Source organism: Mesocricetus auratus, unplaced genomic scaffold (assembly GCF_017639785.1).
Source record: "Mesocricetus auratus isolate SY011 unplaced genomic scaffold, BCM_Maur_2.0 Super-Scaffold_4256, whole genome shotgun sequence".
Classification (NCBI taxonomy): Eukaryota; Metazoa; Chordata; class Mammalia; order Rodentia; family Cricetidae; genus Mesocricetus; species Mesocricetus auratus.
The window spans coordinates 90,528,775-90,600,863 of record NW_024429182.1 but is presented as its reverse complement, the minus strand read 5'-3'; the positions used below and the strand labels follow the sequence as shown (position 1 = coordinate 90,600,863).

The 72,089-nt window shown below is 38.2% G+C and overlaps 4 protein-coding genes, 1 non-coding gene and 1 pseudogene across 5 annotated transcripts; all 6 read left to right on the top strand.

Annotated features, from left to right (window-relative positions):
* The first annotated feature begins 2,375 nt into the window (after positions 1 to 2,375).
* LOC101825413 (olfactory receptor 507) lies at positions 2,376 to 3,320 on the top strand. Its single transcript, XM_005075710.1, has one exon. It carries the CDS (start codon positions 2,376 to 2,378, stop codon positions 3,318 to 3,320), a length of 945 nt encoding a protein of 314 aa, XP_005075767.1.
* A 20,343-nt stretch (positions 3,321 to 23,663) lies between these two features.
* LOC101844927 (olfactory receptor 494) lies at positions 23,664 to 24,605 on the top strand. Its single transcript, XM_013117508.2, has one exon. It carries the CDS (start codon positions 23,664 to 23,666, stop codon positions 24,603 to 24,605), a length of 942 nt encoding a protein of 313 aa, XP_012972962.2.
* A 12,101-nt stretch (positions 24,606 to 36,706) lies between these two features.
* On the top strand, positions 36,707 to 36,812 carry LOC121135655. Its single transcript, XR_005872756.1, has one exon. It is a non-coding gene; the product is annotated as a small nucleolar RNA U13 (small nucleolar RNA).
* Positions 36,813 to 37,923: 1,111 nt separating this feature from the next.
* Positions 37,924 to 38,868, top strand: LOC101844670 (olfactory receptor 494-like). The gene has a single exon (XM_013117510.1). The coding sequence runs from the start codon at positions 37,924 to 37,926 to the stop codon at positions 38,866 to 38,868; it is 945 nt and encodes a 314-aa protein (XP_012972964.1).
* Positions 38,869 to 47,819: 8,951 nt separating this feature from the next.
* Positions 47,820 to 48,912, top strand: LOC101825149 (annotated as a pseudogene).
* Positions 48,913 to 56,110: 7,198 nt separating this feature from the next.
* Positions 56,111 to 57,049, top strand: LOC101844398 (olfactory receptor 480). The gene has a single exon (XM_013117496.2). The coding sequence runs from the start codon at positions 56,117 to 56,119 to the stop codon at positions 57,047 to 57,049; it is 933 nt and encodes a 310-aa protein (XP_012972950.1). The 5' UTR covers positions 56,111 to 56,116.
* Positions 57,050 to 72,089: the final 15,040 nt, after the last annotated feature.

Genomic DNA, 72,089 nt, shown 5'->3' with positions numbered 1-72,089 from the left:
ATCAGTCCCATGCTGGCCTCCAAGCTGTAGGTCTTGGGTCCAAGAGCTCTCCTCTGTTGAGATCAGCTGTCTCTGATGGTTTTGCCAGCCATTCTTTGCCAATTTGCTCATCACTCCTCTCTCTCTGTCACTGGGTTCCTTGGGTTCAGTTCAGTGTTTAACTGAGGGTGTTTGCCTATGCTTCTATCAGTCACAGGATGAAGGCTCCAGGATGGTTATAGACATCAAGTTCATTATCAGGAATGGGCATTCGAGGTGGTCTCTCCACTATTGCTTAGCTTGCCAGTTGGTGTCATCCCTTTAGATCACTAGAGGTCTCACTGGTGCCAGATCTCTCTTCTAACCTATGATTCCCTCTTCCCCCTATTTTACCCCCCACTCAACCTTCCTGTTCCCCCGTGACCTACTCTCTCTTCCTCTTGTCCCCCTCTCTTCTTCCAAGCTCCCACTCCCCCTCACCCCTCTCCGTGTACCCCATCTGTTCAGAAGATCTTGCCTCATTCCTCTTCTCTTGGGTACCATGCATATCTCTTAGGTTCTTTCCTGTTTCCCAGACTCTCTGTCAGTGGAGGTGCAGACTGGTACTGTCCTGATCCATGTCTAAAATCCATATATGAGTGAGTACATGCCATGTTTGTCTTTTTGTGACTAGGTTACCTCACTCAGGATGGTTTCTTCTAGTGCCATCCATTTACCTGCAAATTTCACGATTCCATTGTTTTTTTCTGCCGAGTAATACTCCATTGAGTAAATGAACCACATTTTCTCTATCCACTCTTCAGTTGAGGGGCATCTAGGTTGCTTCCAGGTTCTGGTTATTACAAATAATGCTGCTATGAACATAGTGGAGCAGATGCCCTTGTTGTATGAATTTGCCTCTTTTGGATATATGCCTAAGAGTGGAATTGCTGGGTCCCATTTTCCTGAGGAATCTCCATACTGATTTCCAAAGTGGCTGTACGAGTTGGCATTCACACCTGCAGTGGAGGAATGTTCCTGTCTCTCCACATCCTCTCCAGCATAAATTGTCTTCGGTGTTTTTGATTTTAGCCATTCTGACAGGAGTAAGATGGTATCTCAGAGTTGTTTTGATTTGCATTTCCCTCATGGCTAAGGATGTTGAGCACTTTTTAAGGGTCTCTTGGACATTTTAGCCTCCTCTATTGAGAATTCTCTATTTAGTTCTGTACCCCACCTTTTAATTGGATCCTTTGGTGTTTTGGAGACTTGCTTCTTGAGTTTTTTGTAAATTTTGGAGATTAGCCCAATGTGAGATGTGGGGTTAGTGAATATCTTCTCCTATTCTGTGGACTGCCTTTTTGTCTTGTTGACTGTGTTCTTTGCCTTACAGAAGCTTCTTAGTTTCAGGAGGCCCCATTTGTTAATTGTCGATCTCAGTGTCTGTGCCACTTGTGTTATGTTCAGGAAGTGGCCTCTTGTACCAACTCATTGAAGAGTATCTCCCACTTTCTCTTCTAAGAGTTTCAGTGTGTTGGATTTATGTTGAGATCTTTGATCCATTTGGACTTAAGTTTTGTACAAGGTGATAGACATGGATCTATCTGCAGTTTTCTGCATGCCAATACCCAGTTATGCCAGCACCATTTGTTGAAGATGCTTTCTTTTTTCCATTGTATAGTTTTAGCTTCTTTGTCAAAAATCAAGTGTTCATAGGTGTGTGGATTAAAATCAGGGTTTTCAGTTCGGTTCCCTTGGTCTATCTGTCTGTTTTTGTGCCAATACCAAGCTGTTTTCAGGACTATAGCTCTATAATAGAGCTTGAAGTCAGGTATGGTAATGTCTCCTGAAGTTCCTTTATTGTATAGGGTTGTTTTGGCTATCCTGGGCCTTTTGTTTTTCCATATAAAGTTGATTATTGTTCTTTCAAGATCTGTGAAGAATTGTGCTGGAATTTTGATAGGGATTGCATTGAATCTGTAGACTGCTTTTGGCAAGATTGCCATTTTTATTATGTTGATCCTACCAATCCAAAGGTCAGTAATTACTTAAGATTTCATTGCATAATGTTATATTTGCAAAGCTTAATTCTTTCTGATTTGTTATTCTCAAAAATCTCATAGTTTACACATTTAGTTTTAAATACAATTAGTTATCTTTTATCATATACATGGATGTAAATTAAAGATACATTATTACAAAGAGTTTGCTAGTATTTCACTTTTAAATTTATAAAATAATTAATGCACACATATTTGGAAACTCTGGGAGTCCAATGTAATACCCCCAAATATGTGTTTTCAATGACATATATTTTGTGCAATATATGTGCTATTGAAAATGTAGTTAGATATTTATAAATCCTTTCTTGTAATGTCTCCATCACAGCCTTGATCTAGCATCAGCTATATCATCCCATGGCTTTTGTGGAGGATGGAAACCACACTGCAGTAACAGAGTTCATTTTATTGGGATTGACAGATGACCCAGTTCTCAGAGTTGTCCTCTTCACCATCATCCTGTGCATCTACCTGGTGACTGTGTCTGGGAATCTCAGCACCATCCTCCTCATCAGAGTCTCTTCTCAGCTCCATCACCCCATGTACTTTTTTCTCAGTCACTTGGCTTCTGTTGACATAGGCATCTCATCTTCTGTCACACCCAATATGCTTGTCAATTTCCTGGTAGAAAAAAACACCATCTCCTACCTTGGATGTGCCATCCAGCTTGGCTCAGCTGCTTTCTTTGGATCAACTGAGTCCTTCATTCTGGCTGTCATGGCTTATGATCGTTTTGTGGCAATCTGCAACCCACTGCTTTATTCAACCAAAATGTCCTCACGAGTGTGTATCCAGTTGCTTGTAGGATCTTATATTGGTGGTTTTCTTAATGCTTCCTCCTTTATTCTTTCCTTCTTTTCTTTTCTCTTCTGTGGACCAAATAGAGTCAATCACTTTTTCTGTGATTTTACTCCTTTAGTTGAACTTTCCTGCTCTGATGATAGTGTCCTCATAGTTGTGGATTCATTTTCTGCGGGCTCCATCATTGTGATCACAGTGTTTGTCATAGCCATTTCATACGCCTACATCCTCATCACCATCCTTAACATGGGTTCCACTGAGGGTCGCCAGAAAGCCTTCTCCACTTGCACCTCCCACCTCACTGCAGTGATTGTTTTCTATGGGACTGTCACATTCATCTATGTGATGCCCAAGTCCAGCTACTCCACAGACCAGAATAAAGTATTATCTGTGTTCTACATGGTGATGATCCCCATGTTGAACCCACTCATCTACAGCTTTAGGAACAATGAGATTAAGGGTGCTCTGAAGAGACAATTTAGTAAGAAAACATTTTCCTAGCAATGTTATTCATTTCATGCCCAACCAAAAATATTTCCAAAAATCAGATATTGAATATTATTTTCAGTTGTATTCCTATCTCTAAGTAATTCCCTGCTATGTAGAAATTACTGACTGCATAATTTTTAAGTCTGTGTCCATTTTCAATAATAGTTACCCTTAAGTGTATATAATAGCTATAGTTAGAAGAAACACATTTAGAGAGAAAATAGCAAGATGGAACAGACCATAAAATTGTTAGAGATGTTTTAATTATAGTGGAATCTTTTATTTAGATGGGACATTTACACTCATAGGCATTAGATATGTGTTACAATCCTCTGATGTCAAAACTGGCTGTTTGTGAGAGGGGTGTCCAATTTTGGGGTAAGATATTGCTGTCCAATGTGATACCCTAGGAAACATTTTCTTTTTTTAAATTATGTGAGTGAAATTCAGAGCCTGATAGAATCAATGTGATGTAAATGTAAACCATAGCCTCAGCTTACCTGAGGATATTTATTCATCTCTATATGATAATAACAATCATATTAGTTTTTCTTTCCCAACTTATTTCCTTACACTTAGGACACCATTATTGAATTAGTTCATTTCTGTAGGAACTGTATTTTCTCTCTCCCATTCTCTGTTGTTCTACTTTGCCAAAAGTTTGTAGATTTGAGGTGAACATTGATCTACTATTTATTGCCAGTGTCTCTACTTCAGGCTTATAACTTTCACAATAAATGTGCCAATAAGATGGCTAATTTACTGTGTCATCTTGACTATGATGTAATGCCCAGATGTCTGCTCCAATACCATTGCAAGTAAGACTTAAATGGTATAAGGAGTTATTTAGCATCTCCAGTCACTGAATACAGCAGATTCTTTCTCAATGGTTTTATCTCTCAAAGACTTTTCTGATCAGCTCAGTCTTTTAAATATTAGTCTTCTGCCTCCAGCATGGTTTTAAATCGGAAGCTATAGCACCAATTCCTTTTAGTATATTCTAGCTGTTTGCCTACCCTATGAATTGTAGGTGACCAGTCATGCAATTTCGGGAGAAAATTACTCTTTGTATCTCTCTCCTCCTTTTCCATATCCCTGTTTCTCCTTGTATATGTGAATTTTATGAGGCAATCCCATAAAAATCTGTCAGAAGAGATGCTGCATGTGAGTGTGTCTGTGTATATCTATATACACACACATATATGTGTCTATATTCATGTACAGGCTTGTTTCACTGGGGAAGCCTAACTGATACTACTGTTCACTAAATTTTGATTTCTATCCCTCAAACTCAGAATCAGTTTGTGTGTTTATTCAGAAAAAAATCTTGAGAGATGAAAGTGAACTATAGGAATTATTCATTTGCTACCATTTCAAAACCTTAAACTTGTTCATATTATTTGCTAACTCAAGACCCTCCCCTCTCACACACAGTACTACTACCCACAGTGTACTTTTCCTTTCATATTCGTCACACTGTAATTAGTCTGGATCTACCAGCTTGTCATTGTTGAGTATTTCTAGGAAGACTTCTTTAAACTCCACTGTAAACCAAGGATACATTATATGATGATCAGCCCTTCTAATCCTGAGTGCTTGTTGTTGTTGTATACTTGTGTCTTGTTTTTGTACAGTGCAATTTTGCTTTGACAGCTAAAATAATGTCCTCTTTCCCTGCTCTTGAAATTTCACATAATTCTAGGATCCTAGTATGCTTTAACATACATTTAGTTGAAGTAAATGAAAAATTTAATATCTAAATGGCTAAATGAAATTTTACTATGCCTAATGCATAGATTCAGTAGAGTCTGATTATTTAACAGAAGGTGTAAAGAAGCACTGCAATGTAAGGGATACATCAGAGTCAAAGAAATCCTCTTACCTGTTATCCTTAAGTCACAGTTTTTAAAGATGAGTAAAATGAGAAAACAGTTGAGAAATTTTTGCCACTATGTTGCTTAGTTTACTGATATATCCTTCAACTCTCTGCTTCAGGTAAAGTGGTTTCTATTAGACTAAATTTATGAAACAAAATAAAAGAGAAGTAAAATATAGATTTTATGAAATATAAAAATAAATTTCCAGAGCTTTTTTTGAAAGAGATGATCTATTGGAAGAGCATTTGTAAGTCCATAGGAGTTGGATTATTGTACTGTTCTCTGACTCATATTAGCTAATTGTTTGGGGGGTTCCACACTGAGATTCACCTGAGGTCTGTGATACCTAGTAAAAATATGTATTCTGAATGGTCCAGATTGAACATACTGCTTGCTATGCTGATTTATGTATATATGCTAGTAACTAAAACTTTTATTTACTTCACTGCACTCTCTTTTACTCCTAACTCATACCTTTCCTGTAATAAACCACATCATCTACTCAGTGTGTTGATTCAGAAACCTAAGAGAATTACCTCTCTCTTCTGTCTATAGTCCTACAGTAGAAAAAAAAACATTGCACATTCTGGTCAGCATGATTCCACCACTCCTCTGCATCTTCACTAACCAAGTATTCAAGCCAACAATTTTTCACATTCACTTTATATTAAATTGTGCCATTAAGGGGATTTAATGTTATGCTATGGATTGACTAGGATGTGGTGACCACAAGATTGGTTCAACATGAGCCTCTGATAGCATTTTAGATTCAATTAGCATTTAGTATTCATTGACTAAAACATAAAATTCTTCACAATCTCGGTAGTCCTGGTCCAATCGTCTATAGGTCTTTATGACTGAGTTCTTCAGGAGGACTTTTGATCTATTCTGACTTTAAGGTCTAATATACTCTCTCTCTCTCTCTCTCTCTCTCTCTCTCTCTCTCTCTCTCTCTCTCTCTGTGTGTGTGTGTGTGTGTGTGTGTGTGTGTGTGTGTGCTTGCATGCACACATACTCTGTTTATATTGGAAAGTTTTCTTCTTCTGTCCTTACTCTCTTCTAATTTATTCTACATACATCAGCCACAGTTATAAGCCTAAAGAAATTATTTTCCCTCTCAAAGCCTCCAACGATCTACATTACTTACTATGTCTTCTAAATTGCCGAAATGCCATCCTGGTGGTTTATACTAATTATCAACTAGACAGGATCTAGAATCTACTATGAGGCAAACTTCTGAGCATATCTGTGGAGGAGTGTCTAGTTTGGGTACATTGAAATATGAAAACCCAATCTTAGTGTTAGACTCCATTCAATGGCCCACACCAAGTTGACTATAGTAACATAGTGTATCTTACTGCATAGTATACTACTTGTCACATATTCATGGCTTGTTTGCCCACAAAACTAAATATTTCATTTAGGTGGTCAAAATATTTTTTTGCTCTAGACTCTAAATTCTACACACATATAGAAATTCTGTAAATTTAAATAAATAATAAGCCTTAATGAATGAAAATGCTTATTCAGTAGAAAAGACACTTTCTCCGTCTAAAATCAGATATTGTTGGTTGTGGATATATCACTGGGATATGTAAACACTTTCTAGACTAAAGAAAAGGTCATGGTCATAAACATTTGTCTTTCTTTGAGGCCTGCTCCTTGATAAGGGAAATGATCATATTTGTAGAACTCTCCAACACAACGAGACTGTTTTAACACATTTCTCTTAGTAAGCTCCTTCCATCCTAAATATGGAAGCCTCCACCTCTCAATTGCCATGCTGGATTGTGTTAGACTACCATTCTTTAAAAATGAATGAGAGTTGGGACAAATACTTTTGGTGTTCATTATTTTTTAAAAAGTATTAGGACTACTACAAAGGAAAGGAGGTGAACTGCTTGGGTACCTCAGGACTAGAGGGATAGCACAGCAGTGAGTCTCTTGCGTTTCAGATTTTCGTTTACTAAAGATAATGTGGAGCTTCCACCAGAACCCCAGACAAGCACACATAGCTGTAAACTTGATTTTCCTAGTAAAGTGACAGTTAAACATTGACCTTGGTCCAATGGAAGCTCCTTGGGCACAACTTGCCATAATTTATACAAATACAACTGAAGAAGTAAAACCCTCCAACTCTCCCTACTTTCAATGATTCTATGGAGTGGAGTACTGATTCACCCTGTTGCTGTGGAATATTATTTCAAGATGTGTTATATTTTTATGTTGTGGAACATTTGTTTAATGATGCAAATAGGTATTGCATTGTTTTAGTTGCATTTTTAACTCTCTGAAGCTGTGTTACCTTGGCTATCTAACACTGGATTGACCTAATAAAGAGGTGAACAACAAATAACAAGATGAGAAAAAGAATAGGCAGGGCTGGAAGACAAAAAGAATAAATGGGAGTAGAAATCTGGGAAGAGATGAAGAAGTGAGAATAGAAGGGGACATCCACCCAGCAACACAGCCAGATATGGAATAAGAAGGATAGAAAAGGAATACAGAAATAGAAAAAGGTGAAATCCCAGAGGCAAAAAGTAGGTGGGATCATTTATGTTAAGCTAGCTAGAACCGAGCTGAGCTAAGGCCAGGCATTCATAAGTAAGAGTAAGGTGCCATTTGGGAACTGGGTGGTGGAAACCCCAAAAAGCCAAGAGTGAAAAGCAGCCAACTATACCTTATTTTCTTTTCTGCTCTCTCTGTCTGGGCCTGTAATTTTACTGGGGGAATGAGCACCCTACCATCTTGCAGCCTAGTGAATGTTCTGTTGGTTAGATTTTTTTTTGCAACTTGAAACCAGCTAGAGTTGTCTGGGAAAGGGGGACAGTGGTTAAGAAAATGATTCCATCAAAATGACCGGTGGGCATTTCTGTAAGGCATTTATATTGTATAGTTTCTGTAAAACAATAGGTTGTAATATTGTATTCTATGTGAATAGCTATCTAGTTTTCTTTCAAGTCAGTGTTCTTGGCATATATAGGAACTGGGGAAAACATAACAGAGTTCATTATTTTGGTGTAACAGAGGACACTACAGTCTGTACCATTTTATTTGCTGTGTTTCTGATACTCTACTCTGTCACCTTAATGGGCAATGTGAGCATAGTCATGCTAATCAGAGGCAGCCTTTGGCTTCACACCCCTATGTGCCTTTTCCTCAGCCATTTAATTTTGTACACATCGGGTATTCCTCATCAGTCACACCCATCATGCTCAGGGACTTCCTCAGGAAGGAAATAAGCATCCCTGTGACTGACTGTGTGACCCAACTCGGTCCTGTAGTGACATTTGGGTCGGTCAAGTGCTTCCTTCTGGATGACATAGCTATGACTGCTATGTAGACATCTGCTCACCTCTGCTCTAGTTCACACAGTGTTGTTTGTAGTCTGAATTATTCTAATGAGATCTTTCTATATTGATTTATGTGATGCCCATGACCAGCTTCTCCACAGACCAGAACAAGATGGTGTCTGTGCTCTACACAATGAAAATCCCTATATTAAATTCCCTCATCTATAGACTCAGAAACAAGGGAGTTAAAGAGGCCATGAAAAAGGTATGGCTGTCATGCACTGGTAGCCATAAATATCTGGGGTTTAAAACAGTGTAATGAGCACCAATATTCCAAGTGAATGGACAATATAGTATGCGATTATACAGTTATATATTTATGATGTTTTAGACATAAACACTATAGTCTATCAAGAACATCTTCTTGATGAGTACTCAATTGCCATCATAGAGCCTTCATCCAGTAATGGATGGCAGCAGATGTGGAGATCCACAGCTAAGCGCTAGGCTGAGCTCTTGGAGTCCAGTTGTAGAGAAGTTGGAGTGATAATATAAGCAAAGGAGTCAGGACCATGTTGGGGAGACCCACAAAAGCAGCTAACCCAAGCAAGTGGGAACTCACTGACTCCAGACTGACATCTGGGGAGCCTGCATGGAACAAAACTGGGCCCTGTAAATGTGGGTGACAGTTGGAGGTTTGGACAGTTTATGGGGTCACTGGCAGTAGAACCAGTATTTATCCCTAGTGCATGAACTGGCTTTTTGGAGCCCATTCCCAATGGAGGAGCACCTTGATCAACCTGGATGCAGGAGGGAGACTTTGGTCATGCCTCAATTGATGTGAAAGACTTTGATGATTCCTCAGGGAAGGTCTTGCCCTCCCTGAGGAGTGGATGGGAGAAAGGGTGGGAGAGACTGGGGGAAGTATGAGGAAGGGATGGAGGGGAACTAGGATTTGTATATAAAATAAGATTGTTTTAAATAAAAATAAGTGGGGAAAAAGAATGTACTAATTGTGAAAAATAGCTTTATTAGAACAGCAATACTTAGCAATTTTCCCTCTGCTTTATTCTTTCATCGGCCTCCAGCATCTGAATTTCTAAACAAAAATCTCTCTCTCATACTTTTTGTGTTCTTTGAGTGTAGCCTTTAGATATGGAACTGTAGAATGATTTGTAGTCCTTTGAATGAGAACAGGGCTGCTCCATAGTCTGAATCATTCTAATAGTTGTGTGTGTGTGTGTGTGTGTGTGTGTGTGTGTGTTTTACACATGACTGTAGTTCCCCTCCACCCCCACCTCCCATTCCTTCTCCTTACCTCACCCCCACCTCAGTCTACTCTTCATTTTATCCTTCTCTTTTTCTGCTCACAAGGGGGAAAAATAGTTGAACAAGCGTCCTACAGATTGTCTTTGACTGTCGAACCTATTTACTCTAGTGTATCTTCAACATCTGAAATTCTTTTTCCATCTATTGTATTCTATTGGTGATGCCTGCATCTGTTCCTGTTCACTTACCCAGATTTTCTATTTCCATAATTCCCTCAGTTTGTGTTTTCTTTTTTGCTTCTACTTTCATTTTAAGGTATTGAAACATTTCCTTCACCTGTTTGTTTTTATTCACTTCCTTGTCATTCTTTAAGGGATTTATTGATTTTTCTTCAATGTTTTGTTTGTCTTTTCCTCAGTTTATTTTTTTCTTCTATTAACTAACCTGCAATTTATTATTTTATTATTTTTTCTTTTTTATATAACTTTTTACACATTACTCTCAGTTCTCTCTCCCTCCTCTCCTCCCCTGATTCCCCAATCCTCCCACCCCCCATTCCACTTCATCTCCCCTTTGCTCCCCAGGGAGGGTAAGGGCTTCCATGAGGGATTTTCAGAGTCTGTCATATCATCCTGGGCAGGGCCTATGTCCTCCCTCATGTGTCCAGGCTGAGAGAGCATCCCTTCTTGTGGATTGGGCTCCCAGAGTCTATTTGTATACCAGTAATAAATACTGCTCTACTCTCCAAGGTCCCACAGATTGCCAAGGCCTCTTCTCTGACACCCAGGTTGGGGGGGGGGGAGGATGCCTGGATTACTTCCATACTAGTCTCTCGGTCATCAGTCTGACCTTGTTTAGGTGAGCTGCCTCTGTGGGTTTCGCCAGCCTGGTCTTGATTCCTTTGCTCATCACTCCTTTTTACAACTGGGTTCCAGGAATTCAATTTGGTTTTTAGCTGTAGGCGTCTGCCTCTGCTTCCTCAATTTCTTTAAGAGATTTTTTTATTGCCTCTTTAAGTATCTCTATCATCGCCGGGCGGTGGTGGCACACGCCTTTAATCCCAGCACTCAGGAGGCAGAGGCAGGTGGATCTTCGGGAGGCAGAGGCAGGCGGATCTCTGTGAGTTCGAGGCCAGGCTGGACCGACAGCCTCCGAAACAATACAGAGAAACCCTGTCTCGTAAAAACCAAAAAAAAAAAAAAAAAAAAAAAAGTATCTCTATCACTTTCATAGAGTCATTTTAAGGTCTTTTCACATGCTTCAGCTACATTGGCTTGTTTGGATCTTGAGGTCCACAGGATAATTGGGTTCTGGTGGTGCCATATTGCTCTATTATTGATCGTGTTCTTACACTGGCATTTAGGCATTTGGGATGACTATAGGTCTAGGCACTGATTCCTGTGTTTGTGTAATATGAAAAATGAAAGGACCCAGAGATAAATATTGGGGTTCAACCTGAAGATCATGAAAGCAAAGCAGTTAGCCACTATCTCTCACCTCAGGTTCAGGCTAAAAGGAATGATCCTGCCTTCACAAGCTCTCACCAAGCCTCAGACTGTAACCTCTCTTCAGTGTGACTGGAGAATGAATGCCTCCTACTCATACTGAAGACCCTATTGCTAACTTTTATACCCCTCAAGTGCTGGGATTAAAGGCATGTGGTCTGTTACTCTTTTAGACTGATACAATCTTTTATATCCCTGAGTGGCCTGGAACTCAGAGAGATCCATCTATCTTTTAATCCTGAGTCCTAGGATTTTTAAGGTGTGTACCACCACCTCCTAGCTTCTGGCTGCTGGGATTAAACATGTGTGCCTAGCTTCTGTGGCTTGTGGCTGACTTTGCTTCCTGAATCATTAGTCAAGCTTTAATAAATCATAACTAATATATTACCACACGTCTGTCTTTGTTGGATGTGTGTTTTGTTACTTGGTTTCTGTTTCATTTCTGGTCTCCTATCCTAAATGGCCTAGGGTTCTGCTGAATAGCAAGTCTTCAGGTCAAGTAGGGTGTCTCTTCTGGAGTTTGAGGGGACTTTCCTGTGCATTTGCAAGTACTTGTATGGCCTCTGTGTACTTGTAGTACCTTCTTGCCTTCTGGAATTCCTACTACAGCATGGCCTCCAGTGTAAAAATGAACTGCTAAATATTCAATGGGAATGAAGTAATGAGCCTTGGTGACTTGAATACAAGACCTTAAGGTGGACTCATCCCTAGTGACATACAATGGCAGTAGAAACAGCTTTGCAGCTATAAAGTCATAATAACACTGAATTTTTATTCTGAAATGAATTCTTATACTAAGATGTAAGATTTTTGTCTTTGTTGGTAAATGGAGATAATTAATACTTTGAAATGTACTGTTTACAAATCATGATGGAGAAATAAGTCAGAGGGATTCAAGCAATTATGTAACAGAAGGGGAAAATCATAAAATCACTTTATAGTTCTATAAATAAATTATTTGAAATGATGAGGCATAAAATAAGTTTTCAGAGATTATTTATCCATCCCTTGGGAATACCAAAAACCAACCTGACCTTCAAAGACATACACAAGTAGCATTCAGCCAAAAGGTTAACATATTCACTAAGTTTGAAATTCTTTGGTAGCTTATTGTCAGTGAATATCATGTGCAAAATACTTCTTTGTTTAACCTGAATGTTCCAGTATCACAGACATCACTGTGAACAAATGAGGATGCAAATATAGAATGTGAGGGATGAGAGTCAATTAGTACCATGCTGAGTGAACCTTGATTAACCTCTTAACTTCTTAGTTTGGATATTTATTGATCAGTGTCCTCTGTTGAAAAATCATGTGAACTCATTCCATCACACTTCAGTTAGACAATAATGTGATACTGGTAAAGGATTTGGTGTGCCTAAATAAAAAATTAATAACAATGTGCTAGATATTATTCATATTTTACATTATGGCAAATTGATATTTTAGATTATTTTAGAAGTATTTAAAAATAGTTAATGAGCTTACAACAGGAAGTTTTATTTGTAAATTTAGTGTGATATTTATTTAGTTTTACAGAATTTGTGAACAATATTACCAACAAAATATCTTTCTGTGAACTAAACATAGGAAAGCTGAAATGCTATTCTTCTGTTTGTCCCTAATTTGTGTATGCTCTAAAGGAAATTGACACCATTCATTTATTAAAAGTAATAGACTACGTTCAACTTGCCTGGGGTTCATTTTTGCTTTGTGTATATGAGTGTTGTCTGCCTGCAGATATGTGTACCATGTGCATGCATGGTGTCTGTGAGGATCAGAAGAGGCATTGGGTCCACAGAACTGTAAAAAGAGACTGCTGTGAAAAAGTATCTGGGTGCTGGGGATGAAACCCAGGTCCTCTGCAAGTGCATCCAGTGCACTGAAACATGGAGCAATCTCTTGAACCCCATAATTCTGTTACTTCATATATATGCTACTTACGATACTTTTCGGCTGCAAAATAAAAATTACAAAAGAACTATTCTATTTTGCGGAAATAAAAATAGAAATGCAAACAATCTTTTTAAATCCTGTGCTAGTGATTTAGTAGGTATTCAATACATTTAGCAATAATGTAAGTCTTCATTACATATATGTGTTATTTTACATTTTAATCTTTTGTTATACTTATAATAAACACATGGTTATTTTCAAAGGACACATATTATTTAACAAATTTGAATAATATCTATCCACAAATACAGCCCTATGGAAAGAACTAGAAGGAAAATTCCAACCCAAGGAAGTTAACTGAACCCATGAAACACAGGCAATATATAATTCCATACAAGCAAATCCCAAAGAAGGGAAACACACACACACACACACACACACACACACACACACACACACACACACACACTACTGGTACAAACAACAAAATTAAAATATAACAAGAATTAACAGTCACTTGTCATTAATACACCTTAATATCAATTCTATAAAAAGACACAGGTAAACAGAATGTTTACAAAATGAGGACCCATCCTTCTCCTGCATACAAGAAACACACTTCAACTTCAAACACAGACATTATCTCTGGGATATAAAAATTTTACAATCAAATGGAAGTAAGAAAACGGTCTAACAAAATAGACTTCAAACTAAAGGCAATCAAAAGTGATATAGAAGGATATTTCATAGTCAATACAGGAAAAATTCATCAAGATAAAGTCTTACTTCTGGACATTTAGCCTCAAATACAAAGGTACCCACATGTGTAAAAGACGTATTACTAAAAATTAAATCACATATGAAATCCCACACAATAAGAGTGAAAGACTTCATCCCACTCTCAGCAATATACAAGTCTGACAAACAGAAAATTAACAGAGGAATAAAGAACCTAACTGATGATATAACTCAAATGGGTTTAACGGACATCTATAGAACATACCACCAAAATGCAATATTGAAGAGATATGGAGAGAGTGGACATCCTTGTCTTGTTCCTGATTTTAGAAGAATCGCCTTTAGTTTCTCTCTATTTAGTTTGATTCTGGCTGTTGGGTTTGCTTTATATTGCTTTTATTATATTTAGGTATGTTCCTGTTATTCCTGAACTCTCCAAGACCTTTACCATGAAGGGGTGTTGGATTTTGTCAAAGGCTTTTTCAGCATCTAGTGAGATGATCATGTGGTTTTTCTTTGTCAGTTTGTTTATATGGTGGATCACATTGATGGATTTTCATATATTGAAACATCCCTGCATCCCTGGGATGAAGCCTACTTGATCATGGTGTATGATTTTCCTTATGTGTTCTTGGATTCGATTTGCCAGTTTTTTATTGAGTATTTTTGCATCAATGTTCATGAGGGAGATTAGTGTGTAATTCCCTATCTTGGTTGTGACTTTGTGTGGTTTGGCTAGTAATGTAATTGTAGCCTCGTAAAAAGAATTTGGCAGTGATCCTTCTGCTTCTATTGTGTGTAACAATTTGAAGAGTATTGGTATTAACTCTTCCTTGAATTTTTGGTAGAATTCTGCACTGAAACCATCTGGCCCTGGACTTTTCTTTGTTGGAAGATTTTTTATGGCTGCTTCTATTTCTTTAGGGGATATAGACCTGTTTAAGTTGTTTATCTCTTCTTGATTTAATTTTGGTAAGTGATATCTATCCAGGAAATCATCCATTTCCTTCAGATTTTCTAATTTAGTGGAGTACAGATTTTCAAAGTATAACCTGAAGATTCTTTGGATTTCCCCAGTGTCTGTTGTTATGCCCCTTTTTCATTTCTGATTTTGTTAACTAGCACGTTCTCTCTTGGTCTTTTGGTTAGGTTTGATAGAGATTTTCTCAAAGAACAACCTCTTTTTTCATTGATTCTTTGTATTGTTTTCTTTGTTTATACTTTATTGATTTTAGCTTTCAATTTGATTATTTCCTGGCATGTACTCCTTCTGGGTGAGCTTGCTTCTTTTTGTTCTGGAGCTTTCAGGTGTTCTGTTAATTCTCTAGTGTGGCAATTCTCCAGTTTCTTCATGTGGGCATTTAGTGCTATGAATTTTCCACTTAAAACTGCTTTCAAAGTATCACAAAGGTTTGGGTATGTTGTGCCTTTGTTTTCACTGATTTCTAGGAAGTCTTTTATTTCTTTATTTCTTCCTTTACCCAGGAGTGATGCAATTGAGCATTGTTCAGTTTCCATGAGTTTGTGAGGTTTCTTAAGTTTGTGTTGATGGTGAATTCTAATTTTAAGCCATGGTGGTCCGAAAGGGTAGAGGTGGTTATTCCAATTTTGTATCTGTTGCGGTTTGCTTTACTGCCAAGAATGAGGTCAATTTTAGAGAAGGTTCTGTGTGGTGCTGAGAAGAAGGTATGTTCTTTTATGTTTGGGTGGAATGTTCTATAGATGTCTGTTAAACCCAATTGGGTGATAACTTCTGTTAATTCCTTTGTTTCTTTGCTAAGTTTCTGTCTTGTGGACCTGTACAGTGGTGAGAGTAGGGTGTTGAAGTCTCCCACTATAAGTGTGAGGGGTTTAGTGTGATTTGAGTTGTAGTAATGTTTCTTTTATGAACGTGGGTGCCTTTATATTTGGGCATGCATGTTCAGACTTGAGACTTCTTCCTGATAGATTTTACCTATGATGAATATGAAATGTCCTTCTTCATCTCTTTTGATTAATTTTAGTATGAAGTCTATTTTGTTAGATATTAGCTACACCTGCTTGCTTCTTATGTCCATTTAATTGGAAAGTCTTTTCTCAACCCTTAACCTTGAGGTAACATCTGTCTTTGAAATTGAGGTTTTGTCATGGAATATCTTGTTTTCTCCATCTATAGAGATTCAGAGTCTTGCTGGTAATAGTAGTCTGGGCTGGAATCTGTGGTCTCTTTGTGTTTGTAAAACATCTATCTAGGACCTTCTGGCTTTCATAGTTCACATGGAGAAGTCGGGTGTAATTTTGATAGGTTTGCCTTTATATGTTACTTGGCCTTTTTCCTTTGCTGCTTTTAATATTCATTCTTTATTCTGTGTGTTTGGTGTTATGATTATTATGTGGTGAGGGGACTTTTTTTGGTTCAGTCTATTTGGTGTTCAGTAAGCTTCTTGTAGTTTCATAGGCATCTCCTTCTTCAAGTTGGGAAAAGTTTCTTCTATGATTTTGTTGAACACGTTTTCTGTACCATTGATCTGGGTTTCTTCGCCTTCTATACCTATTATTCTTAGATTTGGTCTTTTCACGGTGTCCCATATTTCCTAGATATTTTGTGTTAAGGATTTTTTTTTTATTTAAGACTCTTTTGTCGATGAGTCTATTTCCTCTAGTTTATCTTCAGTGCATGCGATTCTGTCTTCCATCTCTTGTATTCTGTTAGTTATGCTTGTATCTATAGTACCTGATTATTTTTTCAGTCTTTCAATTTCCAGCATTACCTCAGTTTGTGTTTTTTTTTTTTATTGTTTCCATTTCGGTTTTCAGGTCTTAACTGTTTGAATTGTTTCCTTCATCTGTTTGATTGTTTTTTCTTGGCTTTTCTTAAGAGATTTGTTGATTTCTTGCATTTTTTGTTTGTGTTTTCTTCCATTTCTTTTTTATGTTTTAATTTATTATTATTATTTATTTTTAAGTTTAAATTTAGATTAGAAACAAGGTTGCTTCACAGGTCAGTTCCAGGTCCCTCTCCCTTTCCCTCCTCTCCTCCCATGCCCTCCCCCCAGCCCCCCCCATTATCCCCTCATTTCCCCAGGGAGGGTGAGGCCCTCCATGGGGGTGTCCATAGTCTGTCATTTCATACAGGGCAGAGCCTGGACCCTCCCCCAAGAGTTCAGGGTGAGAGTGCACCTCACATTGTTGGATGGGCACCCAAAGTCCATTTATATACCCGGGATGAATACTGATCTACTGCCCAAGGCTCAATAGATTACCTAGGCCTCCTCACTGACACCCCCATTCAGGGGATCTTGATCAGTCCCATGCTGGATTCCCAGGCATCAGCCTGGGATTCAAGAGTTAACCCTTGTCAGGTCAGCTGTTTCTGGGGTTAAACCAGCTCAGTCTTAATCCCTTTGGTCATCAGTCCTCCCTGTCTGTAATTGGCTTTCTTGAGTTCAACTCAGTGCTTAGCCATGGGAGTCTGCCTCTTCTTCCATCATTCTTCCATTTCGTTAAGGGATTTTCTCATATCCTCTTTCAGGGTCTCTATCACTTTCAGGAGGTTGTTTTGAAGATCATTCTTTTCTGTTTCATTTGTGTTGGTATGTTCAGGTCTTGCTGGTGTAGAGTTTCTAGACTCTGGTGGTGTCATACTGGTTCCTCTGTTGTTAGCTGTGTTTTTATATTGCCTTCTTCCCATCCTTTCTTTCAGTGGGAGCTTGTAAGGTCTCTTCCTCTCCTGGTGGGTTTGGGTCTAAGGATCCTTTTCATTGCGTCAAGCAGGTCCAATACTTCAATGGGTTCAGGTGGATCTGGGACACTCTTGAGCACAGGGTGGAGACCAGAGGGTACTTAAGCACCAGGAGGAAACTTAAGCACTTAGGCACTTAAGCACCAGGAAAGTACTAGAAGACGCTGAAGACTGAGGTGTGAGCAGATTGAGGGTGATACTTCCATGGGGACAAGTCCTCCCTAGGCACAGAAAGTGCCCAGGGAGACAGATCCAGAGGATGTAGGGAGTTGGGGCTCAGAGCAGGGCCCCCACTCACCTTAAGCTCCCGGAAAGGACCAGAAGACACTGAAGACTGAGGTGTGGGCAGATTCAGGGCAATCCTTTGGGTGGCGGCAGGTCCTCTCCATGCGCAGAAACACCCAGGGAGATGGAGCCGGGGAATGCAGGGAGTTGGGGCTCAGAGCAGGGCCCTTACTCACATTAAGCACTGGGAAAGGACTGGAAGACACTGAAGACTGAGGTGTGGGAAGATTCAGGGTGATCCTTCTGGGGGGGCAGATCTTCTCTAGGCACAGAAAATGCCCAGGGAGACTGAGCCAGGGGATGTAGGGAGTTTGGGCTCAGAGAAGGCCCCCACTCACCTTAAGTACCTTAAGAGCTGTGAAAGGACCCATAACTATGTTCTTGATCATGTTAAATATGAATGCAATTCACTTACAATGACAAACTTTATTTAGCTATCTGTATGTGTTTTTCAAAATTGGCCTAAAGCAAGTATCTACAACCAAATAAAGTTTGTTTAAAATAAGGAAGACTTAATAGGTAATGATTCTCAAAATCTTCAGAGATGTGTGAATATGGCATTTAAATGTTTAATGATAAAAACTTCTCATGACAGACAGAAATTCCAGCTCCTAGCAACTCTAAGGACTCCAAAGACAATAGGAAATAGATGACACCACCTGAATTGTGGTAATATTCCATTTAGAAGAAACGCCTCATGCTTCACTCATATCCAGAGCCCTGCCCACTTTTGGCTTAACTTCCTACTCTGCCTTGCCAAATTAGGTCAATTTTCCCAAGTTTCTCCTCCACAAGAAAATGTCTCATACCTTCTGGGTCTGGAAGCCAAAGGCCTATGCTGACCTGTACAGCAACTGAAGATGTAATGCTCTGCCATGTGACATCTGAAGACCTACAACTTGTACCTCACAACCAAACCATCAAGACCACAGGTCCCTAGAATAACCGGATAGGTAATGGGTAAGTCTCTGTAATTTTAACTGGTATATAGGCCATTTGGATTTCCTGTTATATTTTATCCTTCTCAGATCTCTGATGGTATTAATGGCTAACTGTAGCTTCATATTAACAACAGCAAGCAAAACAGCTCCTCCCCACGACTGCAACTACTTGTTCAATTAATTTCATGAATATAATCAGGCTTCAAACCCCACTTTTCTAGGCCTCTTGAGTCTCTTGAAGAGAAAGGCAGACCTGGGCACAGTTTACATTGCTGGCAGACATCATACTTGGAAAGATAAACCCATAAAACAGATTGTTCACTGTTCCTTTATTTCAAGGAAATTGCTTTGCAATGAATGCTCTCAGTAATCAGCCACTTATGTCCCTTAGAAAATGATTAGATGGGAAAAAGGTTTAAAGTTTATGTAAGTTATGAGGATCTAAGAGAGTAATTTAAGGTGTTCTAAAGGTCTGGGGAATTGAAAGCTTAAGTAAGTTTTAAGAGTCCAAGAAAATGTTTTAAGATGTATAAATGCAAGTTGTAAGGCATGACGGTCCAAATGGCGCTGTAATGATAAACAGCACACTTACTGAAAGTAAAACTAAGTATTTATTGTAGAAATTACTCACAAGATACCAAACAAGTAACCCAGATGAGCCCAGTAGTTTTCCGCTGCCGAACTGGAAGCCGAAATCCGGAAAAGAGACCAAGACTTCCTTTGTGCAGTCTTTTATGCCTTCCCCCGTAACGCCCCCTAGCCATGCCCAAAAGTGGGCCTGGCTAGTGATGTAGTTCACCGCCTATGTACGTATATGTCTTTATGTCCATCCGTATACGTCTTTAGTCATGCCTAAAGTGGGTGTGGTTAGCGGTGTGGTAAACCGCTCTTTTATTACCTCATCTGTATGCGCCTCTAGTAAGTCACATGGTTAATGGCGGCATACAGGCTTCCTCCTACAAAGGCATAAGGAAATTATTGTATAAAAAGTGAGAGATGTTTCAGATTCCTTTTCATCTATGTTATTGTTATATTAAGACTTCAACATTTTAGAGATATAACATTATTAATGGAGTTATGATAAGGTATTAACACTGGGATAGCACTTTATCTTATTATCATAGTCCCAAACTGTGAGTACCTCTTCCTCCAGTTCCAGGTGTCTTTTCCAGTATTCTCTCCCTCCAACTTACCCAATCGGATCCCTCCTGCTCCTATTCCCACCTGGCCCCAGTCCCCCACGAGATTTGCTCTGTTTGTACTTCCCAGGAAGATTCATGCATCCCATCCTGACCTTCCTTGTTACTTTGTTTCTGTGGGTCTGTGGACTGTAGCATTGTTATCCTTATCTTTACAGCTAATATTAACTTATAAGTGATTACAAACCATATTTACGTCTCTGGGTCTGGGTTACCCCACTCAGGATGGCTTTTTCTAGTTCCATCCATTTGCCTGAAAGTGCCATGATGTTAAACATAGATTTTCATGATATTAATAATGTTAAACATGCACACTTCATGGTTTTGCAGTGTTAAACATGCCTGTTTCCCTCCTACTGCCTATCCCTGATGATGGGATTCCCATTTCTCTGGTCTTCCAACACCCCCACACACCACCAGGGATCTTCTGACACCCCCACATACACTATTTTAAATGCATGCCCAAGATAAAAATTTTCTCTAAGCTCCTTAACCTTCTGTCTACATACCCTTCTGTGCTATAACCTTCTGACTAGTCTATATCTGTCCCAGCAGATTTCCAATCAACTGAAGACTGCGCATTGCTCAAATGTGTCAAACCCAGATGTTTCTGATAGAATTTCCAACCAACCTGAGCCCCTAAAGCTCAGAGGGCTGTAAAGCTGCCTACACTTCACTAGTCCCATGTGTTCCCACAAATTCTGGATACTGAGTGAAACAGACATCCTACAGCCTTTAGTCCTATCTCACTTTCCATTATTTGACCAGTATTCCAACTTTCCTGCCTGCCCAGAGTCAGTGAAGCTCCAATTTCAGGTCAGAAGCAATTATAGAAGAGATCATATCACTTCTTATCTTCAACAAAAAGAATTGTTGGCCAAGAAAAATCCTTTTTCAAAGTCTGGCATTCAGATAAAAGCCAGTATTCCCTCGGACATAAGAAGATAGTTCTTACTTGCTAAAATGAGTTATTCATCTCTGGCAAAGGGGATTTATGACTCCCCCATTAACCTATGTCTGTGATGCCTATTATTGTATCAAGGTCTACACTAGCCTCTATGTTCCAACAGTCTCTGATCACAAGTACCTGTTACAGAATCATTCTAGATGGCACAACTCCTCTAACTTAAAATTCTCCAGTCCCTAAGCTTCCCCTCCCTACCCCCAGCTTCTCTTTCCTCTATAACTCAGTCATTTTGGCTATGCACTCTCTTGGTTCTGTTGTAAACTGCTCTCCTGGACCTTTCTTTGTCCATTCGCCCTCCCTCCTCTTCGCTCTTTTTGATCTTCCTCTCTTACTGTTACTCTCCTCCTCTCAAGCCCTATTACAGTTTGCTGGTCTGGTTCAGTCTGGACACTGTCAGATGCCTTTGGCTGTGTTCTTCATCATCTCTACAATAAAACCTTCTCCTCAACTATACCACGGAGTGGTCATGTCTGCATATTGATTCATTTGTCAAGTAGGTTTGGAGTTGATTCAATATACAAAAATCAATAAATGTAGTTCACGAGGTATACAAATTGAAAAAACCATTTTAATGAGTAACTAAAATCTTTTAATGTAAATTAAACCAAATAAAATAACAACTTAATTGAATATTTGCCTAAGATAATTGGTTATCATGTACCTTCCATGATTTCCGAGTGAAAGTGCACCAATATTCACATGAACAGGAAAACAAGAGATCACTTGAGATTAACAAACCCCTTGAAAACTAATCGTCTTTGTGAGAAATGAATTGCTCAGCACTCGCCGGGAATGAAGCAGCGATCCCTAATGATTTAAATTCATACTAGAATCCAGAGCCTCACAAGGGACTTGTCCTCAGTGACAGACAATGACAGTGGAGAAAGATTATTAGGTATAAAATCATAGTGACTTTAAACATCTTACTCTAAAATGAATTATTACTATAAGAGGTAAGATTTTGACTTGTTGGTAAGTGGAGATACTTTCTTCTTTGAAAATATAATATATTTAGGAACCATGGTGGAGAAACAAGTCAGATGGAGTCAGGTAATCATATAGCAGAAGGAAAATAAACACACATTTATGGAATCACCTTATATTTCCATAGGCGAATTATTCAGAATGATTGGGCATAAAATTAAGTTTTCTTTCATTATTTTATTGAAAGTACAGTCCTCTCTCATACAGTACACTACAACCTGACCAGTTTCCCCTTCCAATACTCCTCCTAGCTACCTACCAGTTTTTAAAGATTCCTTACTTATCCATCCATTGGTAAGACCAGAAACCAAAATGACCTTCAAATTTATGCACACATAGCATTCAGCCAAAAGGCTAACAAGTTAACTAGCTTTGAAATGCCTTGGTGGCTTACTATCAGGGACACATATCATGTGCAAAGATACGTTTTGTTTATGGACTGAATGTTCAAGTATCACGAGAATCACTATGGACAATTGAGAAGGTAAATATAGAATGTGAGAGGATTAGAGTCAATCTGTGCCATGCTAGATGAACCTTCATAAGCCTCATAATCTCTTACTTGAATAGTAATAGATCAGTGTTCTCTGTTGAAAATCATGTGAATTTATTCCATCACACTCTTGCTAGAAAACACTGTGACACTGGGAAATAATTTGCAGTGTTTTAATATAATATTAGCAATAATGTGCTAAGTATAATTCAGATTTTACATGATGTTGAAATTGATATTTCAAGGTACTTTAAGGAGTCATGATCTATTTAGAAGTGTTTAAAATATTTAGTGAGATTTAAATGGGAAATTGCATTTGAAATTTTAGTGTGATCTCTCTTCTATTTCTTCTCAGTTATAATAAGAAAATTCATATTCTTTTAAAAAGTTGATCAAGACATGACATTACTTACAGAAATGATAGACATTGTAGCCAGTGTCACCAACACTGCACCTCTCTATGCACTAACCATCAGAAAGCTTAATGACAACTTGATGTCTGTCCCTAATTTTTATGTGCCCTTCATTTCAGGGCCATTCATCATTATGTGTAGTTGCTAAAAGGGATACTCTGAGTTCAACCTACCTGGTGTTCATATATATTTCACTTTTTAAAAGATTTGTTGTTTTTATTTTATGTTTGCGAATGTTGCTTGCATATACATATGTATGTCACTTATATTTTTGGTTCCAGTGAAGACCAGAAGAGGACATTGGGTCCCCAGAACTGAACCTCAAACCGCTGTGAGAAACAATATGGGTGCTGGGGATCAAACTCTGGTCCTTTACAAGTACAACAAGTACTCTTAACTACTGAATCATCTATAAAGCCCCATAATTTTGTTACTTATTATGTATATGTTACACAGCTTTAACCATTTTTCTGCTGTAAAATGTAAACAATAAAAAATAATGCTAGATATGGCTCAGGCATTAAAGGCTAGGCTCACAATCGAAATTAAGAAAGAAAAATACACAATTATTTAAATTCTGTGCTGGTGATGTAGTAAGCATTTAATAAAAGTTAGCAATAATTTAACTCTTCCATTTTTGATCCAACTTTAAAAAATATATTAGTTGGTAATGCTCTCCATGTATGTATCAAATGAAATCATGTGTCCTATTTATACATTTCTTCATATAATGTCTCCATCACAGTTATGCTCTGGCAGCAGCTACACCACTCCATGGCTTTCCTGGTAGAAGGAAACTACACTGCAGTGACAGAGTTCATTTTATTGGGCTTAACAAATGACCCAGTCCTGAGAGTCGTCCTCTTCACCATCATCCTGTGCATCTACCTGGTGACTGTGTCTGGGAATCTCAGCACCATCCTCCTCATCAGAGTCTCTTCCCAGCTCCATCACCCCATGTACTTTTTTCTCAGTCACTTGGCTTCTACTGACATAGGCATCTCATCTTCTGTCACACCCAACATGCTTATCAACTTCCTGGTAAATCAAAACACGATCTCCTACCTTGAATGTTCTATACAGTTTGGCTCAGGGGCTTTTTTTGGGACACTTGAATGCTTCCTTCTGGCTGCCATGGCTTATGATCGTTTTGTAGCAATCTGTAGCCCACTGCTTTATTCAACCAAAATGTCCACACGAGTCTGTGTCCAGCTGCTTGTAGGATCCTACATTGGGGGTTTCCTTAATGCTTCCTCCTTCACCAGTTCTTTTCTTTCTTTCCTTTTCTGTGGACCAAACAGAGTCAATCACTTTTTCTGTGATTTTGCTCCTTTGATGGAACTCTCCTGTTCTGATGTCAGTGTTTCTGGAGTTGTTACCTCCTTTTCTGTTGGATCAGTAACCATGATCACAGTGTTTGTCATAGCCATCTCCTATACCTACATCCTCATCACTATTCTAAATATGCGCTCCACTGAGGGTCGCCACAAGGCCTTCTCCACCTGCACCTCCCACCTCACTGCCATCACTCTCTACTATGGCACAGTCACATTCATTTATGTGATGCCCAAGTCCAGCTACTCCACAGACCAGAACAAGGTGGTGTCTGTGTTCTACATGGTGGTGATCCCCATGTTGAACCCCCTCATCTACAGCCTCAGGAATAATGAGATTAAGGGTGCTCTGAAGAGACAGCTTGGTAAGAAAATATTTTAGTAGGGTAATCTATTGTTTTACAAAACTTAATATAATAATGATAGTTACCGAAGACCAATGGGACAGTATATCAGGTTTGATTATTAGACTTCTTGTTACACCTTTTGCCCTCATCTCCTTTTTCTCACCATATACATAGATACTATATTTATTGCATTTATCTTTTTTTGTATTTTAAAATGTGCCTTTGAAAACATTCCCAGAATGTGGGTGTCAGTGAGGAGGCCTCAGCATTCTTTGGGGTCTCAGGCAATAGATCAGCATTTATCCCTGTCATCCCTGTCATCCCAGATGGACTTTGGGAGCCCATTCCATGTGGAAGGATGCTGTCTCTGCCTGGACACATGGGGGAGGGCATAGGTCCTGCCCCAGATGATATGACAGACTTTTGGGATCCCCCATGAGGGGCTTCACTCTCCTTGGAGAGTGGAGTGGAGATTGGGTGAGGGGTTGAGAGAGGGTTAATGGGGGCAGGAGAGGAGGAGAGGGAGAGGGAACTGGGATTGACGTGTGAAGCAAGCTTGTTTCTAATTTAAATTAAAAAATGCTGGTGAAATTAAAAAAAGAAAACATTATGCAATGTATTTTGTCATGTTCACCCATACTCACAACTACTTTCCTTATAACTCCCTCTGCTATACACCCAACTATTCTTTCTTATCAAATCCAACTTGTGCTACCTGTACATACTTAGATGCACATGCTTACACTGAGGTATGTATGGCCATACCCTTCAGAAAACTGACTCATCTACAAGAAGATACTAATTGTCAACTCCTCAGGTATAGGTAAACCATGTTCATGTCCCTTCTCCATGCTGGGGCTTTGTATAACTTGACTGTGTGCATACTGACACAGATAACATGAGTTCGTATCTGCAATCATTATTTTGTGCCCTGAAAACATTTATTTGTGGTTATCCACCAGCTCTAGATCTTACAATCTTTCTACCCACTCATTCACAATTATTCCAGGACCTAGTGCTGATCCTTCCATAGTCTCTAATTCTCTGCATGTTCACAGTTGTGCGTTAATCACCATCTACTGCAAAAAGAAGCTGTGCTGATGAGGTTTGGAAGATTAATTAACCAATGGTATAATATTAAGTTAGCTTAATATTATGTCCATTTAGGGAGTAATGATGGTGGGTTCTTCCCTAAGGTCTATGACATGTCTAGCACATGTTTTGACACTGTGAGTCATGTTAGCTGTGAATTTCATATTTTAGAGTTAGTCTTAGATCCAGTAAGAAAGGTGATGTTTACTTCCATGATATTTGTACCACTATAGGACCAGTAGGCATGTCTTTCCAGACTTGTGATTATTGTACTTGAAGTGTTCACAAGACAAGTTGTCTGCACAGTTATATTAGGATACTTCTATTTTAAAATTTTAATTCTTTGCATTAAATTTATAATAGACTCCACATTCTTATCATGATTTTCTCCTTTAATTACCCTGACTTACTATTTATTTCTTAAAGTTGTACAGATGATTGCATTTGCAACTTTCCATTTAGAATCTTTTTGCCCATTCTCCATATGTACAAGCCCTTCTTAGTTTCCTGCTCAAATATCACTTTCCCCATGGGGATTTCATTGCTATCCTACACACGCTAAAATTATACAATGAAAAAAGAAAATATCTAAAACAAATGGTGCAGGCCTAACTGGATGCTGGCATGTAGAAGACTGCAGACAGATCCATGTCTATTGCCATGCACAAAATGTAAGTCCAAACAGATCGAAAACCTCAACATAAATTCAGTCACACTGAACCTCTTAGAAGAGAAAGTGGGAGGTACCCTTGAATGAATTGGTACAGGAGACTGCTTCCTGAACATAACACCAGTAGCACAGACTCTGAGATCTACAATTAATAAATGGGGCCTCCTGAAACTGAGAAGCATCTGTAAGGCAATGGACACAGTCAACAAGACAAAAAGGCAGTCAGCCCACAGGATCGGAAAAGATATTCACTAACCCTGCATCTGACAGAGGACTAATCTCCAAAATTTACAAAGAACTCAAGAAGCAAGTCTCCAAAACACCAAAATATACAATTGAAAAGTGAGGTACAGAACTAAATAGAGAGTTCTCGATAGAAGAAACTAAAATGGCTGAGAGACACTTAAGAAAGTGCTCAACATCTTTGGCCATTAGGGAAATGCAAATCAAAACAACTCTGATATATCATCTTTCACCAGCCAGAATAACTAAAATAAAAACTATGACATTATATGCTGGAGAGTATATGGACAAAGGGGAGTACTCCTCCCCTGCTCTTGGGAGTGCATACAACCACTTTGGAAATGAATATGGAGATTCCTCAGGAAACTGGGAATCAGTCTATCACAAGATCCAGCAATTCCATTCTTAGGCATATACCCAAAAGAAACCCATTCATACAAGGACATCTGTTCCACTATGTTCATAGCAGCTTTATTTGTAATAGCCAAAATCTGGAAGCAACCTAGATGCCCCACAACTGAAGAATGGATAAAGAAAATGTGGTACATTTATACAATGGAGTACTACTCAGTGGAAGAAAAACAGTGGAATCTTGAAATTTACAGGAAAATGGATGGCACTAGAAGAAACCATCATGAGTGAGTTAACACAGTCACAAAAAGACAAACATGGTATGTACTCACTCATATATGCATTTTAGACATGAAGTAGGGGGAGTTCCAGCCTACAATTCCACTGCCAGAGAGTCTGGGAAACAGGGAGGACCTAAGAGAGATATGCATGGTACCCCAGAGAAGGTGAATGGTACAAGATCTCCTGAGTAGACTGGGAGCATGGGGAGAGGGGACAGAGAGCTGAGGAAAAGGGAGGGGGAGAGGAGAAAGGGAAAGGAGGACATAGGGGAGCAGGATGTTTGAGTCAGGGCAAGAATAGAGGAGAGCAGGATAAGAGATACCATAATAGAAGGAGTAATTATAGGTTTGAGGAGGGATCTGACACTAGTGAGGTTTCCAAAGATCTACAACTGGCAATCTAAGCAATAGTGGACAGGTTACCTTAAATGCCCTTCCCCAATAATGAGATTGACAACTACCTTGTATGCCATCCTTGAACCTTCATCCAGTGGTTGATGGAAGCAGAGGCAGACACCCATGGCTAAACACTGAAACAAGGTAGTATCTAAGTGAGTTAGCTGTATGACTGTTATATTGCATTCATGTGCATTGAAGCTTCACTTGAAACAAAGGCAATGCTGTTCACTTTAATCAGTCCTGTGGCGCACATACTAGATAGAACACATGATAAACTGTTCAGTTGATCTTATACATGCTGACACAGAGACACCCATTGTGTTGTGTCTGAAAACAAGGTTTCTTTGTGGATATCCACTAGCTCTGGCTCTTGAAATCCTTCCACCCATTCTTTCACAATTCCTGAGATTGGAGAGAAGTATAATATAGATGTCCCATGTAGTTTTGAACATTCCACAACCTCTACTTCTCTTCATGTTGGCAAGTTGTCTACTAATTATCAACTACTACAAAAAAAAGTTTCTTTGATGCGGACTTGGAGGTTCTCTAAGCTATGGGTATAAGAGTAAATCATTGCAAATTGGTTTAATACTAAGTCCATTTAGCAGTATAATGATGGTAAGTTCTTTGATAGGGCCTCTGACCTGTCTATCACAAGTTTTGGAATAGATGGTAGTATTAGGTGTGGGTTTCATCTTTCAGAGCTAGCTTTATATCCAGTCAGAAAGTGGTTGGTTGTTCTCATGACATTTGTTTCACTATAGCACCAGTCAGTATGTCATACCAGGCTGGTGATAATTATGCAGTGTTCAAAAGATGAATTATCTGTACAACAAAAATGATACTTAGAAGCATGGTCATATTAGGTTACTCCTCTTGAAATATTTTGGTTCCTTCTATTCAATTCAGAATAGAATTAAGATAAACTCCTGTCTTCCACGAGTCTCTCCTTGAATTACCTTAAATTGCTTTTTATTTTTATTTTTGAGGTTATCAGAAAGAATGCACTTGCTATTTTCCTTTTGGCAGCTTTTTGCCTATTCTTCATACCTAAAGGCACTTCTTAGTTTCCTGCTCAAATATCACTTGCCCCATGGTGATTTTAGTGCTAGCCTACCCAAGCTAATACCACCTCTCCTTGCCACAGCTACCACTAATATCAGTTTCATTTATTTCTTTCTACCACATTCTACATTTTAAAAGGTTGTTTCTTCTCTCCACTGAAGAACCAAATCCATGAGAATTATTTCATTCAGTAACATATCTTGGGTATCTACACAGTTCTAGGATATAATAAATAATAAATTCATCTAGATGGAATGAATGGTTCAATGGTTATCCTGTATCTACCTGTAAAACAGTTCCAAAGTGAATTTTAAATTGCAAAGGCAGATATCATTGTTTTTTGTCTTTTCTCTGCCTTCTTTCTAAACTATCATCAAACATGTCATGAATGAGCCAGAAATCTTCATTGTTATGTAAATTGAAGTTTCTTACTGGTCATTAACTTATTATTTCCTCAGTTATACAAGATCCACTAATATTTGATATAAAATAAATGAAACAGTTGAACATTCTGACCTCAGAGATGTGGCTTCATTGTTTATGGGAAGGTTAATTTTTATGTTCAGGAATTTGGGGTTTACATGACTAAAATTCTAGGCTCTTGTGTAGTCAGACTTACCTTAAAATTTTACCAGAAATTTTGAGATGTGTGTTGCTGAGACATAATCCTTTACACTGTAAAAATGTATTGATCTCATTGGTTAATAAAGACATGACTGGCCAGTAGTCAGGCAGGAAGTATAGGTGGAACAACCAAACTGAGAATGCTGTGAGGAAAAAGGGGAAGTTAGGGAGACACTAACAGATGCAGGGGGAACAGGACATGTAGAATAAGAAAAAACAACCCATGAGTCACATAGCATAAGGTTGATAAGAAATGTGAGTTAATTTAAAGTGTAAGAGTTAGTTAGTAACAAGCCTGAGATATCGGCCAAGCATTCATAATTAATATTACACCTCAGATTTATTATTTGAGAGTGGCTGCAGGACAGGAAAACTTCCTACAGTATGTCAAGTAATAAAAGACTAGGAACATGCTATCAGGAGAAATATTTATATAGGTTCCAATATACATGTTGTTAAGATGAATGAGAAGCTCAGCAGGAAAAGTCAATAACACCAAGCCTGATAATGTGACTTTGAACCTGGGGACCTATATAATTGAAGGAATGAACCAACTCCTATACATTGTGCTCTGACTTACACACACACACACACACACACACACACACACACACACACACACAATGAAGGAAAAAGAAGTTAAAGATGGCAAGACAGAATAGACATACAAGAAAAAGAGATATAGACCAGAATTAAGAGGAGATTAGATGAAGGGGCTCAGTGAATAAGAGCACAAACTCATCTTGCAGATGAGCTTGGTTCAGTTCTCAGAACCTACATTGTAGCTCACAATCATCTACAATTCCAAATCTAGGGAATTTATCTATCACACCGTTTTGAAATTTGCAGGGAATAGGCATGAACATGGTGTACATCCATACGTGAAAAGCACTGGTACACATAAAAAGTAAAATAAATAATTCTTTTTAAAAAAGAAGAAAGAGGATTTTGAAGACAGTTCGTCTATGGGAACTCAAGGAATTTCTCTGCTTTATCCAGGTCTTGAATCGCACAGTGCTATTTCCTAGGACAACAATGGTTATTGTTATCAACAGGTTTTACTGATACATATATTAGACTCTGATTTTCTACTTAATCCTGGAACTTCAACAGGAGAATAGTGTGGATCAGAAAATCCATTCAACACATCTGGGTTGTGAGAGTAATGGCACCCCCTTCTCTTTGATTGATCCCCATTTAACAGTCAGAAAGTTCTGTCTCATAATATTTTTCAATATATAGTTTCCTTATTTTCTAGCCTCTTTACAGAACTGATTTACATGGCTTCTCTATCCAGAAGATCTAGAGTTTACTTCCTAGTCAGTCTCATGGAATGATAGGTGTTAAAATTATCTAAACATATCTAATCACTTTATTACCTTGCATGTAGTCTTTCAGTAGTACTGAGATGAATAAATATTCTTTTGCTTAGAATTTGTGGTTTATTAAAACCTATTTCCCATGGACACCTTCTATCACTACATGCTAATTCAATCTTCAACCCAATTCTCTTTTTACATCTTTTTCATTACTGAATGAATATCACAGGATGGCTCTCATTTCTGACACTCTAGTAGGCTTCATCCAAGGAATGCAGGGATGGTTCAACATTAGAAAATCTATCAATGTAATCCATCATATAAACAAACTGCAAAAGAAAAACCACATGATCATCTCACTAGATGGTGAAAAAGCCTTTGACAAAATCCAGCACCCCTTCATGATAAAGGTCCTAGAGAGATCAGGGATAGCAGGAACATACCTGAACATAATAAAAGCAATATACAGTAAACCAACAGCTAACATCAAACTAAATGGAGAGAAACTCAACTCAATTCCTCTAAAATCAGGAAAAAGACAAGGCTGTCCACTCTCTCCATATCTCTTCAATATTGTACTTGAAGTTCGAGCTAGAGCAATAAGACAACAAAAGGAGATCAAACGGATACAAATAAGAAAAGAAGAAGTCAAGCTTTCACTATTTGCAGATGACATGATATTTTACATATGCGACCCAAAAAACTCCACAAGGGAACTCCTAGAGCTGATAAACACCTTCTGCAAAGTGGCAGGATACAAGGTTAACTCAAAAAAAATCAGTGGCCCCATTATATACAGATGATGAGGTGGCTGAGAAAGAAATCAGAGAAACATCACCCTTTACAATAGCCATAAACAGCATCAAATATCTGGGGATAATGTTAACCAAGTAAGTGAAAGACCTGTATATCAAGAACTTTGAGTCTTTAAAGAAAGAAACCAAAGAGAATACCAGAAAATGAAAAGATCTCCCATGCTCTTGGATTGGTAGGATCAACATAATAAAAATGGCAATCTTGCCAAAAGCAGTCTACAGATTCAATGCAATCCCTATCAAAATTCCGGCACAATTCTTGAAAGATCTGGAAAGAACAATAATCAACTTTATGTGGAAAAACAAAAGGCCCAGGATAGTCAAAACAACCCTATACAATAAAGGAACTTCAGGAAGCATCACCATCCCTGACTTCAAGCTCTATTATAGAGCTATATTCCTGAAAACAGCTTGGTATTGGCACAAAAATAGACAAGTAGACCAATGAAACCGAACTGAAAACCCTAATTTTAACCCACACACCTATGAACACTTGATTTTGTAATTTAAAGATAGGTCCTCGCCTCTATAGATCTCAGTCCATTTTTTTTTTTTGCTTCTCACACTCGAGAAGCATCCTCAAGCTGAAATGTCAGGTTATAATGCTAGGCATCCTACTGAGTAAATCCTGAAACCTGGAGACTCCGGAGGGTGAAAGTACCTACTCAGACAACAAATTTAAAAACTAAATGTTCCTAAACAAGGCTCCAAGTGCACAGAGAATAAAACTACTGACATGAGAAAAGCTGTGGTAGGCAGCAAACAACAGGAAATACAGACATCACCAACAGAAACCGTGGGAAGATGAGCTCACACATTTGCCTACATCCCATTGCCACCAGCTTCCAGGGAGCAGAGGCTGCTCCAAAGCTGTCTTTTTGCTCTTCTTCCCCATCCCACCTATTTGATTCACATTTGCATGTAACTTATATATACATTAAAAATATTTGGTAATATTTTGTCTTTCCTCCTGTTTTCTTTTACTTTTATCTTTAATTGTATTTTACTTTATCTCAATTTTTAACAATAATTTAAAAAATCCATCCAATGTATTTTCATTGTGTTCTTTTTTCCAACATACTTTCTTTATTTAAATTATAAACATGCTTGCTTCACATGTCATTCCCAGCTCCCTCTCCCACCCCTCCTCTCTTGTCCCTTCACCGTTCCCCCAGCCCCCCAACCCCCCACCCAATTCTTACATCATTCTCCAGGGAGGGTGAGGCCCTCCTTAGGGAACTCCAGAATCTGTCATTTCATCCATGGCAGAACCTAGGTCCTCACCCATGTGTCCAGGCTGAGAGAGCATCCCTCCATGTGGAATGGGCTCCCAAAGTTCATTCTTACACCATGGTAAACACTGTTCTACAACCCAAGGCCCCAGAAATTGCCAAGGCCTCCTCACTGGCACTACATTCAGGGGGGTCTGTATTAGTCCCCTGCTGGTCTCTCAGCCCTCAGTCTGGGGTCCAAGAGCTCCCCCCTTGTCAGGTCAGCTGTCTGTGGATTTCACCAACATGATCTTGACCCCTTTTCTCATCACTCCTTCCTCTCTGTTCTAGGGTTCCAGGAGTTCAGTGTTTAGCTGTGGGTATCTGCCTCTGCTTCCATCAGTCACTGGATGAAGGTTCTAGGATGGCATGTAAGGTAGTCCTCAATCACATTATCAGGGATGGGCTATTAAGCTAGTCTCTCCACTGTTGTTTAGTTTGACAGTTGGTGACATCATTGTAGATCTCTGGAAATCTCACTAGTGTCAGCCCTCTCCCCAAACCTATAATGACTCCCTCTATTATGGTATTTCTCATCCTGCTCTCCCCATGTCTTACTCTCCCCTCCCCCCCTCTTTTTTCCCCATGCTCCCAATCTGCTCAGGAGATCTTGCCTCATTCCCCTTTTCTGGTATATCATGCATATCTATCTTGAGAACCTCCCTGATTCCCAGATTCACTGGAAATGGGATTGTAGGCTGGCACTCCCCTGCTCCATGTCTAAAATACATATATGAATGAGTACAAACCATGTTTCTCTTTTTGTGACTGGATTACCTCAATCAGGATAGTTTCTTCTAGTGTCATCCATTTGCCAGCAAATTTCAAGATTCCACTGTTTTTTCCCACTGAGTAGTACTCCATTGTGTAACTGTACCATATTTTCTTTATCTACTCCTCAGTTGTGGGGCATCTAGGTTGCTTCCAGGTTCTGGCTATTAAAAATAATGCTTCTATGAATATAGTTGAACAGACATCCTTATTGTATGAATGGGCATCTTTTGGGTATATACCTAAGAGTGGAATTTCTGGGTCCTGTGGTAGACTGAGTCCCATTTTCCTGAGGAATCTCCATACTGATTTCCAAAGTGGCTGTACAAGCTTGCACTCCCACCAGCAATGGATAAGTGTTCCCCTTTCTCCACATCTTCTCTAGTATAAGCTGTCATTGGCGTTCTTTTATTTTAATCATTCTGACAGGAGTAAGATGATATCTGAGTTGTTTTTATTTGTATTTCCCTAATTGCTAAGGATATTGAGCACTTTCTTAAGTGTCTCTCAGCCATTTTAGATTCCTCTATTGAGAATTCTCTATTTAGTTCTGTACCCAACTTTTTAATTGGATACTTTGGTGTTTTGGAGACTTGCTTCATGAGTTCTTTGTAAATTTTGGAGATCAGCTGTGTGTCTGATGTGAGGTTAGTGAATATCTTTTCAAATTCTGTGGGCCACCTTTTTGTCTTCTTGACTGTGTCCTTTGCCTTACAGAAGCTTCTCAGTTTCAGGAGGTCCCATTTATTAATTGTCGACCTCAGTGTCTGTAGATAGATCCATGTCTATTGCCATGCACAAAACTTAAGTCCAAATGGATCAAAGACCTCAACATAAATCCAGCCACACTGAACCTCTTAGAATAGAAAGTGGGAGGTACCCTTGAATGAATTGGTACAAGAAACCGATTCCTCAACATAACTCCAGTAGCACAAACACTGAAATTGTGTTCTTTTACCGACTCCTTTCAGATCCTCTCCACTTCCAAAATCACCCATTTTCATGTCCCCTGTTTATTTCTAAAAACAAATCAAATCAAGCAAAAAATAGAAAAGCAAAATAAGTCTTTTTCTTGTTGGTTGGCATTTTGACTGCCCTGAAGTATGGTTGATACATCCAGTCCACCCCACTGGAGAAAAGTGGTTTGCCATTCCCCACAAAGAAATAATTACATGATAAAGGAAACTATTAGCTGTCACTGTATGCACCTTAGCAGTAAGGACAAATAGCAAGCAGTTGTCACTGTAGAGAAAGACTATGTTGATTAAAATGTGACATGTGGCATATAACCCTTGTTGAGTACCTGATCTGCTTGTTAATATTCCATTGATATTCATCATGACTGAGAAAATTGCAGGTACTTGTGTTCATATAAATATGTGAACTTTTAATTACTTTTTGTTTGCACTGACACAAAAAAATGATGGTAAGTTTTAAGAATTTCTAAAAATCATTCTAATTGTATTCCTCCCCTTTATTCCTTCCAAATAAGTTCATCAATAAAGGTTATCTCTCTGTCAAGAAAAACATAAGGAACATATTAGAGTGAAGACCTGAAAGTATGCTGTTCAAAATGTGGCTTGTTATTGCACAGGCAATTCATACGTGATTTAAGATTCTCTGTTACAAATAAAAAGGTAACAAATCTTAAACACAAATATATGCTGTGAATACAGAAATAGTATCATCTAGGAAGATTAAATGGATTTTAAACTTAATGGAATTAAGATTCGCAAGAGTTGAGCTGACCTGTCAAGGCAACTGTGCTTTTTGTTCTATATTACGTCACATAAGCTGGCACAAACTGTCACTTGTTTGGGGTATGAACAGTGAAATGGTTACTCTTACCTGGAAATCATTCATATGTCTTTCTATTTAAAAATATTTTATACTCTTGCCTATGAAAATGTGTGCCGGAACTGTTATTCAACATAACCTCTCATCCTTTCCTACAGTCACAAAAATACTTAATAGGGTATGTAACATCAACCAATAAAATATAAAAAGAAAAAATGAAGCGCATTGAAGTAAAGCAACCACAGTATTCCATTTTAATGATTGGTTTACTATCTTCTAACTTGACCAAAACTGAAACAATTACCAGCAGACACAAATATTGCCTAAGATAATGTTATCATTAGCTGCCATGATTATCAAGTGAAAGGACATCAATACTCATGTAAAGAGGAAAACAAGATATCACTTGAGGTTGACAGAGTACTTTAAAATTAATTGTGTTTGTAACAAATGAACTGCTCAGCACTCACTGGGAATGAGGTAATGATTCCTGGTGATTTGAAGTCACACTGGAATCCAGATCATCACTGGGGATTTATCCTCAGTGACAGCGACAGTGTAGATAGGTTTGCAATTATAAAATCATAATAGCATTGAACTTCTTACTTTGAAATGAATTCTTATTCTAAGAGGCAAGTTTGTGACTTTGTTGGTAATGGTGATACTTTATTCTTTAAAGCACTATGTCTATAGACCATGGTGGAGAAATAATTCAGATGAAATCAAGCAATTATGCAACAGACTTAATAAAACCCTAAACTTTCATAGAATCACCTTATATTTCCATAAGTAACTTATTCAGAATGATCAGCATAAAATAAATCTTCAAAGACTTGTTATTTCTCCACCAACTAGTGAGACAGAAATCAGCATGAATTTCATAAATGTACACATGTAACATTCAGTCAAATTTAAATACTTTGGTGACAAATATCATTTGCAAAGAACTATTTGTTTTCGGGACTGAATGTTCCAGCATCATAGGCATCACTCTGGACAAATGAGGATGTAACTATAGAATGTGAGGGATGGAAATCAATCTGTCCCTTATTGGGTAAGCCTTGATAAAGATCTTAACTTCTTAGTATGAATGTTTATTGACAAGTGTTCTGTGTTAAAAACATGAATTTATTTACCATATTCCAGTTAGAAGATACTGTGACATTGGGAATGGATTTGGTGTACCTAAAAAAATGGTAATAATAATAATGTGCTAAATATTATTCATATTTTACATAATGGTAAAATTGATATTTCTAATTATGTTAAAGAGCATTGATCTATTTAGAAGTACTTAATAAAGTATTTAAGGAGCTTAACACAGGAAGTTTCATTTGTAAATTTTGTGTGATTTTTATTTAATTTTACAGACTTTGATATCAATGTCATCTACAAAAAACTTTTCTATGTACTAATCATAAGAAAGCTGAAGTTACTGATCCTTTTTTTGGTTCACAAGCCTGATGATTTGGGATTCATGAAAATAAATGACATGTGACACTTACAAAACTTTGTTAGGACTTGGGCACATTATCCATCTGACATGAGCAAAAGGAAAAAGAAAACAAAGCAGATAAAGAAAAAAGAAAAACTGAAATGCTATCTGTCTGTCTGTCCGTCCATAATGTGTGTATGCTCTGAAGGGAACTGTCACCATTTATTTATACTCTGGCTACTAAAAATAACAGATTGAGCTCAACCTGCCTGGTTTCCATATCTAATAGTCTTTTAAAATATGTTATTTTTATTTTGTGTATATGAGTGCTGCCTGCCTATAGATATATATGCCATGTGTGTGCCTCATGCCTGTGAGGACCAGAAGAGGCATTGGGTCTTCAGAGCTATAAAAACATACTGCTGTGAGAAACCCAGGTCATCTGCAAGTGTAGCCAGTGCAATTAGACACAGAGACGTCTCTTGAGCCCCATAATTCTGTTACTTCATCTATATGGTTTTAAAAACATGCATATATGTGTGTGTGTTTCTTCTATAAAATAGAAATTATAAAAGAACTTAATACTATTTAATGACAATAAAAACAGAAATGCATTTTTTAAAAGTCATCTGCAGGTGATTTAGTAAGTATTAAATAAATTTAGCAATGATTTAAGTCTTCATTATTTAATCCTATGATTTTACATTTTAATCCTTGTGATACTTACAATAAATGCATTGATATTTGTAAAAGGCTCGTTACTTTTTCAGATTTGGTTCTCTCCTTCCACCATGAGAACTCCAGGAAACATCATGTGTCATCATGTGTCAGCCTTGCCATCATGTGCCATCATGTGTCAGCCTTGGTAATAAGCACATTTACCTGCCAAGCAACCTCACCAGGCTATCTCATGATTTTAAATCTTTGTATTTAATGACAATTAGGAACATTTTACTGTAAATAAATGCAAATATAATTTATTTGTTATTAATACTACATCTCTAGCATTTGTGATTAAATTCTTTGAGAACTTACTGCACAGAAAGGTGAAAACAATGAAATCCCTGATTAAAATATCTACCATTGGTCCTAGTTTTTGAATAGTATATTAGTTTGTATTTCTAAGCATGTCTGTATTAAATGAAATGGAGTGACCTATTTATAAATCTTTTCCTGTAATCTCTATCACAGCCTTGTTTTGGGAGGAGCTACATCACCCCATGGCTTTCCTGGAGGATAGGAACCATACTGAAGTGACAGAGTTCATTTTATCAGGCTTAACTGATGACCCAGTCCTTAGAGTCATTCTCTTCACTGTCACGCTGTGCATCTACCTGGTGACTGTGTCTGGGAACCTCAGCACCATCCTTCTCATTAGAGTTTCTTCCCAACTCCATCATCCCATGTACTTTTTTCTCAGTCATTTGGCTTCTATTGACATAGGCATCTCATCTTCTGTCACACCCAATATGCTTGTAAACTTCCTGGCAAATCAAAGTTCCATCTCCTACCTTGGATGTGGAATCCAGCTCAGCTCAGCTGCTTTCTTTGGAACAGCTGAATGCTTCCTTCTAGCTGTCATGGCTTATGATCGCTTTATGGCAATTTGCAACCCACTGCTTTATTCAACTAAAATGTCTACACAAGTCTGTGTCCAGTTGGTTCTGGGATCTTATATAGGGTGTTTTCTTAACACTGTGTCATATGCCCTTTCATTTTTTTCTTTTCTTTTCTGTGGACCAAATATAGTCAATCACTTTTTCTGTGATTTTGCTCCTTTGATGGAACTCTCCTGTTCTGATATTAGTGTCTCTGGAGTTATTATCTCATTTTCTGCTGGCTCAGTCACTATGACCACACTATTTGTCATATTCATATCCTACACCTACATCCTCATCACCATCCTCAAGATGCACTCCTCTGAGGGTCGCCAGAAAGCCTTCTCCACCTGCACCTCCCACCTCACTGCAGTCACTCTCTACTATGGCACCATCACGTTCATTTATGTGATGCCCAAATCCAGCTACTCCACAGACCAGAACAAGGTGGTGTCTGTGTTCTACATGGTGGTGATCCCCATGTTGAACCCCCTCATCTACAGCCTCAGGAATAATGAGATTAAGGGTGCTCTGAAGAGACAGCTTGGTAAGAAATTATTTTCATAGGGTAACTAGTTGTTTTGTAAAACTTAACATAGTAATAGCAATCAGCAAGACCAATGTGACCATCATCTCAAGTTTAGTTATTAGCTTTCTTGTTCCTCCTTTTGCCCTAATATCTTATTTATTCCAGTATATATAGGCAGGGGATTTTATTGCATTTCTCTCTTGTATAATATTAAATGTGTCTTTCAGAATCTTATACAATGTATTTTGATCACATTCACATCCTCCCCACAACTTCTTTCAGTCCTATAGCTCCATCTCCTACCCACGCAACACTATGTCCTTTTTTTGGCAGATCTAACTTGGACTGTCTGTATATGCTTAAGTATGTATCCATCAATATTTGCATGGGTAGCCTCCTGGGGCCACACTCTTAAAGATAATTGACTTTCCTCCTCTTGCAGACATCAATTGCCAATTACACCCCAGCTAGGGCTGGACTTCATTCCCAATTCTCTCCATGATAGGATTTTGTCTGGTTTGAGCTTGTAGATTCTTACATATACCACGAGTTCATATCTGCAACCATTCTGTTGTGTCATGAAAACAATATTTCTTTGCAGTCATCCAACACCTCTAGTTTTTACCATCTGTCTTTCTGCTCTTCAAAATGATTCTGAGCTGGGAGAGAAGTGAATGTGATAAAGATGTCCTGTTTAGAGATAACAATTCCACAGTCTGTAATTCTCTGCACATTGTCAAGTTGTGTGTTATTCTCCATCTACAGCAAAACGAAGCTGTTCTAATAAAGGTTGGAAGATGAACTAATCTATGGTATAATTATAATCCATTGTAAATTGATTTGATACTATGTCTTTTAAGCAAGATAATGGTGTCAGGTTATTCCCAAGGGCCTAACTACTGACTGGATCTAAAGTTAGCTACACAAGATGAAACCCACATCTAACAACACTATCAGGACCAAAAGCTAAGCTAGACAGGATATAGGCCTAGTAAAGCACTGACTCCTATTATCATAGCCACAGCTCAAAACTTCCAATTTTCCTTTGCTGTCTTCTAAGTAGAGACTTAAGAGTGATCCTCAATCATGCTAAAACATCTTTGTACAATCTACCTATTAACCCTCTGAAAAGAGTCTTCATTCTTTTAAACCAGAATCATTTTTGGGGTCTTCAAGCTTTTGCTAAGACTCAAATGTGTGAGTCTACTGCTATTTCTACAATATGGATTTTGGTACAAAAACTGGTAATGCTAATAGCAATGCTAAAATTTATCTCTTTTTTGTAAAATCAAACAATTACTGAAAGTTTTAGAAGTAATGACTGTATCCAGTTGTAAGGGGTCAAAGGGACTCCACGTAAGTACTGTTGTCAATCAACACAGGTTAAGCTTCTCCCTCTACTACTTATCCCTAGGGATGGACTCCCCATTTCCCTGGTCTTGAGATGTGCCCCTCCACAACTAACACGACCATGGGTTTGAAAGTTATAAATGTATATCCATGATAAAAAAATTCCCTAAGCTCCTTAACTTAATCTTTCTCTAGTCTACTTGTCCAAGAAGATTTCCAATCAACTGAATTTGGCAAACTGTTCCAAACAGACCAGCCCCAGGTGCTTCAGATGGAATTTCCAACCTGCCTGAGCCCCTGTATCACAGACTGCTCCAAAACGATCTGCACTTCACATTCTCAGGAGGTCCCACAGAACCTGGGCAGCAAGAGAAACAGATGTCTCAAAGCCTGTACCCCTCTCTCTCTTCCCATTATTTGACCATCATTCCAGCCTTTCTGCCCCCCCCACTTCTGACACTGAATGATACAATTTCAGCTCAGAAGCAGTTAGAGAAGAGATTACGTCACTCCTTATCATCAGCAAAAAGGCTGGAATTGTTGATCCCAGAAAATTCCTTTTTCCAAGTCCAGCATTCAGATAAAAGCCAGTATTCCTTTGGGAACTTAAAAAGTTAGTTCCTACTTGCTAAATTGAGTTATTCTCATTATCTCTGGAAAAAGGGGCTTATAGCTCTTCCATTAACCTATTCCTGTGATGCCAATTAACATATCAAGTTGATGCCAGCATCTAGGCTTCCTCAATCCCTACTTACAAGTACCAGTTACAGAATCAGTCTAACTGACATACTCTCCCTCTAACTTAAATCACTCCAGCCCCTAAGCTTCCCTTCCCTTCCCTCAATTTTTCTTTCCTACATATCTCAGCCATTTTGGCTATACATTCTCTTGGTTCTGCTCTGAACTCCACTCCTGGACTTCTCTTTGTCCATTTGCCCTCTCTCCTCCTTCTTCCTTTTCCTCCTCCCTCACCGTGTACTTCATTCTGCTAGTTCAGTCTGGACACTTTCAGATGCCTCTAACTGTCTCCTTCATATCTACACTAAAACCATCTTTTCAACAATACCTCATTTTCATTTCAATGAACAAGTAAGCTTCATTCTAAATATTTGAGGATGCTTCACTATACAAAATTCAATAAATATAATACATCATATAAACAAACATAAGGAAACAAATGCATGATAATCTAAATACATAAAAATGACCTTTGACAAAATCCAAAGTTCTTTCATGATGAAATCCCCGATGAGAATAGGATACAAGTGACACATGTAAACACTATGGGTAGCTGAAGTAGACTCATACATTTGAGTCACAGCAAGAGCTTTGGAACTGAAAAATGATTTGGTGTTTAAAAAACCATATATATATATATTTATATACATACATATATATGTATATACATGTATATATCAGAAATGTTTTCAGAATATTGAGAATGCACTTTTAAATGATTATTTACAAGACAACCAAAGACAATTATTAAGTTTGAGCTTGTGACTATGATAAAAGTAGTCAGTATTCTACCAGTGATAGATTAATATCTCATCATAACTCCATTCGTTAATGGTAAAACTCCAAACCTGAAGTCTTAATATAACAATAGCATAGTGAGGGAGAAAGAATTCTGAAACTTTTTAACTGATTTTTTATACATTTCAAATCATTTTCAGACATTTACAATTTTAATTTGCATACATTAAGGCACTTCCTCAAACCTTCGCAACTTATTAGAGTTTTTATATCATCAGTCTTTTATAACTTGGAGTTACATATGTTAAATTACTTTCTTATATGTTCATATGTTATTTAAGTTTTTATAATCTTAGACTTTTCCAACTTGCATCCTGAATCGTTTTCCTAGGTTGTCGTACATTTTTCAAATTTTAAATCTATTTATATTAATCATTTATGATGAGATATAGATGATTGATTATTGAGATAAGCCATTGAAAAGCAAGTTGTAAACTAAAGAAATTTTTATTGTTAGGACAAAACCCTAACTTAGAACTAATATAATCAAGAACAGGTGGTAGATCAGGACTAATTTAGTAAATAACTAGACAAGACTTAATTATCTCTGCGAAACACCAAGAAAATATATTGACCTACCAAATGGAAACCCTTTATACTAAACAGAAAAACCAATGATACTATACAAGAGAAACACTATGATTTAGGATATAAAACTTAATCAGCATAGACAACTTTCACAGAAAAGGTAATGGACAGCTGAAATGTATGCAATAACAGAAAATGAAAAAAAAGGCTTAATATAGAGCTTCATAACTGAAAAGTTCACCATATCTGCCACCACTTAAAGCAGATACTTCTCTTAGAAGAGTACCTTCATTTTGGGATTTAAGACTGCAGAGGAACAGCCTGCCTAATATCCCTTGACTCTCTGGAAGAAGGATCTATTAACACGGGGTCAGATGTTCTTTCGTGGTCCCTGATACACTCAGGGAACTGGACAATGAACAAGAGAGCTTGGGCAGTACAGTTTTGAAAGTTGGTTAGTGCTCAGTGCTAAAATACTATATCAAAGTGGAATAAAAGATAGAGTGAACAACTGATAAAATTAAGATTAGCAGGAGTCAGACTGGGTCTTCAAACTGAAGAACACTGTTTCAACCTTCACCAAAGAGTAGAAGCTAAAACATGCTTGAGGCAGGAATTATAAAATGTCAGTTCTTAGCTAGGGACCAGCCATGTGTTGATTTTATTCACAGTTTTCTATATAACAATATTTTATAATTTTGACTGTGAAAATTTCTTAAATAACTGTATTTTAAAAATCAACTTTACATCTCCTCTTTTCCTATATTTCTCAAGGTAACTAAGGAAGTGTATTACATCATTCACTACAGAGTACTTGCACAAATGATGATATTGAATGAAAGAAGTCAAAGTTCTATATTTTATCTCAGTATTAATTAACTTGAAAGATAAATTTACCTAAAATCAACATTGCTTGAAGCAACACATATTAGGATATATATTTCCAATAATTGTCAAATGAAAGTGAACCAATTCTCACATAAAAACAAAAAATCCTGATTAACTCCTTGAAATTTGTGTCCATGTGTAATGAATGGCTCATTTTCACCTGAGATAATGGTCCCTGGGGATTTGGATTCATATTTGAATCCCCAGATACTCAGAGACTTACTCTCAATGGTAAACAGTGATTGTGGAAGACAACTATTTGACTATAAAAACATGTTATATCTGTCTTGACTTTCTACTTTAAAATGAATCCTTATTTCAAAAGGTGAGTGCACTTACTTCCCTCTACCATTGGAGAATACTTTGTTCTTTGAAAAAGTATCTATATTTATAAACTGTTTAGCTATAGTAAAAAAATTTAACTGAATCTACTTATATTTTCATAGTCTAATTCTTGTAAATAATTAAGCATAGAACTTAGCTCTCAAGGTTTTATTATTTATACATACAAGTAGAAGAGAGAGAACCCACATGGTCTCTAATGGCTTGTAAGCATAAAACTCAACAAAAAATGCTAATAAATTCACTACCTTTCACATAAGTTGGTAATTTCATGGCAAATATCTCATGGAAATACAGAATTTGCTTATTGATTTTCTGGGAGCCATGTGACTTATTTGGGGGGACCAGGCCTGAGAATAGCATAAGTAAGTTCTCCTTGTGGCAAGGTCATGGGGAATTTAGTACGTTTTTGGCAAGGCCAATAGATAGTTCACTGCATAATTTTGGGCATGACCTCAGCAGTCTATTGCTACCTGCTCTTCTTGCTTCCCTTAAACAAATTATTGCCGGCTGCCTCTAGTTTCACTTTCTTAGAGCTATGAATGAGATGGCTTTAGCATAGGGAAACATTCCCTCTGATGACTCTCCTCTAGATGTGCCAGAGGAGATGTTGTTAATAATATACAGTGAACCTGACTCAGCTCCTAAAGCCTTTGATGTTTGAAGTGTGATCATGAATTCAGGATTCTCAAGAACAGGATGTTGCCTTTCCGTCACACTTTGTCACTAGCCTAAATAGGGTCACAGTAGTTCATGGCATTACAAATCTACATAACTGCTTTGGAGAGAAAGATTTTAAGCACGAAAGTCTAGAAGAGATGCTTATAGTAGATGATATCAAGAGTTAATGGGAACAGTCTAGGAACAGGAAAAGAAGCAGAATCATAGAAAGCCATGGTGCCCTCATTTATATAGCTGTGCCAATACTGTAGGAAGCTGAGAGGAAGGAGGCATGAGAACAAGGAACAAACTATTCTTTTTTATTTTTCCTAGTTCTTGCAAGAAATTTTATCTCTCACAGTAAAAATTGTCCTTATGGCAATCAGGTAACTGATAGTACAGATAACACATGTCCCTAACCATGGATCTCCCACTTGTACTGAGGGGCTCTTCACTTCAGTGTCATTCTTCAAAGGCAGTGTAATAAGAGTAGACTTATAGGCTCTTCATTTTATTGTCACTCTTCAAACAGTGTAATAAGAGTAGACTGAATTCACATTGTCTGTAATTCATGTCCTCATTCTAGTGATTCTTATGTAACATTGAGTTACTTAACATTTCCAAATCATTGTATCAACTATAAAACTGAATCAGTAAGAATACTAATATTATTCCATGGAAATGGCAGTAGGGCACCATAGAATTTCTAAATCATGTTCAGGTAATTACATCTTTACTACAGTGTTCCCTTGGTCATTTCCTTCAAGTCACCCCCCCCCACCACCGGCTGAACTCTCCTTTCCACCAGATCCATTCCTCCTCCATTTCCCCTAAGAAAAGGTTAGGCCTTGTAGGGACATCAACCAAACATGGCATTATCAAGTTGCAATAAGAATAGGTATATCCCCTCATTAAAGCTGGATGAGGCAACCCAGTAGGAAGAAAAGGGTCCCAAAAGCAGACAAAGGGGTCAGAGACAGCCCATATTTCCACTGTTAGGAGTCATGCAAGAAAACCAAGCTACACAACCGTAACATATATGTAGAGGACCTAGTGCAGACTCATACAGGCTCCGTGATTGTCAGTTCATCTTATATGAACAACTAACTATGAGTCCTGGTTTGTAGATTCTGTGGATTTTCTTGTGATGTCCTTGACCTCTCTGGCTCCTAAAATTTTCCTTTTTCTCTTGATCACGATTCCTCTAGTTCCCTAACATTTGGCTGTGGGTCTCTGCATCTTCTCCCATGAGTTTATGGATGAAGCCTCTCTGGTAATGATTATGCTACACTCGAGTCTAAAAGTATAGCAGAGTATCATTAGGAATCATATAATTGTCCTTTGGTTCTGTCCTAGGTCTCTTGGGTATCCATATTCTGGTTCCTGACTCTCCAGGCAGTATCAGGTATTGACTCCCTCTCATAACATGGGTCTCAAGTTATCATTCATTGACCACTCCCAAAAGTTCTGCGCCATCTTTACCCCTTACATCTTGTATCCAGGACAAATTGCAGGTGAAGGTGTTGTGGCTGGGTTTGTGGTCCTATCTATCAACTAAAAGCCTTTCCTTCTTTCAAAAGATGGCCTGTTCAGGCTCCATGTCCACCATTGCTAAGAGTCTTAGCCAGGGTTGCCCTTATAGATTCCTGGAAGCTTCCTTTGCAGTAAGATTCTACCTCACCCATTAAGTGCCCCCACCCAATTCCAGTTGTCTCTCCCAATACTCTCTCCCTCGACCTGCCTCACTCCATATCTGCTATCTCCTATAACCGTCCCCACCAGCCTACAGTTCATCTTTGAAATCTATACTAGTCCCCTTCCTAGGGAGATTAATGCATCCTGTCTTGCGCCATCCCTGTTACTTAGCATCTCTGAGTCTGTGGATTGTAGCATGGTTATCTTTTATTTACAGCTAATATTGGAAAGGATCATTTTTTAAATTTTTTTTCAATTTTTTATTGTAAATGGCTTGTTTTACATGTCAATCCCAGTTCCCTCTCCCTCCCCTCCTCCCCCACTCCCTTTTCCCCCACCCTCCCACCCTATTGCCAAATCCTTCCACATAAAGGATATCAGAGTCTGTCATTTTACTCTGGGTAGGGTCCAGGCACTCCCCTAAGAGTCCAGGCTGAGAAAGCATCCCTCTTTGTGCTATAGGCACACGAAGACTGTTTGTATATCAGGGATAGACACTGATCCACAGCTCAGGGCCCCATAGGTTGCCCAGGCCTTCTCGCTGACACTCACATTTGGGGGGTCCAGATCAGTCCCATACTGGCCTCCTCACTGTCAGTCTGGGATCCAAGAGCTCTCCCCTGTTCAGATCAGCTGTCTCTGCTGGTTTTGCCAGCCCATTCTTTGACGATTTGCTCATCACTCCTCTCTCTCTGTCACTGGGTTCCTTGGGTTCAGTTCAGTGATTAATTGTGTGTTTGCCTCTGCTTCCATCAGTCACAGGATGAAGGCTCCCGGATGGTTATAGACATCAAGTTCATTATCAGGAATGGGCATTCGAGGTGGTCTCTCCACTATTGCTTAGCTTGCCAATTGGTGTTATCCCTTTAGATCACTCAAGGTCACTCTGGTGCCTGATCTGTCTTCTATCCTATGATTTTATGTGTTTTGCCCTGGATGTCATGTCCCCTGGAACTGGAGTTACAGTCAGGTGTGAGCTGCCATGTGGGTACTGGGAATTTAACCCAGGTCCTCTAGAAGAGCAGTCAAGAGTTCTGAGCCATCTTTCCAGCAGCCCCCTTTTAATTTTTTTTACATTCATTGTTTTTTTTGCCTGCATGTATGTCTGTCTGAGGGTGTCCAGTCCACTGGAACAGGACAGACAGTTTTGAGCTGCCATGTTGGTGCTGAGAATTGAACCCAGGTCCTTTAGAAGAGTAGCCAGTGCTTTTAACCACTGAGTCATCTCTCCGGCCCTTGAATACATTCTTCACCAAGGCAGGGGTTTAGTGTCATTTATCATGAGAGAAATGAACTGTAGCCACAGTGTGATGCTGCTACAGGGTTACTAGGTGATTAGAGGGGAAAAATTTCAGAGGCTGAAATTACCACCTTTTGGTAAAAGATATGGAACAGCTCATGTACTACAGACAGGAGTATAAAACTGTACCAGAGCCACTTGAGTGGATTGTCTCAGAAGTTCTTGATAATGTTAAATATTCACCTACCATCTCATCCAAAAATTCCATTCTTACGAATTTGTCTAAGGGAAATGAATATGTGTGTCCATATGAAAAGGTGTGCACAAACATGGAAAGGATTCTTAAAGATCAGAAATTATTAAAGTCTTCATTATGTAATTTTGCATTTGTAAAGTTGAATCCTTTCTTGAACATAGGATACTGCTTTGTTATTTTCATAAGTCTCACCATTTACAAATTTACTTTTAAATGCACATAGGTATATTTTATTATATACATAAATGAAAATGAAAGATACATTATTTGAAGGAAATTTCTAGCATTTTGCTTTGAAATTAATTAAATCATCAATGCACATGAATTTGCAAATACTGAGACTTCACTTTAAGACCCCAATTACATATTTTGAAGACCAAATTTGTTTGTAATAACTTTTGTCTACGTGTTACTGAAACTGCAACCACATATTTATAAATCCCTTCCTGTAATGTCTCCATTCAGCCTTAATGTGGCAGCAACTACACTCTCCCATGGCTCTGTTGGAGGATGGGAACCACGCTGCAGTGACAGAATTCATTTTATTGAGATTGACAGATGACCCAGTTCTCAGAGTCGTCTTTTTCACCATCATCCTGTGCATCTACCTGGAACCTCAGCACTATCCTCCTCATCAGAGTCTCATCCCAAATCTATCACCCCATGTACTTTTTTCTGAGTCACTTGGCTTCTGTTGACCTAAGTTTCTCATCTTCAGTTACACCCAATATGCTTGGCAACTTTCTGGTGGAGAGAACCACCATTTCCTACCTTGGATGGGCCATTCAGCTAGGCACAGCTTCTGTCATTGGATCAACCGAGTTCATCATTCTGGCTGTCATGGTTTATGAACGTTTTGTGGCAGTCTGCAACCCACTGCTTTATTCCATGAAGATGTACACACAAGTCTCTATGCAGTTGCTTATAGGATCTTCTATTGGTGGTTTTCTTAATGCTTGTTCCTTCACCATTTCCTTCTTCTTTTTTGGTGTTTTGAGACAGGGTTTCTCTGTATTGTTTTGGAGGCTGTTCTGGACCTTGCTCTTGTAGACTAGGCTGGCCTCGAACTCACAGAAATCTGCCTGCCTCTGCCTCCCTGGGATTAAAGGCGTGCACCACCAATGCCAGGCCCATTTCCTTCTTTTATTTTTCCTTCTGTGGACCAAATAGAGTCAATACTTTTTCTGTGATTTTACTCCTTTAGTTGAACTTTCCTGTTCCGATAACAGCATCCTCGTAGTTCTTGATTCATTATCTGCTGACTCCATCATTGTGATTACAGTGTTTGCCATAGTTGTCTCTTACACCTACATCCTCATCACCAGCCTTAAGATGCGCTCTTCTGAGGGCAGCCACAAGGCCTTTTCTACCTGCACCTCCCACCTCACTGCAGTCATTCTGTTCTATGGGACTGTCACATTCATTTATGTGATGCCCAAGTCCAGCTACTCCACAGATCAGAACAAGGTAGTATCGTTGTTCTACACAGTCGTGATCCTCATGTTGAACCCTCTCATCTACAGCCTCGGGAACAATGAGATTAAGAGAGCTCTGAAGAGATAGCTTAGTAAGAAAACATTTTTCTAGAGATGTCTTTAATCTGTTATTTTGTCACATGCTATATAGTAATGATATATCTTAGATATAATATCAAAAGGAAACTGGGAAAAAAGGAAACTGGGTATTAATAGTTGAAATACATGATATGATATTTAACTAGACTTGTAGTTTGGTAGTAAATATTCAGGTTTTCACCTACCCTGTGGATTTTAAGTGACTAGTCATGCAAATTCATGAGAAAATTGAACATACACACAGTATGTGATGACATATGTGTATGTGTGTGTGTGTGTGTGTGTGTTCCTCTCCCATTCCATCTCCCTGTTTATCCATGTGTCTGTGAATTTTATGGGGCAATCCCATAAAAGTCTGTTATGTATGAGTGTGTCTGTATATACATCTATATACATATACATATGTGTCTATTATGTCTATATGCACATTTCTCTGGAGAAGCCTAACTGATGCCACTGCTCACTAACTTTTAATTTCTATTCCACCCATGCTAAATTGGTTTATGTATAAATCACAAATCATGAAGTTAAAAAAATTATATGCTTTTTTAATCTTCCAAATTTTTGGGTTGGGTTATTTGTTTTCTTGATTTTTGTATTTTTAATTCTTTCTGTATTTAGTTATTAATCCTCTATCATATGTATAGTTAACAAAGATTTTCTCCTACTTTCTGGGCTCCCTCTGCATGTAACTGTTGATTTCATTTTCTGTACAGAATCTTTTTAACTTATGAAACCCTACTTACCAATAATTGGCATTAATTCAGAATTTCTAAATTTCTAAATAGGAAAATGGAGTCCTATTTAGAAAGTCATTTCCAATACCTATATACCATGTTTTCTTCTAGTAGATTCAGAGTTTCACATTGAGGATTCTCTTTCATTTGGAGTTTGTACAAATGATAGATATGGGTATAACTTCTTTCTTTTTCATGTGGATATCTCATTTTCCCAGTACTATTTGTTAAAGATGCTGTCTTTTGTCCATTGTGTGTTTTGGAAGCTTTGTCAAATATCTACACTAATTCTTAAGTCATACAGGTTGCTTCTCATTGCTCATGATGTTTTTTCTGAATATACAAACATGTGAATTATAGCAATTAATCCTTTGCTATTATTTCAAAACCTTCAACTAGTCCATATTGTTTGCTGCCTCAAGACCCTCTACTAGCCACAATGCACTCTTCCTTTCATATGAGGCTACATAATTCTCTGATTAGTTTGTATCTACCAATCTGTACATTGTTGAGCATTTCAGAAAGACTGACATAAACTCTAAACTAAACCAAGAATATGATTATCTGATGATCAGCCCTCCTAATCCTCAATGTGCTTGTGTTGCATACTCATGTCTTGTTTTTGCGGTGCTCAAAATTTTGTATTGATAGTTAAAATGTTGTCCTCCTCCTCTACTTTCCAATTTTCACATACTTTTAGTATTGGCTTTAATGCACATTAAGTTTAAATAAATTAAGAAAATTAAATATTAAAATAGATAATGGAAAGTTTGCTTGGTGTGGTAGTTTAAATGTAAATGGTCCCTATAATCCCATAGAGAAAGGTGCTATTATGAGGTCAGGCTTTGTTGGATTGGTTATGGCTTTGTGGGGGATGTGTGTCAATGTGGGAATGGAATATTTTTGTCATAGGCTGGACCATGTGTTTGTTTGGAAGAATTTAGAATTTGGTACTTTGAGTTATGAAAGCAATGGGATGCTTTAAGCATTGCTTAATTGTCCATAATAGCAAAAGCATGGAAGACAGTGGCATTAAATGTGATTTGATGAACTATGGGTGTTAGTCAAGAAGTTACAGAGGAGAAGAATGTTAGTATGTGTCCTACAGATTGCTCTTGAGATATTTTGGGAAAAAAGTAGTTGCTTTTTACCCTAGTCCAAAGAGTCTGCCTTAGGCTAATGTGAAGAGTTTTGGATTACTTCTTTTGGTAGAAGAAATGCCAAAACAACCTAGTATAGACTCTGTCATGTGGTTTTTAGTGGTAACTCTAGTGAAGATTTATACTGAAAAGGAGCAAGCTGAGCAGCGTAAATTACAAAATGTACGTTTTGAGGAGAAAAAGAGCACCGGAAAGGAAAAGTCAGCTAAGTGCTGAGTTGAATAGATAAACGGATTAAGAAATGGAATAAAAGGGGTGGTGACCTGAGGGCAAGATCGCACCCAGGTAAGTTTCCAACTTGTGGGAAGAAACTAACGAAAAGCTAGACCTGGGTATGGTGGGACACACCTTTATTCCCAGCACTCAGGAGGCTGTTTGATCTGAGTTTGAGACCAGTCTGGTCTACAGAGAAAGTTTCAGGACAGCCATGTCTAGAGAGTGAAAGACAGAAAGCTGGATGAGAAGTCCATGTTCCAGCCCTAGCTAGAAGAGCTTGGCTATATCAGCAACATGGTCCCAGTTTTAGAGTTAAGGATAGAAGAAAGTAGTTATGGAATAAAGTCACTGAGGCCATACATGTGTCAGGGGTGTCTCTAAATGGAGGCCTAGTACAGAGGCCATTTTATGAAGCTGTGAAGTTGGCTTCCTCTTGCCTGCAAAATGTGCTCTGAGCTAATTTTCCTGCACTGTATCTGCCTGCATACTGGCATGTTCCCCATCATGATGATAGTGGACTGAACCTCTGAAACTGTAATCAATCCACCCAATTAAATGCTTTCTTTATAAGAGTTGCCACAGTCATGGTGTCTCTTCAAAGCAGTAAAACCCTAAGACACTGTCTAATCATAGACTCAGTGGGCTTCTGAATATTTAACAGAGATGTAAAGAGGCATCGCAGTGTAAGGGAAAGATCAGGAAAAATGCACGATTCCAACATTGTGAATGGCACGCTGGTTTCTATTAGACGGACTTTATGAAACAAAATAAAGAGAAGCAGGATACAGATTTTTATGAAACAAAAAAAATAAATTGCCAGAGAGTTTTTATTAAAAGGGATCATCTATTGAAAGGGCAATTTACATCCACAGGAGTTGGATTATTGTCCTGTTCTCTGACTCTAACATTAGCTACTTGTTTGGGGAGTGTTCCCCATTGGTATTCCTGCCAGGTCTGTGATGCCTACTAGAACATTTATTTTTTAAATGACTTCAAAAATAATTTCTAGCAACTAAGTTGTTGCACAGTAATTCATTAATTTATAATATGTGCATACTTCACTGCAAGCAAAATCACACCAGTTAAATTATGTTTTAATCTTTCACATAGCTATTAATCCTTAAATGTTAAATTTCCTTTACGTAGAACATTTATTTTTAATGATACAAATTTATCCTAGTACTTGTTGTGTACATGTGTTATATGACTTCCCACAGAATGTTAATAATTAACACTTTTATTTATACTTCTCTGCATGATCTTTTATTCTCAATTTATTCCCTTTCATTAATATACCACATCATCTTCTCAATCTGTTGTTTCAGAAGCATGAAAGTACTTTATCTCTCTTCTACCTGCTGTCCTACAATATTACAAAAGCTTTACACATTGTGGTCATAATGAATATACGGCTCCTACGCATCTTCACTGACTCATGCTCCAAGATGAACTTTTTCACATTTACTTTACAATAAATTGTTTGATTAGGAGGTTTAATATTATGTCTGGACCTGACTAGGATGTGGTGATCACATGATTTGTTCAACATAAGCCTCTGATAGTATTTTAGATGCAATTAGTATTTAGTACTCATTGACTAAAACAGATAATTCTTCATGATCTAGAAGGTCCAGTCCAATCATCTAAAGGCCTTTATATCTGAGGTCTTCAAGAGGACTTTTGATCTAATATAATATAATCTCTCCCTCCCACATTCTTCCCCCCTCTTGCTCTATTTCTATTTGTCTTTCCTGCAACTTCTTTCCAACCCCATTGTCCCTCTCTCTATTTGTCTGTGTATGTAAATTTCAGGCACAATTACATCAAATCTCACTTGAGACAAGTTATTAAGTTTGTGCATATACAAATAATGTTTATATGTGTTGTGTGTGTTCTGCTTACAACCCTAAACAGTTTCCCTCATCAGTACTTACTCTGTTCTAATTGATTCTCCATGCATCAGCCATAGCCATAAACCTGAAGAAATTGCTTTCTTTCTCAAAGCCCCAAAAGATCTATATTATTCACTATATCTTAGAAATCGTTAAAATGGACATCATGGTGGTCCATACTAATTGTCAGCTGGACAGTATCTAGAATCACCTTTGAGGTAAACTTCTGGGCATGTCTTTGAGGGAATTTCTAGATTAGGTTAGTTGAGAAAGGAAGAGCCAACCTAAATATGAGACACTATTCCACTATAGGAATTTAGTATATCTTAATGCATAATCATTACTTGTTTTCCCACAACATTAGATGTTTCATTTATGTTGTTAAAACATTTTTCTCTTTCCTTCAACTCTAATTTCCCATTTCTTCTAAGTCTTTATTAAATGTAAATAAATAATAAGCTTCAATGAACTAAAATGTTAACTAATGAATGAAAACATATACTCTGTGAGAAATCATTGATTCTTCTGGTTGCAGATGTGCTACAGTGCACATAAATTGTGCTGAGGAAAGGTCATGGCCACAGACACTTGCTATCCTTTGAGACCACTCCTTAAGATGGCAAATGGTCAGATTTCTAGAAGTCTCTATCATAAGGGACACAGTTCCCTGCTACAGTAGGACCAGGGACCCAATTATTGCCCAGATATCACAGCAGACTGGACATCACCATAGCGTCATTTGGCAGCACAGGCCTCTCAGATAATTCTGTTCCTCATCACCATGTTGTCTCCAGGTCCCTTTCTCTTCATAGCATACATACCACTCTGAATCTCTTTCTCCTCCATCTATCCACCACATACTTGCTCATCATAGTGGTGCTGTGGTTGTCTTCCAGCTGCTGCTACACTGCATGGTGGGTCTGCCCCTCCAGAAGATTCTGTTTGTGTCTATTCTCATCTTTCTATAGAAGAACCAGTAAGGAGGATGCAGACTGTCCCAGCAAGCCTTTGATGTTTTGTGTGTGTGTGGGGGGGGTGAAATCAGGTACTCTAGTTTGAGTGGCAAGCACTTTTCCCCACTGAGTCATCGGTCAGCACTGATCTCTTCAGTACTAGTAAAAATTTGTGTGGTCACACAATGGATTTTCTCTCCAGAACAAGCTTTCTTAATATCATTTGCTCTCCATTCTTTCTAACCCAGTATGGGGGACTGGAAATATGAATCAGTGTAAGTAGATTTTGAAAAACAAAGGACTGAGATCTATGTCTGAAAGATACAAATATAATGATATAGGGTAGGATCTAAAAAAGAAACCATGTCATTGTAAACATTAATTAAAGAAAAATAGGAACTGACACATGAATATTTGACAGCTCAAAACGAAGACAACTGGGTGCATTTATGGAAGGGTATTTGATAATGATAAATGTTTTGAATGACAAAACTAAGAGATGGAGAAGAAATTGTATATTGTCAGACCTGAAGGGGAGAATTGGATATTTCTGTGATTATAATTGACAGCATGAGCAATCTTCATGGTGGTGGACATAGTCTGTAACTCAATTCAATGTCACTATACTGGATGTGACATTATACTATGGTGTGGAGTAAAGCAACAATATCCACATAGGGTCACTATAATATTATATTCTACTGTTGCCTGTGAATTTCTCACTTGTTAAAATTTGAAAACAAAATTTAAAAATAAGGTTGGTACCATTTAGAGATGTATAAAAAGCACTTTGTTTCCAAAACGTTTTCAAATTTCAGCTAAAAGTATTTCCATTGTACTATGCCCTCCTTTGCTCTTGACATTTCCAATACTGTGAGAAGGGTGTTTATCAATCTATGAAGTTTTCATCTATAATTTGAAGTATACAAATCTTAGTTGATAGGTTCTACTAGATAACAGGTATTTATGTGAACACAAGTCTTGGCAATTTTCAGTTCTGATGGGGTTTCATTGGAATTTTAACAAGCAAGATAGGTACTCGAGGGGTTATTTCCCATAAGACACCATTTCTCATAAAATGTAGACTTGTTTCATATCAGCAGTTCTCTATTGTTTGTCCTTCAGGAACAGACACTGCCAGGTAATAACTTTCCTTTACTGTTAATACAGTGATGTTTATTTATTATTTTTATAATAGAAATTATAAAGAAATTTTAAAAACAGGTTCATACTTTCTCACTTCTGTAATCAAGACATGGCATTATGTACACTATATTATTGGATTTAAGACTCTCATGAGGTGATATGTTTTTAAATAAAGCAATGGTGAGTGACAAAGTAAGATCCTTATCCATGGCTTGTGTGGTTAAACCAGTCATGACATTTGTGTATAATGTGTCACATCCATGGCATACAATGCTCACTTCAGCTTTGATACCATTATATTTATATATTTTCTGTAACAAGCTAACTTTTATCAATAAATTTTGTACATGTGCCCAGTATAAGAAAAATAATAAGATGAAGTTGAGACATATGAAACTACACTGTTAGTAATGCTTGCTATTGTTCAGTAAATTCACATATAGTGTTATTAAGAAGTAGTAAAACATATACACACAAATATAGCATGGGTATAGACAGTGGAAGAGTAAGGGGACTAATGTGAAGAAGAATAAGGACATGGAGAAGGTAATTGAGGTGAGTAGAGTCACAGTAGATGAGATACTTGAATAAAACTGCCATGAAACCTATGATTTTGTGCAGTGAATAGAAAATAATCATTTTAAAAAACTGAAAATATAACTATATCTGAGCACATAATTTTAAAAGGTCAGTGTCTGTTTGTGTGTATGTACCTGTGCGACTGAATCTTTATATTGTGTGTGTGTGCGCATGAGTGTTCACAAACATCTCACTGACATTGGATTCTTGAAATCATAAAATGAATTGTTCCATTCCAGTTGTCTTTATTACTGATGTGAGTGTAAACCAACAACATGATGCACAAATGATGTGAGTTATAAAGACAAAAAAGAAGTTCTGAATTTACTGTCTGTGCATCAACTGATATTTACTATTTTAGTATTTATACTAAATAGTAAAGTAGTACATGAAACTATTCCTCCTAAAATTTATATAGAAACTGTGTTTCTGTCATTTATATTATATAGCTGCTATGAAAACAGTAGGTAGCAATGCTATATTCAATTCTAATAGCTGCTCATTTTTTTCTCAGTGGCAGTATTCCTAACATAGATGGGACCTGGAAACTACACAATAGTAACAGAGTTCATTCTTATGGGTCTAACAGAAGATGCTACAATCCGTGCCATTTTATTTGTTGTATTTCTAATAATCTACTCTGTCACCTTAATGGGCAATGTCAGCATAATCATGCTAATCAGAGGCAGCCCTCAGCTTCACACCCCCATGTACCTTTTCCTCAGCCATTTGGCTTTTGTAGACATTGGGTATTCCTCATCGGTCACACCCATCATGCTGAGGGGATTTCTCAACAAAGAAACATTTATCCCTGTGGCTGGATGTGTGGCTCAACTCTGTTCTGTAGTGACATTTGGGACAACTGAGTCTTTCCTGCTGGCTGCCATGGCCTATGACCGCTATGTGGCCATCTGCTCCCCGCTGCTCTACTCCACACAGATGTCCTCTACAGTCTGCATCCTCCTGGTGGGAACTTCCTATTTAGGTGGAAGTGTGAATGCTTGGATATTTACTGGCTGTTCATTAAATCTGTCCTTTTGTGGACCAAATAAAGTTAATCACTTTTTCTGTGACTATTCACCACTTTTGAAGCTTTCTTGTTCTCATGACTTTTCTTCTGAAATCATTCCAGCAGTATCTTCAGGCTCCATCATTGTGGTCACTCTGTTTATCGTTGCTCTGTCTTATGTCTATATCCTTGTCTCAGTCTTGAAGATGCGATCCTCTGAGGGCCGCCACAAGGCCTTCTCCACCTGCACCTCCCACCTCACTGCAGTCACTCTGTTCTTTGGCACCATCACATTCATTTATGTGATGCCAAAATCCAGCTACTCCACAGACCAAAACAAGGTGGTGTCTGTATTCTACACAGTGGTGATCCCCATGTTGAACCCCATCATCTATAGCCTCAGAAACAAGGATGTTAAAGAGGCTATGAAAAAACTAATTTCTAATACTCGCTGGTAGCTACAAATATCTGGGATTTTAAACAGTGTAATGAGCTCTGAACATCCAGATGAATGGACAGTATACTATGGAAATTTACAATTATACCAATGATATTTTAGATACAAATTTTATCATTTTAGTATCAAGAACGTCTCCGTCACAAAAACAGTGGATTCACAAATAGAGCAACATTTAGCAAATGTCATTTTTAACACTTTCATTGGCCACCATTTTCTGCATCTATAAACAAAATTTTCTTATGTTAAATTCTGTTTTCCTTGAATGCATCCTATAGGTTTGATATTGTAGAATCATCTGGAATTCTCTGAATGAGAGTAGTATTCCCCTGGGCTGGAGGGATAGCTCAGACATTAAAGGCTAGGCTCACAACCAAAAAATATAAGAGAGTAGTATTCCCATCCAAAATCTGAGCCCAAAAGAAATGACCTTCTGTTTTATTGAAATCTAAGTGTTGAATGCAGAAGTGTAGGTGGTATAAAACTTGTGTTAGCAGCAGTGTTCCTCTTGTGATAGCTGTTTTATCCAGTCAACTCAAAACGTCTTTCAAATTGTCCCTCATCAAATGACCCTTCTTTTTAGCAGTCTGTTGAGCTCAATGCCTAAAGGAGCCCCTTCAGGGCATCCTACCAGGGATACTTGGGATGATCTCACTGCTGAGGAGATAAAGATGTAGGGATTCAGTTTTCTTGCACTGTTTCAGATTTGGAATATAGTGTGTGTTTCTGTCATATCTTTTGAAGAATGTATTTTTGATGCCTCTGAAACTTCAAGTTCATAGCATTTTGCACTTAAGCCTTATATGCTCATAATATCAGAAATGATTTTCATGAAACTCCCTAATTTTCAATTCTGTGATTGAAAATTGTTTGGGCTTTAACTTACCCAGTTGATGTTTGCATATCAATTGTCTTTTGTGTGAATACATTTTTATCAAAGAATTAATACTTTAAAATTTATTTTTGTTTTTAATAAAAATATAAACATCACTTTAATCCTAGTACGTTATATTGTTATATTACCATATATTTTATTTTGACTATGAAAACAGATACTATATTGACTTTAGCCATAAGACTAAACTAGGATAATACTACTTAATTTCCAACAGTATTTCTTCAGTCTACAAGATCTAGTTTGAATTTCTTAAATATTACCTTACAAAACACCCACATGTAGCAGTGGATTAAGAGATTGGTTGAAATCTCTTCAATTCTATTTCTTTAGGACTTTCCAATAATATTATAATATCTAGTTATATGAATTCTTTTCTTCTGAAAATACTAGAAGCTGTTAGTCTTTACTGAAATAGACCCTTGTGTGAAGTGTGTGAGGTGCTTATTGAGGACTAAATACTACATAAATGCCACATGAATATCATGATGTGGTCAAAGAATACCTCACTGTATCAAGAAGGGGAAAGATGACCACATAATGTGGCCAGGGTTTGTAGTAAAGAAAATTTACTGAATTACTTTTTATAAATATTTTACTTTTAAATTTAAATTAGAAACAAGCTTGATTCACATGTCAATTCCAGGTCCCTCTTCCTTTCCCTCCCGTCCTCCCATGCTCTCCCATGACCACCTCCAATATCCCCTCATTTCCCCAGGGAGGGTGCGGCCCTACATGGGGGTGTTCATAGTCTGTTATTTCATCCAGGGCAGGGACTAGACCCTCTTCAAAGAGTCCAGGGTGAGAGTGCATCTCTCATTGTTGGATTGGTGCCCAAAGTCCATTTGTATACCTGGGATGAGTACTGATCTATTATCCAAGGCACAATAGATTACCTAGGCCTCCTCACTGACACCAGCATTTGGGGGTCTTGATCAGTCCCATGCTGGATTCCCAGGCATCAGTCTGGGATTCAAGAGCTAACCCTTGTCAGGTCAACAGTTTCTGGGGGTTGAACCAGCCCACTCTTAACCCCTTTGCTCATCAGTCCTCCCTCTCTGTCACTAGATTTCTTGAGTTCAGCTCAGTGTTTAGCCGTGGGAGTCTGCCTCTGCTTCCATCAGCCATTGAATGAAGGTTCTGTTTCCCAGACTCTCTGGCCATGGGATTGTAGGCTGGCACTCCCCAATATAGGTCTAAAATCCATATATAAGAGAATACATGCCATGTTTCTCTTTTTGTGACTGGGTTACCTCACTCAGGATGGTTTCTTCTAGTGCCATCCATTTGCTTGCAAATTTCAGGATTCCGTTGTTTTTTCTGCTGAATAGTACTCCATTGTGTAATTGTACCATATTTTCTCTATCCACTCTTCTGTTGAGGGGCATCTAGGTTGCTTCCAAGTTCTGGCTATTACAAATAATGCTGCTAATAATGAACATAGTAGAACAGACATCCTTGTATGAAAGGCCATCTTTAGATATATGCCTAAGAGTGGAGTTGCTGGGTCTTGTAGTAGGTTTATTCCCATTTTTCTGAGGAATCTCCAACTGATTTCCAAAGTGGCTGTTGGCACTCCAACCAGCAGTGGAGCAGTGTTTGCCTTTCACCAAAACCTCTCCAGCATAAATTGTCATTGGTGTTTTTGATTTTAGACATTCTGACAGGAGTAAGATGATATCTCAGAGTAGTTCCGGATGTCTAAGGATGTTGAGCACTTTCTCAAGTGCCTCTCAGACATTTTAGACTCCTCTATTGAGAATTCTCTATTTAGTTCTGTAGCCACATTTTAATTGGATCCTTTGGTGTTTTGGAGACTTGCTTCTTGAGTTCTTTGTAAATTTTGGAGACCAGCCCTCAGTCAGATGTGGGGTTAGTGAATATCTTTTCCCATTCTGTGGGCTGCCTTTGGTCTTGCTGACTGTGTCTTTTGCCTTACAGAAGCTTCTCAGTGTAAAGAGGTCCCATTTATTAATTATTGACCTCACTTTCTGTGCTACTGGTGTTATGTTCAGGAAGCTGTCTCCTGTACCAATTCGTTCAAGGGTACCACCCACTTTCTCTTCTAAGAGGTTCAGTGTGGCTGGATTTATTTTGAGGTCTTTGATCCGTTTTGACTTAAGTTTTGTGCATGGCAATAGACATGGATCTATCCGCATTCTTCTACATGCCAGCCTCAAATTATGCCAGCACCATTTGTTAAAGATGCTTTCCTTTTTCCAATGTATATTTTTAGCTTCTTTGTCGAGGATCAGATGTTCATACATGTATGGGTTAATATCAGGGTTTTCAATTCGATTCCATTGGTCTACCCATCTATTTTTGTGCCAATACCAAACTGTTTTCAGGACTACAGCTCTATAATAGAGCTTGAGGTCAGGGATGGTGATGCCTCCAGATATTGCTTTGTTGTTTTGCCTATCCTGGGTCTTTTGTTTTTCCATACAAAATTAATTATTGTTCTTTCAAGTTCTATGAAGAATTGTGCTGTGATTTTAATGGGTATTGCATTGAACCTGTAGATTTCTTTTGGCAGGATTGCCTTTTTACTACAATGGTCCTACCTCTCCAAGAGCGTCGGTGATCTTTCCATTTTCTGAGGGCTTCTTTAGTTTCTTTCTTTAAAGACTCAAAGTTCTTGTGCTGCAGGTCATTCACTTGTTTGGAAAGCATTACCCCAAGTTATTTTATGTTGTTTGTGGCAATTGTAAGGGGTGATGTTTCTCTGGTTTCTTTCTCAGCCCTTTTATCATCTGTATATAGTAGAGCTACTGATTTTCTTGAGTTGATCTTGTAGCCTACCACATTGTGGAAGGTGTTAATCTGCTGTAAGAGTTCCCTGGTAGAGTTTTTGGGTCATTTATGTAAACTATCATATCATCTGCAAATAGTGAAAGTTTGACCTCTTCCTTTCCAATTTGTATACCCTTGATCTCCTTTAGTTGTCATGTGGCTCTAGCTAGAACTTCAAGTACAATATTTAAAAGGTATGGAGAGAGTGGACAGCCTTGTCTTGTTCCTGATTTTAGAGGAATTGCATTGAGTTTCTGTCCATTTAGTTTAATGTTGGCTGTTGGTCTGCTGTATGTAGCTTTCATTATGCTTAGGTATGTTCCTGTTATCCCAGATCTCTCCAAGACCTTCTTCATGACTGGGTGCTGGATTTTGTCATAGCGTTTTTTGGCATCAAGTGAGATGATCATGTAATTTTTGTTTTTCAGCTTGTTTATATGGTGGATTATATTGATGGATTTTCGTATGTTGAACCATCCCTGCATTCCAGGGATGAAACCTACTTGATCATGGTGAATAATTGTTTTGATGTGTTCTTGGATCTTATTTGCCAGTGTTTTGTTGAGTATTTTTGTATCAATGTTCATGAGAGATATTGGTCTGAAGTTCTCTTTCTTAGTTGAGTATTTGTGTGGCTTGGGGATCAAGGTTATTGAAGCCATGTAGAAAGAGTTTGCAAAGACCCTTCTGCTTCTATTGTGTAGAATACTTTGAGAAGAATTGGTATAAGCTGTTCTTTGAATTTCTGGTAGAATTCTGCAATGAGGCCATCTGGACCTGGGCTGTTTTTGGTTGGGAGACTTTTGATGACTGCTTCTATTTCCATAGGTGTTATAAGTCTATTTAGATTGCTTATCTGTTCTTGATTTAGTTTTGGCAAGTGATAACTATCCAGAAAATTGTCCAATTCCTTTAAATTTTCAAATTTTATAGAGTGCAGGTTTTCAAAGTATGACCTGATGATTCTCTGAATTTCCTCACAGTCCATTATTATGTCCCCCTTTTCATTTCTGATTTTGTTAGTTTGCATGTTCACTCTCTGCTGTTATTAAGTTTGGCCAAAGGTTTGTCTATCTTGTTGATTTTCTCAAAGAACCAACTCATCGTTGCATTGATTCTTTGTATTATTTTCCTAGTTTCTACTTTATGATTTCAGCCCTCAATTAGATTATTTCCTGGTGTCTACTCCTCCTGGGGGAGCTTGCTTCTTTGTGTTCTAGAACTTTCAGCTGTGCTGTTAACACTAGTATAACTATTCTCCAGTTTCTTCATGTGGGCACTTAGTGCTATGAACTTCCCCTGTAGCACTGCTTTGTAAGTGTCCCATAGGATTGAGTATGTTGTGTCTTCATTCTCATTGAATTTTAGGAAGTCTTTAATTTCTTTTTTTATTTTTTCTTTGACCCAAGAATGGTGCAGTTGTGCATTATTCAGTTTCCATGGGTTTAGAGGGCTTCTGCATTTTGTGTTGCTGTTGAATTCTAATTTTAATGCATGGTGGTCTGATAAGATGCATGGAGTTATTCCAAGTTTTGTAGCTGCTGAGGTTTGATATGTTGACAATTATGTGGTTGATTTTTGAGAAGGTTCCATTTGGTAGTGAGAAGAAGGTATATTCTTTTTTATGTGCATGGAAGGTTCTACAGATGTCTTTAATCTCAACTGGTTCATAACTTCTATTAGACCCTTTACTTCTTTGTTGAGTTTCTTCCTGGTATTCCTGTCTATTGGTGAGAGTGGTGTGTTGAAATCTCCCACTATAAGTGTGTGGCTTCATATGTGATTTGAGTTTTAGTAATGTTTCTTTTATGAACATGGATGCTTTTGTATTTGGGCCATAGATGTTCAGAATTGAAACTTTATCTTGGTGTATTTCACCTGTGATGGGTATGTAATGATCTCCTTCATCTCTTTTGATTGATTTCATTTTAAAGTCTAATTTGTTAGATATTAGTATTGCTACCCCTGCTTGTTTCTTGGGTCCATTTGATTGGAAATTTTTTTCCAACCTTTAACTCTCAGGTAATGTCTGTCTTCGAGGGTGTACTGACTTACTTTTATGAGTGCACATCATACATTATTATTTTAACTAGATTTTAGGGATCAAAAAGAAAGAAAGCAAATCAATTTAGATGTTTATTTTGTTGCGGTCACATGTGTGTTCCAAAGAGGATGAATTCCATATGTGGTTTTGAAACTTCTATCCCCCCATCACACAAAACACAGTAACATAAAATGATACCTCCAAAATCTCTCCATAAGATCAGGCTGGGAGTTAAGGGAAGCAGCTGTTCCAGCGGCAGCATCAGGTAAACAGGCCGGCTTCTGGGCCTGTGTTCCAGTGCCTGCGGATAGCCTGGGAACTGCACAGAGCTTCCAATCCCAGTGGGAGCCAAGGACCCCAGACTCCAGGTGTTCTCTCCCACCAACAAGACCAGTAAACAGAGGAGCCAGGGAGTCCAGGGAAGCAGCTGTTCCGGTGGCAGCATCAGGTAAACAAGCCAGCTTCTGCGCCTATGTTCCAGTGCCTGCGGATAGCCTGGGAAATGCTCAGAGCTTCCAATCCCAGCTGGAAACAAGCATCCCAGACTCCAGGACATCTATCCCACCATCGAGACCAGGAAACCAGAGGAGCCAGGGAGACCAGGGTAGCAGCTGTTCCGGCCACAGGATCAGGTACAACAGGATCCAGCATAGGGTGCAGGGGACCAAGTAAGAGACTAAGCACCCCAGATTCCTGTTCTTCTTCTCCACCCACGGGACAAGAATGAGGAAAAGGAATAGAAGAACCACCAGATTATTGGACTTGATAGCATCCACCAAAAGGGAACTCTGGTCTGCAGACCAGTAAGGGGCTCTTTCTGCACCCACTAGAAGAAGAGATGGGAAAGAGACAATATAAAAACACACTCAGCAATGGAAAAACAAATATGACACCACCAGATTCAAGAGACTCCACACCAGCAAGACTCCAACATTCCAATGCGAATGAAGCAGGAGAGAACGACCTTGAAACCACTTTCATGAAAATGATAGAGGCCCTAAAAGAGGATATAAGAAAATCCCTCAAAGAAATGGTAGAAAAAAACAAACCAAAATGCAAGAAATGGAAGAAAAAACAAACCAAAAAGTGCAAGAATTGGAAGAAGAAACATACCAAAAAAGGCAGGAAATGGGAGAATAAACAAAGCAAAAAAATGCAAGAAATGGTAGAAAAAAAACACAGCAAAAAATGAAAGAAATGAAAGAAGAAACTAACCAAAAAAGGCAGGAAATGGAAGAAAAAACAAAGCAAAAAATGCAATAAATGGAACAAAAAGCAAACCAAAAAATGCAAGAAATGGAAGAAAGAACAAACCAAAAAATTCATAAAAGGCAACAAATGGACAGAAAGATAAACGGAAAATGCAAACACTGCCAGGGTTGAAAACTGAAATAGAGACAATAAAAAAACACAATCTAAAGAAAGGCAGAAAATAGAAAAGCTGGGCAAACAGCCAGGTACTACTGATACAAGCATTACCAACAGAATACAAGAGATGGAAGAGAGAATCTCAAGTGTTGAAGATACACTATGAGAAATGGATTCATCAACCAAAGAAAACCTTAAGTCCAACAAATCCTTAACACAAAATATCCAGGAAATATGGACACCATGAAAAGACCAAACCTAACAATAATAGGTATAGAAGAAGGATAAGAAAACCACCTCAAAGGGGCAGAAGACATATTCAACAAAATCATAGAAGAAAACTTTCCCAACCTTAAGAAAGACATGCCAATGAAGGTACAAGAAGCTTACAGAACACCAAATAGAGTGGACCACATAATAATCAAGACCCCAAATACACATAATAAAGAAAGAATATTAAGAGCAGCTAAGGAAAAAGGTCAAGAACATATAAAGGCAGACCTATCAGAATTACACCTGACTTCTCCATGGAAACTCTCAAAGCCAGAAGGTCCTAGATAGATATTCTACCAACATTAAGAGACCATGGATGCCAGTCCAGACTACTATACCCGGCAAAACTCTTAATCACTATAGACAGAGAAAACAAGTTATTCCATGACAAAACTAGATTCAAGCAATACGTATCCACTAACCCAGCCCTACAGAAAATATTGTAAGGAAAACTCCAACCCAAGGAAGCTAACTACAACCAGAAAAACATAGGCATTAGAGAATCCCTCTCTACCAATAGCCAAAAGAACAAAGGGGTGAAATTCCACACATAATTCCAACAACAACAACCATTGCAAATCGAAGAAGGATGAGCAATCAATGGTCATTAATATCCCTCAACATTAATGGCCTTACCTCACCCATAAAAAGACACAGGCTAGCAGAACTAATTCAAAGACAGAACCCTTCCTTCTGCTGCATACAAGAAACACACCTCACCCTCAAAGACAGATATTACCTGAGAGTTAAAGGTTGGGAAATAAATTTTCAATCAAATGGACCCAAGAAACAAGCAGGGGTAGCAATCCTAATATCAAACAAACTAGACTTTAAAATAAAATCAATCAAAAGAAATGAAGGAGGTAATTACATACTCATCACAGGTGAAACCCACCAAGATGAAGTGTGTATCCTGAACATCTATGCCCCAAATAGCATACACATTCATAAAAGAAACATTATTAGAAATTAAATCACATCTAAAGCCCCGCACAGTTATAGTGGGAGATTTCAACACACCACACTCACCAATAGACAGGAATACCAGATAGAAACTCAACAAAGAAGCAAAGACTCTAATAGAAGTAATGACCCAACTGCGATTAACAGACATCTATGAACATTTCATCCACATAAAAAAGAATATACCTTCTTCTCACGACCGCATGGAGCCTTCTCAAAAATCAACCACATACTTGTCAACATATCAAACCTCAGCCACTACAAAAAAATTGGAATAACTCCATGCATCTTATCAGACCACCATGCTTTAAAATTAGAATTCAAAAACAACACAAAATCCAGAAAACCTACAAACTCATGGAAATTGAATAATGCTCAACTACACCATCCCTGGGTTAAAGAAGAAATAAAAAAAGAAATTAAAGACATCTTTGAATTCAATGAGAATGAAGACACAACATACCCAATCCTATGGGACACTTACAAAGCAGTGCTACAGGGGAAGTTCATAGCACTAAGTGCCCACATGAAGAAACTGGAGAATAGTTATACTAGAGAATTAACAGCAATGCTGAAAGCTCTAGAACACAAAGAAGCAAGCTCCCCCAGGAGGAGTAGACGCCAGGAAATAATCAAATTGAGGGCTGAAATCATAAAGTAGAAACTAGGAAAATAATACAAAGAATCAATGCAACGACGAGTTGGTTCTTTGAGAAAATCAACAAGATAGACAAACCTTTGGCCAAACTTAATAACAGCAGAGAGTGAACATGCAAACTAACAAAATCAGAAATGAAAAGGGGGACATAATAATGGACTGTGAGGAAATTCAGAGAATCATCAGGTCATACTTTGAAAACCTGTACTCCACAAAATTTGAAAATTTAAAGAAAGGACGACTTCCTGGATAGCTATCACTTGCCAAAACTAAATCAAGAACAGATAAGCAATTTAAATAGACCTATAACCCCTATGGAAATAGAAGCAGTCATCAAAAGTCTCCCAACCAAAAAAAGCCCAGGTCCAGATGGCCTCATTGCAGAATTCTACCAGAAATTCAAAGAACAGCTTATACCAATTCTTCTCAAATTATTCCACACAATAGAAGCAGAAGGGTCTTTGCCAAACTCTTTCTATGAGGATTCAATAACCTTGATCCCCAAGCCACACAAAGATACAACTAAGAAAGAGAACTTCAGACCAATATCCCTCATGAACATTGATGCAAAAATACTCAATAAAATACTGGCAAATCGGATCCAAGAACACATCAAAACAATCATTCACCACGATCAAGTAGGTTTCATCCCAGGGATGCAGGGATCGTTCAACATACGAAAATCCATCAACGTAATCCACCATATAAACAAGCTGAAAAACAAAAATCACATGATCATCTCACTAGATGCTAAAAAAGCCTTTGACAAAATCCAGCACCCAGTCATGATAAAGGTCTTGGAGAGATCTGGGATAACAGGGACATACTTAAACATAATGAAAGCTATATACTATAAACCAACAGCCACATCAAACTAAATGGACAGAAACTCAATGCAATTCTTCTAAAATCAGGAACAAGACAAGGCTGTCCACTCTCTCCATTCCTTTTCAACATGGTACTTGAAGTTCTAGCCATTGCCATATGACAACAAAGGGGGATCAAGGGGATACAAATTGGGAAGGAAGAGGTCAAACTTTCACTGTTTGCAGATGATATGATAGTTTACATCAATGACCCAAAGAACTCTACCAGGGAACTCTTACAGCTGATTAACACCTTCAGCAAAGTGGTAGGCTACAAGATCAACTGAAGAAAATCAGTAGCCCTACTATATACAGATGATAAAAGGCCTGAAAAAGAAATCAGAGAAACATGACACCCAATTGCTACAAACAACATAAAAATACCTTGGGTAATGCTAACCAAACAAGTGAAAGACCTGTAATGCAAGAACTTTTAGTCTTTAAAGAAAGAAATTAAAGAACATATAAGAAAATGAAAAGATCTCCCAAGCTCTTGGATTGGTAGGATCAACATAGTAAAAATGGCAATCTTGCCAAAAGCAATCCCCAGATTCAATGCAATCCCCATCAAAATCCCACCACAATTCTTCACAAATCTTAAAAGAACAATTCTCAAATTTACATGGAAAAACAAAAGACACAGAGTAGCCAAAACAACCCCATACCATAAAGGAACATCCAGAGGCATCATCATCCCTGACCTCAAGTTCTATTATAGAACTATAGTCTGGAAAGCAGCTTAGTATTGGCACAAAAATAAACAGGTAGACCCAAGGAATGGAATCAAAGACACTGATACTAATCCACACAACTATGTAAACCAGATTTTTTACATAGAAGCTAATAGCGTGCAATAGAAGAAAGAAAGCGTCTTCAACAAATGGTGCTGGCATAACTGTAAGCTGGTGTGTGGAAGACTGCAGATAGATGCATATCTGTCACCATGAACAAAACCTAAGTCTAATTGGATCAAAGACCTCAACATAAATCCAGCCATACTGTATATCTTAGAAGAGCAGGTAGGTGGTACCCTCCAGCAAATTGGTACACAACACCTCTTTCTGAACACAACACCAGTAGCAGAAACTGAGATTGAAATTAATGAATTGGAGCTCCTAAAACCAAGAAGCTTCTGCAAGGTAAAGGACACAGTCAGCAAGACAAAATGGCAGCCCACAGAATGGGAAAAGTTATTCACCAAATCCATATCTGACAGAGGGCTGCTTTCCAAAATATACCAAGAACTCAAGAAGCTAGTAAGCAAAACACCAAATAATCCAATTAAAAAGTGGGGTACTGAACTAAATAGAGAATTCTCAACAGAGGAATCTAAAATGGCTGAAAGACACATAAGAAAATGCTCAACTAAACCATCAGGGAAATGCAGATCAATACAACTCTGAGATACCATCTTATTCCTGTCAGAATGGCTATGATCAAAAACACCAATGACAATTTATGCTGGAGAGGATATAGAGAAAGGGGAACACACTTCCTCTGCTGGTGGGAGTGCAAACTCATACAACCACTTTGGAAATCAGTATGGTGGTTCCTCAGGAAAATGGGAAGCAGTCTACCACAAGATGCAGCAATTACACTCTTAGGTCTATATCCAAAAGATGCACATTCATACAATAAGTACATATATTCAACTGTGTTCATAACAGCATGACTTGTAATAGCCAGAACCTGAAAACAACCTAGATGACCCTCAACTAAAGAATGGATAGAGAAAATGTGGTACATTTACACAATGGAGTACTATTCAGTAGGAAAAAAGGGGAATCTTGAAATTCACAGGCAAATGGATGAAACTAGAAGAAACTATACTGAGTGAGGTAACACAGTCACAAAAAGACAAAAATGGTATGTACTCACTCTCATATGGATTTTAGACTTAGAGCAAAAGAGTACCAGCCTACAATCCCTACCTCCAGAGAAGCTGGAATACAATAAGGATTCTAAGAGAGACATAAATGGTCCCCCAGAGAAGGGGAAAGGGAAAGATCTACTAAGCTAATTGGGAGCATTGGGGGAGGGGAGATGGTGTTAGAAGATTGAGAAGAGGAGAAGAGAAGGGGAGTGGAGGACAGGAGAGAACTGGAAATTGAGTCAGGGGAAGAATAGACGAGAGCAAGAAAATAGATACCTTAATAGAAGGAGCCATTTTAAGTTTAAGGAGAAATCTGGCACTAGGGAAATGTCCATAGATCTACACTGTTGGCCCCAACAATCTAAGCCATAATCAAGAGGCTACCTTAAATGCCCTTTTCCAATAATGAGATTGATGACTAACTTATTTGCCATCTTAGAGCCTTCATCCAGTAGCTGATGGAAGCAGAAGTAGACACCCACAGCTAAACACTGAGCTGAACATTGGAATCCACTTACGCAGAGGGAGTCAAGACCAGGCTAGGGAAACCCATAGAAATAGCTGACCTTAACAAGGGGTTGCTCATGGATCCCAGACTGATATCTGGGAAATCTGTATAGGACTGTTCCAGCCCCCCTGAACAAGGATGTCAGTTTGGAGGTTTGGTTAATCTGTGGGGCCTCTGGTAGTGGGTCAGTATTTATCCCTAGTATACAACTGGACTTTGGGAGTCCAATCCACAGAGATGGATATTCTGTCAGCCTAGACAGACTTTGAAGGCTTCATACTCCCTGGGTAGAAGAAAGGGGATGGGATAGGGGTCTGTTGGGGGCAGGGGAGGAAGGAAGCGAGAGGTACTGGGATTGACATGTAAAACAAGTTTATTTTTAATTTAAATAATAAAAAGAAAAATGGAAGAAATGGAGGAAAAGACAAACCAAAAATTGCCAGAAACCAACAAATCTTTTAAGGAAGCAATGATACAAACAAACAAACAGGTGAAGAAAACAATTCAAACAGTTCAATACTTGGATGTCACTAGAGGAAACCATCCTGAGTGAGGTAACCCAGACACAAAAAGACAAACATGAACCTTCATCCAGTGACTGATGGAAGCAGAGACAGATATCCACAGCTAAACACTGAAATGCACTCCTGGGACCTAGTGACAGAGATGGAGGAGTGATGAGCAAAGGGGTCAAGACCATGATGGTGAAACCCACAAAGATAGCTGACTGGATAAGGGGGAGCTCTTGAATCCCAGACTGATGGCTTAGAGGCCAACAGGGGACTGATCCAGATGCCACGAATATAGTGCCAGGGAGGAGGCCACAGAAATCACTGGGGCCTTGGGTAGTAGATCAGTGTTTAACATGGTTTATGAATGATCTTTGGGAGCCCATTCCAAATAGAGGGATGCTCTCTCAGCCTGGACACATGGGGAAGAGCCTAGGTCCTGCCCTGGATGAAATGACAGACTTTGGAGATCCCCCCAAGGAGGGACTCACCCTCCCTGGGGAATGATGTGGGGATTGGGTGGGGGGCTGGGGGGCTGGTGGAGGGACTAGGGAGGAGGGGTGGGAGAAGGAGCTGGGATTGGCATGTGAAGCATTCATGTTTCTAATTTAAATTAAAAATTTTTTAAAAAGAAAAAAAGTGCAGAAAACATATTCAACAAAATCATAGAAGAAAAACTTTCCCAACCTAAAGAAGGACATGCCTATCAAAGTATAAGAAGATTACAGAACACCAAATAGACTGGACAAAAACAAAAAGTCCCCTTGCCACATAATAATGAAAACACCAAACACACATAAAAAATAAAGAATATAAAGAGGCGCAAAACAAAAAGGTCAAGGAACATATAAGGGAAACCTATCAGAATTACACCTGATTTTTCAATGGAAACTCTGAAAGGCAGAAGGTCCTGGATAGATGTTCTACAAAGACTGAGAGACCACGGATGCCAGCCCAGACTACTATACTCAGAAAAACTTTCAATCATTATAGATGGAGAAAAAAAGATATTCCATGACCCAACCAGGTAAAATAATACACATCCACAAATCTAACCTTACAGAGAGTACTATATGGAAAACTCCAACCCAAGGACCTTAGCTAGTCTCACAAAACATATGCAATAGATAACCCCACATTCCTAAAAGTCAAAAAAAGGGAAAAACACACAATACCATCATCACCAACAAATCTAAAACTAACAAGAATCAACAATCAAAGGTCATTAATGTCCCTTAATATCAATGGTCTTAATTTGCCTATGAAAAACACACAGGCTGACAGAATTGATACAAAGTCAGAATCTATCCTTCTGCTGCATATGAGAAACACACTTCAACTTCAAAGACAGACAACACCTCAGAGTAAACAGTTGGGAAAAGTTTTTCCAATCACATGGACCCAAGAAACAAGCTGGTATAGCTATCATACTATCAAACAAGCTAGATGTCAAACTAAAATTAATCAAGAAAGATAAAGAAGAATATTTCATATTTGTCACAGGAAAAACCCATCAAGAAGAAGTCTCAATTATGACCATCTATGCCACAAATATAAAGGCACCCACATACTTAAAGAAACATTACTAAAATTCAAATCACACATAAAACCCTACGCACTTATAGTGGGAAACTTCCACACCCCACTCTCACCACTAGACAGGGCTACCAGACAGAAACTTACAAAGAAACAAAGGAACTAGCAGAAGTTATGACACAGTTGGGTTTAATAGACATCTATAGATCATTACATCTTAACACAAAAGAATATGCCTTCTTTTCAGCGTCACATGGAACCTTCTCTAAAATTGACCACATACTCATCAAGAAAGCAAACTTCAACAGATAGAAAAGAATGGAATAACCCCCTTCTGTCTTATTGGATTACCATGGTTTAAAGTTATAATTCAACAACACAAATTGCAGAAAGCCTACAAACTCATGGAAATTGAACAATGCTAAATTGCTTCACCCTAAGTCAAAAAAGAAATAAAGAAAGAAATTAAAGAATTTCTATAATTCAATGAAAATGAAGACACAACATACCCAAACTTATGGGGCATTTTGAAAGCAGAGCTAAGAGGAAAGTTCATAGTACCAAGTGCCCCCATGAAACAAACTAGAGAATAGAAACTTAAGAGCACACCTGAAATCTCTACAACAAAAAGAAGCAAATTAATCCAGGAGGAGCAGATGCCAGCAAACAATTAAATCGAGGGCCAAAATCAATAAAGCAGAAACTAGGAAAACAATACAAAGAATCAATAAAACAAAAAGTTGGTTCTTTGAGAA

Bases quoted from the DNA above. Each gene is read 5' to 3' on its own strand.
- LOC101844927 (XM_013117508.2), top strand. From the start codon at position 23,664: ATGGCTTTCCTGGTAGAAGGAAACTACACTGCAGTGACAGAGTTCATT.
- LOC101844670 (XM_013117510.1), top strand. From the start codon at position 37,924: ATGGCTTTCCTGGAGGATAGGAACCATACTGAAGTGACAGAGTTCATT.
- LOC101844398 (XM_013117496.2), top strand. From the start codon at position 56,117: ATGGGACCTGGAAACTACACAATAGTAACAGAGTTCATTCTTATGGGT.
- LOC101825413 (XM_005075710.1), top strand. From the start codon at position 2,376: ATGGCTTTTGTGGAGGATGGAAACCACACTGCAGTAACAGAGTTCATT.